The 71881-nt window shown below is 34.2% G+C and overlaps 6 protein-coding genes across 8 annotated transcripts in view; 4 read left to right on the forward strand and 2 right to left on the reverse strand.

The window, feature by feature from the left end:
- The first annotated feature begins 12466 nt into the window (after positions 1–12466).
- LOC131656248 (CASP-like protein 2A2) lies at positions 12467–13731 on the forward strand. The gene is made up of 3 exons (XM_058926000.1): positions 12467–12975; positions 13045–13159; positions 13261–13731. Exons 1-3 carry the CDS (start codon positions 12515–12517, stop codon positions 13543–13545), a joined length of 861 nt encoding a protein of 286 aa, XP_058781983.1. The 5' UTR covers positions 12467–12514; the 3' UTR covers positions 13546–13731.
- Positions 13732–32881: 19150 nt separating this feature from the next.
- LOC131662102 (uncharacterized protein At5g08430-like) lies at positions 32882–41436 on the forward strand. 2 transcript variants are annotated; one of them, XM_058931795.1, is made up of 11 exons: positions 32882–33031; positions 33122–33259; positions 34481–34560; positions 35193–35380; positions 36014–36896; positions 37912–38024; positions 38382–38441; positions 38992–39042; positions 39465–39535; positions 39654–39898; positions 40765–41436. In XM_058931795.1, the coding sequence occupies exons 2-11, from the start codon at positions 33162–33164 to the stop codon at positions 41226–41228; spliced, it is 2253 nt and encodes a 750-aa protein (XP_058787778.1). In that variant the 5' UTR covers positions 32882–33031; positions 33122–33161; the 3' UTR covers positions 41229–41436. The 2 variants fall into 2 exon arrangements, with proteins under 2 accessions (XP_058787778.1, XP_058787779.1); XM_058931796.1 differs by lacking the exon at positions 40765–41436 and adding an exon at positions 40074–40752.
- A 310-nt stretch (positions 41437–41746) lies between these two features.
- On the reverse strand, positions 41747–43590 carry LOC131662103 (uncharacterized). Its single transcript, XM_058931797.1, has 4 exons — positions 43472–43590; positions 43207–43274; positions 42310–42414; positions 41747–42204 (listed from the first exon to the last, which is right to left on the reverse strand). The coding sequence occupies exons 2-4, from the start codon at positions 43249–43251 to the stop codon at positions 42106–42108; spliced, it is 249 nt and encodes an 82-aa protein (XP_058787780.1). The 5' UTR covers positions 43252–43274; positions 43472–43590; the 3' UTR covers positions 41747–42105.
- A 5929-nt stretch (positions 43591–49519) lies between these two features.
- Positions 49520–56086, forward strand: LOC131662104 (uncharacterized). Its single transcript, XM_058931798.1, has 7 exons — positions 49520–49802; positions 50083–50649; positions 50811–52190; positions 52298–52622; positions 52731–52992; positions 54297–54513; positions 55412–56086. The coding sequence occupies exons 1-7, from the start codon at positions 49716–49718 to the stop codon at positions 55898–55900; spliced, it is 3327 nt and encodes a 1108-aa protein (XP_058787781.1). The 5' UTR covers positions 49520–49715; the 3' UTR covers positions 55901–56086.
- A 7950-nt stretch (positions 56087–64036) lies between these two features.
- LOC131662105 (uncharacterized) lies at positions 64037–68354 on the forward strand. Of its 2 annotated transcripts, none has more exons than XM_058931800.1 (7): positions 64037–64374; positions 64588–65151; positions 65231–66496; positions 66581–66905; positions 67021–67279; positions 67380–67616; positions 67815–68354. In XM_058931800.1, exons 1-7 carry the CDS (start codon positions 64261–64263, stop codon positions 67867–67869), a joined length of 2820 nt encoding a protein of 939 aa, XP_058787783.1. In that variant the 5' UTR covers positions 64037–64260; the 3' UTR covers positions 67870–68354. The 2 variants fall into 2 exon arrangements, with proteins under 2 accessions (XP_058787783.1, XP_058787782.1); XM_058931799.1 differs by having other exon boundaries at positions 64038–64374; positions 67797–68354.
- Positions 68355–68582: 228 nt separating this feature from the next.
- The window catches only part of LOC131662106 (uncharacterized), a 4070-nt gene continuing 771 nt past the window's right edge, over positions 68583–71881 (reverse strand). Inside the window, exons 1-8 of the mRNA XM_058931801.1 lie at positions 71460–71881; positions 71239–71323; positions 70274–70370; positions 70022–70085; positions 69884–69940; positions 69573–69610; positions 69398–69479; positions 68583–68922 (exon numbers count right to left, since the gene is read on the reverse strand). The exon at positions 71460–71881 is cut by the window's right edge and continues 771 nt beyond it. Coding sequence (XP_058787784.1) covers positions 68833–68922; positions 69398–69479; positions 69573–69610; positions 69884–69940; positions 70022–70085; positions 70274–70370; positions 71239–71323; positions 71460–71881 — 935 coding nt within the window. The 3' untranslated portion in view covers positions 68583–68832. The remainder of the gene's footprint in view (positions 68923–69397; positions 69480–69572; positions 69611–69883; positions 69941–70021; positions 70086–70273; positions 70371–71238; positions 71324–71459) is intronic.

Below are 71881 nucleotides of genomic sequence, written 5' to 3' on the forward strand. Positions count from 1 at the left end.
CCATGGTTGACTTTGATGTTCAAAAGTTAACTTTTGTAATGAATTATCTCCAACTTCTTATTTCATGATGTACACCCAACATGTAACCCTAATTTAATTTGAACAAGAAAGTCTAACCAACTAGGTCAACAAAAGTCAAACCCTGACTGTTCCTGCAAAACACTTTTGAACTACCTTCCGGGAGAAGATCCCAGTAAGGTCACACAGGAGTTTGTGAGTTTTAGCTTTAGGGATTTGAGCAGTGCAGTTGATGCAAGCTCAAGATGCTAAGTGTCTTGCTTATCCCTCAGGTGGGAGCCCTAATTATAGCTGCTGGAGAATTAATCATCATCATTGATGGAGGAACTTTGGATTCCCTCCATAATGAGTGAGTGACAGTCACCCTCGCCATCTGCAATTTAAGAGGTTGTAACCCCTGTAACGACGGTGTCTCTTCATGTATAGACAACCGTTATGGACGACTTGGATGAGCAACTCCGATTTCACTGAGGTTGACATCTCTTAAGATGTGGGATTATCGCAAATCCAGGCTAGTAGGCCGTTGTAAGTCATCCGACTAGGGAGGCAACTTGCTGAGCTCATGATTTATGAGGTTAATCTCAGTTGTTACCTGTCCTACTCTTTATTCGTTTGTCTGAGTCGACTTGCTTGATCGACCCTGATATTCCAAATATGTAAAAAACCCCAGTTCTAGAACCCTATAAGGGTGAATAGCTCGGTCCATAAAGAGTCGATTTTCCAAGTCGACATCCACGTTCATCCAATAGTCGATTTTGCTTTAACGTGTGTCAGTGGGTTTTAAAGAGTAGTTATAGTTCTGTCTTTTCAGATGTTCAGATAATGATGAACTTTATGGAAAACATGCATCCACTCCATAACTCTACTTGAATATCACCCAGCCTAGGTTTTTAAAAATCATTTTAAACGTTCAACCTTCTTCCCTCCTTCCCTTTTATAGAGTCAAGTTTTTTCATACGCAAAGATTTATCCAAAGAAAGCTCTTTCTCCCATTCTAGCATCCTTTCTTCAGGTAATTCTTCGTTATCTTTTATCTCTTTCTCCTTTCATCACTATGGTTATTACTAAAGAGTGTGATTAGTCGGGGAACGTTTCTGCTCCCCAAACTGCTGAAGGGAGAAAGCTCTCTAGAAGCAATGCATATGGGGATCTCTATGAATCTTTTAATGATTCTGACTCAGAGTCTGAATCATCAGGTTCAATAGAAATCTTATCAAAGATGGAGGGATCCTGCATTGACGCTGAAGTTTTGAGCTACAAATAGAGCTCAGTCATTCAAAGTGACTTAGAAAAACTTTGTGGTAAGCATCGTGTCTCCTCTACCGGAAATGAGGAAGACGTGATTTTGGAAACTTGTAAAGAAGGTGAAGTAGTATGTTTATTCCATCCGAAAGGTATTAAGGACGAGTTCTTCTACTTTTATATCAGGCTCCTAGATGATTTCAGGATTTAATTTCCCTTTTCTGACTTTGTAGCCGACTTACTGACCACTCTAAATTTTCCCCGGACCAACTACGCCTAAATGGTTGGGGTTTTATACAGGCTTTTGAGCTTATTTCTGAAGCCCTTAACATTGATCGCACTCTGGGGATCTTTTTCTCCTTTTTTTGAGTTAAAGGGAACTAATAAGGGTAGTTGAGTATCTCTCAACGGGGCCCCGGGTAGGAGCTTCCTCCGAGCTTATACCTCTAATTACAATCATTTCAAAGACCGATTTATCCGGGTTAAAGGTGGCAATAGATGCTCAGATGTTTTGTATGGTCGAGAAGGTAACCGTCGTTTTCCATTTTATTGGACGGAGAGCCTGGTGCCAGTATATGGGTTTGACTATGACAAGTTAAAAGTTGATGAAGTTCAAGCACTCTCCTTTTTAGACTCATTCTCAATGGTGAAAACTAAAGACATTATGGAATTTTTTGACGAACAAGATAAACTCTTGGCGCACCTAGGTAAGGGTTACCATTGTTCCTCGGTTGCATAATTTTTTTTGTCCTTCCCTTTAGTCTATTGTTCCTCGGTTGCATAATTTTTTTTGTCCTTCCCTTTAGTCTAACGTTCTCTTTCTTTCTTTGTAGAAAAATGACAACCGCCAACTTAAAGAAAAAAGAAAGCTGATGGACGAAGCTAGGGCTAGGCGCGCTGCCATTATATTACTTTGAAGTATGATTTCTCCAGCCTCCAGACTCGGTCAACCCAGAAGAAGAAGCATGATGCAGAAACAAAAACTGAAACGACACTAGTGACTCGCACTGACATTCTTGATCCCACTACTCAACCTCCTCCTCTTGCTAAGAAGCAGAAGACTATGATGGATGAACCTTTCAATAGCGTCGACCAGATCATCTCGGTATTGATGCGAGAGCCCGGCCAGTGAAGCCAACAACACCGACCTACTTCTCAATTAAAATTTTGGTACAATGGCTTTGATGGTCTAAAGTTTATTTACGACCACCTGAATCTAGATGAAGATGTGGCTAAATCAAGGTCTATTGATTCTCAATAGTTGGTTGCCAATCTAGGCGCCTACTTGATGAGGTGTGTTGTGATGACCCGAGCTCTGTTTGAAACAAGGGATGAGTCTGAGCGAGTTCTGTCTGTCCGAAGAAGTGACCAGGCTAAAAGACAATTTGTATACCCAAATTGAGAAGTTTGACGAAGTAGATAAACAACTGGCTCAACTTTCAGAAGAATGGAAAAGCTCTGAAACTTTACTAGCTAATCTCACTCTATAGGTTGAGAAGCTTAAAGGCATTACCTAAGAAATCGAAAGGCTCAAAAAGTCTAATGAACAGCTTAAAGCTTCTTTAAAGGAAGCTCAACTTGACGCTCTTTTTGTCGGTGATGATGCCTTTGAAAGAGCGGAAGCTCAAGCTTTGGGCCTTAGTCTGACATGAATGTTAAAGCTATGGACTACTTCAAGATTGTCTGTGATGACCAACTAATGGATATGGACGACACCACTCCAGAAGCTAAGGTTGCGAATGGGAATGATAAGGAGCTCCCAGAGGAGTAGCCTAAGGAGTCCGGGGAGGAGGAGAAGCCTGCTGATCAGCCCGTAAATCAGACTGGAGAATGTTGTTTTGTGTTTAACTTTAATGCTTTTATATTTTGCAGTCCTGAATGTGTAACACTTTTAAGCCCTGAGTGACATGCACAATTATTATGGCCTTTATGGCCCCTTTTGTTTGAATGTATTTTTTTGCGTTTAACTTGTGCGGTAAAATTAACCTTTGCATGCATGAATGCTCACGTTTTACATTTGTAAGTGTGCAATAGACCTTTCACTCTATGATTTCCCCCAAGCAAAAATCCTGCGTAGTAGGGTGAAGTGCTTTTAGACACATGAAACACAATGTGTGCTCTCACACCGACTATGAAGGAATCAAAGAAAATTTTGCTTAGAATTTTACCTAAAGGTTGAGTTGGTCTAACTGATTCAGATGTAGCTAGAGGTCGTGATGGCTTATCCGACCTAAGATGCAGTAAGAGGCCGCGATGGATTATTCGACCTAAGATGCAGCAAGAGGCTGCGATGACATAGAAGGATTTAGGGTGACAAGAGGCCGCGATGGTGTAATCGAATTAGATGCAACAAGAGGCCGCGATAGCGTAATCGGCTTAGATGCGACAAGAGGATGCAATGGTGTAATCGGCTTAGATGTGATAAGAGGTTGCGATGGCATAATCGACTTATACGCAACAAGAAAAGATAGCACAGTATATGAAAATATTGGGGGGGGGGGGGGGGGTCTCGTTAAAAACCCTTGCCCTTGCAAGGGAAAAGAGTACTCCTCACGAATCTTGTTTTATTACATGTCTTATTACAATGCTTTTAACAGTAGTAAAATTTCAAACTTACTACATTTCAAGTCCTTGGAAATTCTACCCCGTCTATATTCTATAATTTATAAGCTCCATTGTTGAGTACCTCTTTGATCCTGTATGGTACTTTCTAGTTGGGCGCGAGCTTACCCTTCTTCTTAGACTCGATTACTTTCTTCAAAACCATGTGTCCTTCTTGAAAACTCTTTGGTTTTACTTTCGAGTCGAATCTTTGTGCCATCCTCTACTTTACGGCAACCTCCTTCACATGGGCCATTGCTCGGACTTCATCTATCAAGTTGGCGTCACTGTCTAACCCCTCTTTGTTGATGCCTTCATTGAAGTGTGACCTGCACCAAGTAGGTGAATCTATTTCAACATGAATCATTGTGTCAAAATCGTATACCATTCGAAACAGAGTTTCTTTAGTAGTGGATTGGGGATTAGTATGATAGGACCAAAATATTTCCTAAAAGTAGTCCGCCCACATCCCTTTAGCTTCATCCAACTTTTTCTCTATGCCTAAAAGTATGACCTTGTTGGCTAACTCGGCTTGCCCATTGGCCTATGGATGTTCAACAGAAATGAATCGATTGCGAATTCCTATGTTCTTGCAAAATTCAAAAATAGAAGCACTAGCAAATTGAGTGTTGTAATCTGACACAATAATACCGGGTAGGCCAAACCGGTAAATCACGTTTCTCCAATAAAATCGTTGAACTTTATCAGCCGTGATTTATGTGTCCGCCTCTGATTCTATCCATTTAGTAAAGTAATCCACTGCTACTATCAGAAACTTGAGAAGTCTTGTGGCCAAAGGAAAAGGTCCAAGTATATCGGACCCCCATTGATAAAAGGACTAAGGAGATATTACCGAATGCAACAACTCGGCGGGTGAATGTATGAATGGATCATGTATTTGACATTTTTCACAATGAACAACAAATCGAGAGGAATCTTATAACATATTCGGCCAATAGTATCCAACCCAGAGAATTTTCACACAAAACACCTGACCTCCTATATGACTGCCACAAGCTCCTTCATGCACCTCTCTCATCACCGACCCACCTCTTCCTTTGATAAGCATCTCAACATCAGAGTCGATCTTCCTATTTTATACAACTGATCGGCCACCATTAAGTAGTGAGCCGACATCCTCTTGATCCGTCCAGCCTCAAACTCATCTTCAGACAATTAATCTTGAGTTAAGTATCGTATTATAGGTCCTTTCCATCCTTTTATACTAACAAGCACCATGAATTCCCCTACTTAAATATTGAGATCCCCGAGCGCCTCCTGGATGAAAGTCATGTTAAGCCACGGGCCCTTAGTACAGGCCAGTCGGGATAACAAGTCAGCTCTTGCATTCTCTTCCCTAGGTACATGGAGTACCTCAAACATTACGAAACCTTAGGTCATATACAATGTGCATTGTAAATACTTTATCAAAATAGGATCTTTTGTCTGGTACTCCCCTTCGATCTGGATGGCTACCAACTGAGAATCGGTGCGCACCACCAAACGAGTGACGCCTACTTCCTTAGCCAACTTCAAGTTAGCAATAACAGCTTCATGTTCTTTCTAGTTATTGCTTGCTTGAAAAGTGAAACATAATGATTGCTCCAAGATTATATCCCTCGGTCCTTCCAATACAATACCTGCCCCGCTAGCTTTGAGATTAGATGATCCATCCATAGATAAGATCCACATGTAATCGGTCTCTTCGGTAGGCGAGCTAAATTCAACTAGGAAATCAGCCAGTAGCTGGGGTTTTATTGCACTTCTTGGCTCAAACTTTAAATCATACTCTAATAAATCAATGGCCCAAGATACCATATTCCCTGTAAGATCGGGCTTCTTCAATACCTATTTGATTGGATAATTTAATTTTACTATAACTTGATGTCCCTAGAAGTATTTTGTAACTTCCGAGCTGTTATCACTACTGCCAATGCTAGCTTCTCAATCTTCTAATAGCGCAACTCTTCTCCCTTCAATACTTTACTAACATATAAACCGGCTTCTCACCCTTGTCGCCATCTTGTACCAGCGTTGAGTTAATAACATTGTCTAATACTGAGAGGTACAGAGTTAAAGGTGAATTTGCTTCATGTCAAACTAAAACGGGTGGTGCTAATAGAAATTGCTTGACTTCCCTGAATGCCTTCTCACATTCCTCGGACCATGTGAATTCAGCCGACTTCCTTATCATTGAGAAAACATGTATCGCCTTATCTCTAACATAAGATAAGAATCGAGATAATGCAGCTAGTCGCCTGGTTGATTGTTGTACCTCATTTTTAAGTGTCAGGCTCCTCATATCCAAGATGGCCTGACATTTATCCGGATTTGCCTCAATTCCTCTGTGAGTCAGCATGAAACCTAGGAACTTACCCGTTGGGACCCCGAAGGTGCACTTGTCTGGGTTGAGTCTCATGCTGAATTTTCGAACCGACTTGAACATTTCTTCCAAGTCGATAACGTGATCTCGGTCCTCTGGGGTTTTGATTACCATTTCATCCACTTATACTTCCATATTTCTTTCTATCTGAGACGCGAACACCATGTCCATCAGTCATTGGTAGGTAGCTCCAACATTTTTTAGGCCAAAAGGCATTACCTCATAATAATGGTTGCTCTGACTTATCATGAAGGCTATTTTAGAGGCATCTGATGGACTCATTCGTATCTGATTGTAACCAGAGTACGCATCCATGAAGCTGAGTAGTCGGAACCCTGATGAACTGTTAATTAACCTGTAAATATGTGGTAAGGGATAAGAATCTTTGGGGCACGTCTTGTTAAGATCCGTGAAATCCACACATGAACCATTTCCCTGTCTTCTTTTTTACCATTACTATCTTGGAAAGCCAAATAAGATACTTTACCTCCCGAATGAACCCGACATTGAGCAACTTCCTTACCCCCTCGGTAATAGCTTACTTCTTATCGCCCCTAGTATTATGCTTTCTCTGTGCTACCGTCTTGTAAGTTAGATCGATAGTTAGCTGAAGGCATATGACCTTGGGATCAATTCCTGGAATATCCGAGGGTTTCCATGCGAATAGGTCTACATTCTGTCTGAGCATTTGTATGATTCCTAACTCTTCATCAGGAGTAAGATTATAGTCGATTTGTATGGTTTGGAAGTTTTCTGTACCAATTTGTACCTTCTTTACATCCCCAATTGGCGTAAGACTATCCGGCGTCAGATCCTCCCTAGGGTCGAGGTTAATCAGATCAACATTCAGCAAGTTTACCTCCCTAGGAAGATCCTCCCTGAGTTTCTTCTTCAATTTAAGTTATCTTTGTAACACTTCCGAGCCAAACCTTGATCACCCTTGATCACGCCAACTTCCCCACTACTTAGCGGGTATTTCATCGTTAGGTACATTACGGACAAGGCGGCCTCCAAGGCGTTAAAAGTGGGTCTTCCAATGATTATGTTATACGGGGAAGCCGCGTTCACAGTGAGGTACATGACTTTCACCGACTTGGCGTTGTGTCCAGTTCCAAACACAGTCATTACAGGTATGTAGCCTATCACTTGTATTTGTTTGCCTGTGAAGCCGACGAGATTTCCTTTGAAGGGAAACATCTCAGACGCGTCCATACCCATGCCTTTGAAAGTGTCCCAGTACATGACATCGACCGAGCTTCCTGGGGCGATCATTACTCTCTTGACGCTACAATCTTTGATATAGACTTTGAAAACCATCAGGCCGTTCTCATGAGCCAACAGCCCCTCGGGAGTCTCGTTTGGAAAAACTCACCATAGTTGAACTTCCTTATCCCACTCCTCAGACCTCCTCTCGAGATACATTAATGACTAACCGTTCATAATGCTTCAGAGCTGATCTTGTTTCACCTCCCCCCGTAAATCCCCTGGCAATGGTGTTTAGAGTATGTCGGGACATACGAGCTTAGTGCATTTCCTTAGAATCCTTGCATTTCTTAGCATGTGACTTCTCTGATTCAGGCTCTTTACGATTCAGGCTCCTCTTCCTTGTAGACGGTGATTTGTCCTCCTTTATGTAGGATGATAGTTTGTTACGCTGAATCAAAGCCTAAATTTCTCTTTTGAGTTGTATGAAATCCTCTGTGTGGTGGCCCTTCACGCGATGAAACGAGCACCATGGTCCATCCCTCTTGTTGGCTATTTCCCTAACCGCCAGCGCCCGAGCCGACCTGACTATTAACCCCAGGTGATCTACCTCACACAGGATATGGGACCTCCTTGAATTAAGGGGATTGAAAGATTCCCCATTGTCATCATGGAATCTCCGACCTGATGTTGATAGGCTACGACGATGTGGCTGGTATCGCTGTTTGTCCTTTTGAGGGGTACTCTGATTCGACTTGCTGTGAGGTTTTTCTCAAGCGTCTCAATGTCGCTTTTCCATATTTCTCTCCTCACCTTTGATATAGAAATCATCACGATTCATCACTTCTTCCATGTCGGAAGCCGGGTTCTGGGCTAACGATCTGTTGAAGTGGCCGACCCGAAGGTCGTTCTTGAAGGCTCCGACGAGCATTTCTTGATTCGGATGGGAAACCTTGATGGTATCCTCATTGAAATGGGCCATATACTCCCAGAGGGACACGGAAGGCCCCTGACGCACGTTGAAAGGCTGGTGGTGGACCTCTTCTTATGCTTGTTGGCTGAAAAATGTTTAACCATCTTTCAGTCCAGGTCAGAATACCCTAGGACGAATGCCCTTGGTAGGATCATGTACCAACTTAGTGCCATGTCATTAAAGGTTATGGCCATTAGTTTGCATTTGAAAGAGTCTGAAGCGCCGACTATGACCATCTAATTATTGACAGCAATGATATGCTCCTAGGGGTCACTCTTGCCATCAAAAGAGGGCAATGGAGGAGGTTTGAAATAATCTGGCACTGTATCCTCCAAGACAGTCTCTGACAAAGAATGAAGTTTAAGAGGTTCTTCTAGGAACTCGTCCTCTCGCGTCGTTTGGGTCTGTATAGTTTAGACACTATTTTGGAGGGTTTCATGTTGTTGTCTTAGGGCCTCCACCATTGCCAATAACTTAATCATGTCAGACGGAGTTTCTTCACTACTGGGTGATGGTCTGGACATCTTTAAGTTGAAGATATGTGAAAGGATATGCGGCCTGAGAAAGTTTTACCTAGGCCCCACGGTGGGCGCCAAATGTTCCTACAGAACACTTTTGAAGTACCTTATGGGAGAAGATCCCAGTAAGGTCACACGGGAGTTTGTGAGTTTTAGCTTTAGGGATTTGAGTAGTGCAGTTGATGCAAGCTGAAGATGCTTCTTGATTATCCCTCAGGTGGGAGCTCTAATTATAGTTGCTGGAGCAATAATCATCCTCATTAATGAAGGAACTTTGGATTCCCTCTATAATGAGTGAGTGGCAGTAACCCCCGTCGTCTCCAATTTAAGAGGTTGTAAACCCTGTAACGAAGACGTCTCTTCATGTATAGACAGTTGTTATGGCCGAATGGGATGAGCGACTCCAACTTCACTAAGGTCGACATCTCTTAAGATATGGGATTATTGTAAAGCCAGGCTAGTAGGCCGCTTATTGCAGGTTAGAGGCTGTAAGTCACCCGACCAGGGAGGCAACATGCGGATCTTAGGATTTACGAGGTTAATCTCAGTTGTTATTTGTCCTACTCTCCATCCGTCTGTCTGAGCCGGCTTGCCTGATCGACCCTGATATTCTAAATATGTATACTGACCAACTCTGAATATTTCACAATGTTTCTTCCAAAGTCCATTGAGAAACCCAAGTAAACATTTAGTTGAACCAAGATGGTTTGTATCATAAGAAATCCTGAGATCTTGATTCAAAACACTCTATACCATGAATAGCAAAAGAGAACCAATCACAATTGTCTGATCAAACCATTAATAGCTCAAATATTGAGAAGAGCCTCATGATGATTATAAGGCCAAAATCCTGTTGGTCTGGCAAACCCAAATAAAGGGAAATAATCCTTAATTCTTGACCACTGAAAACTTTTGATGAAGGATAACCTTGTATGGTGATGAGAAAGATGTCCATAGTGACCATGAGCCAAAATCATAATCCCTTGGATCCATGTTCACAGAGAATTCCATTTGAATTAAGCTTGCATGATGTAGACATTCCAAACCAAGTCAAACCATATTTTGTTCCATGATCCTTGATCTCATGCTTCTGATGTTTATTTGATGAATGATTGTGAGTTTATGACCTAATGGAGTATGCAAATGAATGTGAAGCAAAAGCCAATTAGGGTTAAGAGAATGAGGGCAAATTTTGAAGTACAACAATATACAAAATCCTTATTGGGCCAAATTAACTAAAGTCCAATTACAAGGTCCAAAACATTAAATATTTTGAATATGCAATTACACTTTAACAAGTTTAACTATGAAGAGACAAATGAATACATCATTCGTCCCCACTTTTTTTTTCCAAATCATCTAGTGTCCATAATTTCATTTTTTTAAAAGTGAATACTCCTTTCATTCCTATTTATAAGCATATTCTAAAAAAAATTATTTATTAAATAAATGAGAAAATGAGTCATGCACTGACAGTATAAAATCACCACCATGTATCCAATTAAAACATTTTTTTATTTAATTTTTTTTTAATAACATGACATATTGATGATTCTTTATTGAATGACAGTGTAAAAATATGCACTACCTTTTAACTCTAAATAAATTATATATTTTAATTATATATAAATTAGATATATTAATTATTCAATAAATTAAAAAAAATTAAAATTTACGTATTCGGAATGGAAGGAGCATGTGGCAATGCTATAGTAATATCATATGTTGTTTGCAACTACCAGCTAACGGAACAATTTAAGGATATTTTATTTTGTAAACGAGTCCATTATTTAGGGAGAATATGAAGTAGTCCCATTTATATCACAAAAGGTACAATCAAATAGTGGTTATGATTAATGAATGTGTGAGGCACGCCTAAATGCAAACATGTAGGTAATGTTTCTTTTGTTAGTAATTTTAAGCATTTTTAATAAAAGTAAAAGAATACGAAGGTAGTATCTAAGGCATCTCAAGTCTCAAGTTTGGCATCATAAAGAGATTAGGAATGGCAAAACGGGCCGTCCGCCCCGCCCGCCCTGTCTTATGCCCGCCAAAAAACGAGCGGGGCGGGCATGCCCGCCAAGTAAAATGGACATCAAAATCATGCCCGCCCCGCCAAAATGGCGGGTTGTCGGGCTTACCCGCCTATTTTTATTTATATTTTTTTAATAAATTAATATGCTTTTTTTTTACTACCTTTTAATTAAACTTTTCACTTATTTTTTAAAACAATTTTTTATAAAAGTAATTTTTTAACAAATTTACTCTAAAAAATATTACATATATTTATAAATAAATGTATAAAATAAACCATCAAGAATTGCAATTACTAGAATTAACTAAACAAGAGTGAGTTTTGGAGGAGAAGCGGGTTTTGGCGAGCGGCGGGCTTTGGCGGGGCGGGTATGGCGGGTTTTGGCGGGGCGGGCTTTGGCGAACGGCGAGCCTAAAATTCCAACCCAACCCGCCAATTTTTGGCAGGTGCGCAGGCGGCCCGGCGGACCCCGGCCCGTTTTGCCACCCCTAAAAGAGACCATCTAAAAAGCACTCCTAATGAAATATATAAATAAAAATAAAATAATAAAAATACAAATAAGAGGGATTAAACAGAAATCTCGAGGGATACGAACATCCGCCTCATTAAAAAATAAGGTTAACACGTATTTTATCCTGTCATATAGGCAGATTTTAAAAAACTTTATAAAAAATTTAGCTTCAATCTTTAACATTTTAAAATTCCTTTGTTTTGACAAAATCACTATAATCTTTTAACGCATCAAATTTATTTTGAATTTTTATTTACTTTTAATGAAATGAGTGTCAATTTGAATTTTGAAAAAATACCCTATAAGATTCAAACCAAAGACCTTCACTCCCAAGTCCAAGGTTTATCATCAGATCCATTATATTCTTTTGATAAAATCTGCCATCATAAATACTTATTACATACTTTCATCATCTTCAATTTTATCACTTCATCATCTTCATCTTCATCACTTCATCATGGTAACCATCATCATGTGCATCATGTCTACCTCTACCGTGGTAACCACTACCACCACCATTAAAGGTTACCATTTTTTTTGGGTGGGAAGGTTACTATTCTTTAAAAGTTTCTCATTCGTGTATTTTTTGTGACCGTTTAATCATAATTACAAAGCAAATTAATATCAGTTATGGTAAGTTAATAGTGCAAGATAGATCTTCTTTATATATTTTGCAAGAATTGAATATACTTTCACAAGCATCAACTAAAACCTGAGTTATATCAACATCATCCATCATAATCTGCAACAAACACAAACAAATATAAACAACCCCAACCACATCCGCAAATATCAGTGTAACAACAATTTAATTATAATATATTATAATATGGGACTGACATTAGAAGAAAAATCTCCTATGTTATTTGACATTGAATAGAATTGGTTGTTAACCCCATTAAATACTCTTATCTATGCTTACACAAATTGAGGCTGTTGTTGGTTATATGAATAGGAGGAAATGCAAGTATAGAAAGAGAGAAAAGACACACTCCTATCAAAATGTCATTGGAATATGTAGATTGTCATAATGGCATTGATTGCTTATTCAGTCTCTCCATACCTAACTTACCTCTCCCATCCTCCTCTCTTTACTCTCCTTAACTTCCCCCAATTAATTCCTCACATACCTTTACCTTCAAAACCTCAAATAGTAGTTACTCTAGTACACTTGCTTCTCTGCCCTAACCAAAACTCATCAAAACCTAGCCAGAAACAATACACATCTATTGATCTTGTGATGATGGAGAAAGGAACTGGTATTGTAGTTACAACTACAAGATCTCCAATGCAGCTTATGATGGGACCTTCTGTTGCTGCAACTGGTGATCAGGAACAAGAAGGTAACAAACCTACCTTCCTACGCACTGCCGAGACTTTCTTGCGTCTACTTCCCATTGGCCTTTGCGTTACAGCTCTTGTCCTCATGCTTAAGAACTCCGAAGAAAACGATAATGGATCTGTTTCCTACACTGACCTTGGAGCTTTCAGGTACATATATATATTTTCCTGAAAACATTTTGCATGTGAGTATTTTGGTTATAAAATTGGGGGGTGCAGGTATTTGGTGCACGCGAATGGTATTTGCGCAGGTTACTCCCTACTTTCAGCTGTTCTTGTTGCTGTCCCCCGTCCTACTATATCTCGTGCTTGGACTTTCTTCTTCCTCGACCAGGTTCGATAGTAACTAGTCTCCTTTATATTTCAAGGTGCGTTTGAGCATGCAAATGGCATTAGAAAAACTGAAATTCTTTGTGTATATGTTTTCTTTCTTAGGCACTAACATACATAGTTTTGAGTGCGGGAGCTTCGTCGATGGAGGTGGTGTTCCTGGCTGAGAATGGAGACAGTGCAACAGTGTGGAGTTCAGCTTGTGGTTCTTTTGGTCAGTTTTGTCATAAGGTCACAGCATCAGTAACTATCACTTTTGTAGCACTGGTTTGCTATGTGATTCTTTCTCTCATTTCATCTTACAAGCTGTTCAGCAAGTATGATGTTCCAGCAAGTAGCACCAGTGATGCTACAGAAACTCACCACATTGCTCCTGCTTTCCGTGGCTAGCTGATACTTATGCTTGTTGTGTTATAGGATGATAATTTAGTAGTTAATTTTCTATGTTTTATGCTTAAGATAGGTATGGCCGTATGGCCAATAATATTAAATTAAATGTATCTATGTATTACCAGACTTTTATTTATTATATATGGTTCATGGATCACTTTAACCTGCTTCATAATTGACCACATATATATTCGTATCGAATAAATGTGAGATAAAGATCGGTAGATTTGTCTATAGACAAATGGAACTTAGAATTATTTTTTATAAAATTTATCGGCTAATCATAAAAGGTTGGATACTAGATAGTTTAGCAATATTTAAAAAGTTGAATATTAGAAAGCTTCTCTAATCATTTAGTAAAAATTAATTTAGTTTTAGTATTATTTTTTCATTTTTTAAATATGCATATGTCAAATAAAAACGTTTTAAGTAATTTAAAATTAGTTTACTAATTACTACTATTAATTATTCTGTTTAATAATAAAACAAATTGTGTGTGTGGTATAGTGTGAGTGTGCTCCTCTCAAGGTCTCAGGTTCGAATCCTGCTAGGTATAAATTGCTTATTAAAAAAAAATAATTAACAAATTAAAATATAAAAAGAATGAAAAGTATTTCTTTTCATTAGAAATTTATGTATTCACCAATCATAATTATCTCTTCTTTTTTTCATAAAAACAAATTCTTAAATATTTTTTTAGTATAAATGTTAACATTTTATCATAAAAAATTAATATTTTTTCAAGTCAAATTTATTTTGTCTTATATCAAGTCATAATATCATATATATTTTTTTTATTAAGTATATGTTTGTTTATCTAATAAAATATAAGATAAATCATATTAAATAAGGAGAAGTTGAATATTTTGTAGTAAATTTTAAAACACAAATATTTTTTTTCTAATTTTGAATACAATAATTATAATTTGAAATTGTTTGAATTTACTACAATTATATTAGAAAAAGTTAATAACTAGTATTGAAGATATATAAAAACAATAATATAAAATTATGAATTAAATATAATCTACTATAATTATTTTTAATCTGCATTAAGAATTAATAAATTTGCATAACCTAGAACCCATTTGCATATTGGATAATGAAATATTAATTTATTAATCATATAAATATTTTATTATTATTTATTAACAGAAAGAATAAAATCTTTAGAGTTTCTAACTTGTGGATAAATCAGTCTCATTGTCATCTCTACCCCTATCTTATTATAAGCATTCTCGTCGAACATGTATGTTTTGTTTGTATATTTTGTAGGGCGAGTCTATGTTTGATGATCAAGAAATTTAATAAAATTGTTTTATTTAAAAAATATAGATTGTCTTGCCAACATAACTTAGGCCGCGTTTGCACTTTTATTCGAGTGGGTTAATTAATTTATTTATCTTTTTCATAAATATTTAATTTATAATAAAATATTTATTAAATAAAATTTATACAATACAAATGAATAATATAAATTATAATATTTTATATTTTATTAAATATTATTATTCATGCAATACAAAAAAATTGTACAAATTAAAATCATTTCTTTTATTTGATTTTACAGTTTGTCGGCTTAAAATTCTATGTTAGGAAATTGAAATAATAAAAAAATAATAATAAAAAAAATCAAGTAATTAACCTATGTTTTGGTTATACTAAATTTAGATATATATAAGTCAATTAATTGAAATAATATTAAAGGTAATTATTATTCTTGTTTACAATTTAAACTCAAAAAAATAAAATTCTTAATCCCGCCCTTTTTTTGTGGGACGCAAGCGGTTGAGAATGAATTTTATTTTGGATTTTAAGGAGCAATTGCGGTTGAAAATATATAAATGTTGATCTTAAATAATAGGCTATATTTGTTCAAAACCAACACAAAATATTTATGAGTAACAAATACATATTTTTTTTTAAAAAGAACATCACAAATAAATAAAATTATAAATATTTATTTATTATATAATATTTTCTACATTATTTAATGCGATTAAATTTTTTTCTCGCGCTATTAGAATTTTGTGTGTACTAATTACAGTAAAAAAATAATTATCTTTGGTTGTTTCTTTTTTTTTTACTGAAACAAGCTTAACTGCTTTCATTAATTAGATAAAAAGTAATACAAGGAGGAATTACATCAAACATACAGCGTCGAAACCAAGAATTGTCCGCCTTAGCTAAAGTGTGGGCAACCATATTCGCTTGACGCTTAATAAACTTTACCTCAAAGTTTGGGTAATCTAAAAGCAAAGACTTAATAGAGTTAATAATTAGAATAAACTCAGAGCTACCGACGTATTGGAACTAAGAGCTTGGACCACCTGTTGGGAATCACTTTCAAAAATTGTCGGAGCATTATGGAGCATAATAACTGATAGAATTGCTTCCTTAAGAGCTAACGCCTCTGCTTCGAGCACCGAGAAAATACTACCGCCCCAAGCAGTACCTGCAGCAACAAAGTTACCATGGTCGTTACAGATACACCACCCACGATTCGTAGTCCCTACACGCTTATTAAAAGCGGAATCCACATTGCAAGTAAAACTACCAAAAGGCGGCGGGTTCCATGAAATCAACTCTTCGTTACCCACCTGCGGCTCTTGAATATTTTGGGCCATAAACCAATCTTGCCACTTGTGAAATGCTAGCCATCCGAGTTTAGATGCATCTTCTTTTTCATTATGCCAAACAAAGTCGTTCCTATTCTTCCACAACCCTTCCAACATAACCGCTACCCTGCCTGCGGTATTCCTATCCTCCTTCATACAAATATCAAAAATAAGTGACCTGAAATCCTGGAAACTATGGATACGAGAAGAGATGATATCAGTAAGACATGCCGACTGCCAACACGAGAGAGTTTCCGAACATCCGATAAAAACATGCCAGTCATCCTCATAATTATTACCATAAAGCTGACAAATGGGAGTACACGGAACATGATAATGAATAAGACGCACCTTTGTTGGGAGACAATCACTACAAATCCTCCAAAGAAGATGTTTCACACGAGCCGGAGCTATGATATTCCAAAGATTAATCCAATAACCTCCTTCCTTAGCCAAACCACCACTTTCCTGATGCTTCCTCCAAATTCTATATCCCGAACAACACTATAATTACCGTTAGCATCATCCTTCCAAACCATACGGTCTTCAACTGTTTCCTCTGTCAATGGGACTTGTAAAATATCTCAGACCATTGAATAATCAAACACATCACATAAAGCTCCCATATTCCATTGTTTAACATTAGTCAACAACAGATCCTGGACGGTTAAAGAATACACACCTTGATTTTGCGGTCCCATTAAGCAACCTTCTCTACCCCCCCCCCCCCCCCCCCTTAGCCATGGTTCATTCATAACCCTTATGTTTCTTCCATCACCGATCCGCCATCTACAACCAAGCATAAGGACTTCTCGAGCCTTCCAAATACTCCGCCAAACAAAGCTAGGATTATAACCCAACTTAGAGTCAAGAAAACTAGATCTCGGAAAATACCTCGCTTTGAAGATTCTGGCCACTAAAGCATTCGGATTTGTCATGAGGAACCAACCTTGCTTAGCCACCATAGCCAAGTTAAACGCCTTAAAATCCCTAAAGCCCAATCCTCCATCAGCTTTCAGACAAGTCAACTTATCCCATGCTTTCCATCTTATGCCTTTGCCGTTAGACCCTCCACCCCACCAAAATGAATTTAACATTTTTTCAATCTCATTAATAACCACATCCGGAAGAATGAACATGCTCATGATATAAGTTGGAATAGCTTGCAAAACTGACTTGATCATTATTTCTTTACCTGCTCTGGATAAAGACCGCCCCTTCCAAGAATTGATGCGATTCCAAATGCGATCCTTAATAAAAGAAAAAATAGCCCTCTTGCTCCTTCCTATCATAGACGGCAAACCCAAATATTTTCCTGTTCCCAACACATGCCGAACTCCCATAATATTTGCAAGATCTTCCTGCGCCGACAAGCTCAAGTTACGGCTAAAATATACTTCTGATTTTGTCAGATTAATCTCCTAACCAGCTGCAGTTGCATAGATACCAAGTAAACTCATCAAGTGTTTAACTTCCGAAAAATTTGCCCTGCAAAACAAAAAACAGTCGTCAGCAAAAAGTAGATGGGACACAATAGGTGCCCCTCTACAAATCTGAACCCCGTGAATATTTCCACTAGCCACCGAGTCTTTAATCAGGGTAGACAACCCTTCTGAGATAAGAATAAAAAGATAAGGTGACAGAGGGTCCCCTTGTCTCAATTTTGAGTTTGAATCAAACTAAAATTGAATTAATTAGGCCTCAAAATTTATTGGATGATATGTTTAAAAGAAGTAGCATATTAATAAATTTTATTTTTCTTTATAATTTATTTTCTTATATGATGGTAAAAAAAGCATAAAATTATATTCTTTAATAAATACAACAACCCGTTAAAAAATTGAAATATTCAAAACTATTTTTATTTATTTGTCTTCTTAGATGTTTATTTCTATTTATAAAACCAACGCATTAAATGACAATAATGTTTATTAATACAAAGAAAATAAACTCAGCATTGAAAAGAGAAACAAAAATGAAATGATTAAAATTCTATAATACTACATTGGGAAGATATGAAAAATAAATTAAAGCAACACCATAAATGATAATAATTTTTTTAATAAGATATAAAGGTCAAATTCTTCTTTGTCAGACGCTAGTCATATAATAATTAATAGTTGGATAATAGAGAGTTTACATTGTATAAGATGCTATTGATTCTAAAGATTAAGATTTGGTCATTTACTACTACTATACTTGTAAAATGGACAAGCAAACGTCATACATGCAGATTTCCATCAAACTACTGTCAAAATAAGTTATTCTAAATTGTTTAAGTTTTATTGAAACATTCATATAGCATCAATACAATATAAATCAAATTGTTATAAATCAACACAACTTTTGAAATATAAGTATGCATAAGAATAAGGACTTTATATAAGTCACTGAGAAATCATACGACTAAAATGGCTAGTCATCACAACATTGCAATGTAATTCAACAATCCTATAAATGCTGAAGATGGCAAAACAAAATGTTATTTGTGTTCTTGTTTTCTCACAATTTCTTTGTTTTCATCCTTCAAACAATACATGCACAACATCACACTTACTCACACAATTCAACTAACTACAATATTATAACTAAAATATAATAACAAAAATGCAAATCTCAATAATGTTTTATCATTCTTTTAGAAAAACTTACGAAATAATGGAGCTAAATGTCACCACTAACAATATCTCTTCCGGTCATAAAAACCAAAATGCCGTTCATTTTTAAAACCAATATACATCAACATCACCAAACAGTATCAACAACACACCTCACTGAAAGATTATATGCAAGATTCAATAGAAATAAAACCTAAAACAAACAAAAATAGATTCAACCAGATCCATAAAAAACACCACATGGTAAGTTATAAGAAGTAACAATGGAGTAGATTAAACATTACCACCCAAAATCATCATCACCAGAAGCAAGCAACTTCACAATCTCTTCAACCTATTTCTACAACAATCTTCACCAAATAGCAATAATGGATTAGAGAAAGGTTTCGATTTCGAGAAATGGGTTTGAGAGCACTGAAACATTACCAATTTGAGATCTAAAATTTCCGGTGGTAATAAAGAATCGAATAAAATGATTATACCAACCATAAAAAGACATATGCAACATTGTATGCAAGCAAGAGCAGATTTAAAAAAAAAAAACTCAATATGCTCATCCTCTCCTCTTTGATTCTATTTCTGATTTTTCTTATCAAAAAGATTGTTTGTGTTAGTGATTAATGAAGGTTGTGTTTGGTGTTAAAGTGATATCGACGGAGGTGGAAGTGATGAATTTATAGAAAATGAATTTGCATAACCTTTGATTTTTTATGGAAATGGATAGATTCACGGCCAATTTAGGTAGTTGCTTTGGAATATAAATTGATTTATGGGGAATACATTTACTTTATTATATTCATTATTATTATGACTGATTTTTTCGATTTATGGTGCATTGATATCATTCAATATAGAAAGTAGATATTAGCAATAATAAATATAAATTGTACTGGAATACTAACAAAAATCCGAAATAAAATAAAAAACAATTAAAAATAAATTATAATAAATATAATAAGATTACCTAAAATATAAATTTTTAAAATAGTAAGGTGTCTAAAATGTTGACACTTGGCAAACTTGCCTAAATTCTCATTTTGCTTTATATATATATATATATATATATATATATATATATATATATATATATATATATATATATATATATATATATATATATATATATATATATTATTAGTTTAAAAATATAAAATTGTTTATAAAAGAGAATGGAGGATGTATTTAATTTGCTATAATTTTTACTATTTTTAAAGCATCGTATTTTTCAAAATGGTGAAGCGACACCTCTTCCCTCGTTACTTTCTCATTTGACATAACGACACCCCTTTCCTCGGTCTTCCCGTTGATCTAATCTTCTCTTTCTTCCCTTTCCTTCTTATGGCTTTATTTTACCCCCCATGACATTTTCCCTGAAAGCAATTGTATTCCATCGGTTCTAGCCAAACCTGCGATTTCAGTTCAGCAGACAGTCCAAGCAAATGTTTCCAAATCCTTTGCTAATACGGTTCGCAATGTTTGTGTCATTCCTCAAAGTCAGGAGCCAATTCCTTGTATCAAGGGAGCCAATATCTCTATAACAATTTCTGAAGAAGAATATCAGTTAGGTCTCCAAGCTTGTAAACATAACCTCCATGGTAGAATTATTCGTCCAAAGGGGTCTACGCCCCTCACTATTGCTGCAGTTTGTTCCAAAGCTAGCTACTCAATGGACTAACATCAACAAATATGGTGTCACGTCCTTAGATTTTATGAGTTTTCCTTTACGTGTCTTGAAGATGTGCAGCGGGTAAGATCCCTAAGCTCATGGAATCTAAACCCTAGGATTCTGAAGCTCTTTCCCTGTTCCAAACATTTTGTGCCTACTAATGTGAATCAAAGTTCTGCTCAAGTCTGGGTGAAAATTCATGGATTTCTTCAAGAGTATTGGAGGCCAAATATTATTTTTGCTATTGCCAGTAGTCCCGATACGCCCATCTGCATTGATTCTACATCTAGTAAACCTATATTTGATCGCTCTTTTAGACATTTCATGCGGGTTCTGGTTGGCATCGATTTGGTCAAAAAGCTGACGTACAAAATCCTTGTGGAAAGGGTTGGATTTGCTTTCTTTGTGGAAATTGAGTATGAAAAACTCCCTGATTTCTGCACTCATTGTAAGGTCATTGGGCACCAATATGATTCTTGCAGGAGGCGTATTGGTTTGACTGCGGGTAAAGGTATACCAAAAGTGGATAAAGTTCAGCAAAATAAAGTGAATGAAGATATGATTCTGGAAGCTCAACATATTCATGTTGAGGTTGAGAATGTGGGACGAACCTCTGGTGTTACTAGCCCATTGCTAGTTATTGTTAATCATAATGCTGTCATCTCTCTAGTGTAGCCTGTTATAGAGCCACAATACCAAAACTCTGATGTAGGAAAATCCACAGGTCCCTCTCTATTCAGGATTTTGATGCTGCCTATGCAGATCATGTTCTAAAGCTTATTCTGAATACTAATATTTTAACCCTTGTTTTATCCTCTCTGGCACAGTGGTAGCAGATTTTGTGACAGACTCCCAACCTCAATTTGAGATAAATTTTTTAATGAAATCCTGGGATAAACTTTTAGATATGAATGAGAAGGAATCCCTTTCTGAATCTGAGGAAAATCCCTCTTATGAGCCCCCTGACTTTCAGCTTGTCATCTCTAAATCGCCGGAAAAAAAGACCAAGTCAAAGAGTAAATGTACTAACTCTAAGAAGGTTGCTCTCAAGCCTTTTTTATGAAGTGCTTCTATTGGAAATTGCGGGGCCTAGCTAATGCCCATACTAGATTGGCTCTAAAAAAACTTGTTAATACTCACCACCTTGATTTTTGCATTGTTGCGGAACCGTGGATGAATTTGCTCGACCTCCCCCCTAACTACCTCAATTCTCTTGGCCTTGAGATTTTTTCACCAAACCTTAGGCCCAACTCTCTCCTCAATCTATGGGCATGTGTAAACCTAATTGGAACCCTCATTTATCTTCGTTTCTGGTCAACATATTTCTTTCACTTTTCTGGTAATTCTACCTTGATGGGCATCACTGTTGTCTATGCATCCAATTGTCATCTAGAAAGAATGAGACTTTGGGAAGACACCTCTCTCATCCTATCTGATCACTCTTTGCCTTGGTGTATTATTGGTGATTTTAATGTTATTGCTGGTGCTCATGAGCACAATGGTGTGCATTCCCCAAATCGCGTGCATATGAGTGACTTTAAATCCTAGTCTGATCACAACAATCTTGTGGATTATCCCTCTCACGGTCTAGTGGAATGCAGGTTGGAAAGGGCTTTTGGTAATCAGCTATGGTTCTCATTGGCTAGTTCGATGAGTGTCTTGTCTCTCTTCCGTTTGAGATCAGATCATCATCCCCTACTGCTGGATGTTAAGTTTGGTAACTCTTTTCATTTCTCTTCTTTGAATTTTCTCAGCATGTGGTCTCTCCATGATGGATGCAAATCGTTCATTTCTAATATTTGGTTTACTAATGTTGTTGGATGCCCGATGTTTATTTTAACCCAGAAGTTGCAATTGCTTAAAGTTCATTTAAAAGGATGGAACTGCGACATTTTTTGAAACATTCACGATTTGGTGAAAGATTTGAATGCTAAGCTTTTGTAAATTCAAAATAAAATTGATCAAGAGGGTGGTTTTGTTATGCTCAGGAACAAAGAGATTTTGGCTCAACATCAATTAGAGAAAGCTTTGGCCATGGAGGAAGAATTCTAGTTAGATAAATCTAGGCTCAATTGGCATCAGGAGGGTGATAGAAATACTGCTTTTTTCCAAAGGGTGACCAAAATCAAGAACTCCAAGAGTACCATTTTTGTCCTGAAGAATGGCAATCTGACTTTCCAGGATCCAGTTTCCATTGTGAACCTTGTTGTTGATTTTTTTCACTAACAGTTTCTACTTTGCAGATGATCCGTAGGGGCTAGAATTTGTGGATGACCTGATTCCTAATCTGATAAATGTTGACATGAACAAGATGCTATATTCTATTCTGGCGGCTGATGAAATCAAGAGGGTTGTTTTTAATCTCAATAAATCTAGTGCTCCGGGGCCAGATGGTTTTGGAGGTGTTTTTTATCATACCTACTGGGATATTATCAAAACTGATGTGTGAAATGTTGTTACCCAATTCTTTCGCAGTGGATGGATCCTTCCCAACTATAATTCCAAATCCATCGTTCTGGTGCCGAAAGTCAAAGATGCGGATTCCATGCATAACGTCATACATATTGCGCTAGGAAATTTCAAATTTAAAATCATCATCGAGATTCTCGCTGACAGGTTAGCCATTCTTATGCCTTCAATCGTGTCGATGGAGCAAAGGTCTTTTAATCAAGGTTGTTGCATAAGGGATTGTGTGTGTGTTGCATCGAAAGCCTTGAATCTCTTAGACGATAAATCTTTTGGTGGGAATGTTTCTATTAAAGTGGATATTGCTAAGGCGTTTGATACTTCAACTTCGAAGTTCCTTCTTAAAGTGCTCTAGTCTTTCGATTTCAGTAATGTTTTTTGTACATGGATTCATAGCATTTTGGCCTCGGCTCATCTTTCTATCACTATTAATGGTGCCTAATGTAACACCCTTCTAAACCCCGCGACAATTAAATAAACATTTCAGAGTAACATGAAAACAATGGTGTAATGCCCGTAAATGTGTTTTTCTGATTAATTGTGATGTTTGTTGTATTTTCCTAAATTTTACCGTTTTTGAGTCGTGTCAGTCGGTAATAGTTCGGTATAGTAGATTATTATTTAATCGATGATTTTTATGTTTTCGGTAGTAGAAATATATATGACATATTACTTTTGCGTTTTGGGGTTTTTCAGAGCAATTAAGTTTAGACCGTAAAATAGATATTTTAGTTAGATATTTTATGAGTGAATAGGAAGTAAGGGGGAGAAAGAAAAGAGATAAGAGAGAATAGAAAGAAAAACCAGAAAAAGAAGAAAAGAAAGAAAAAGAGAGAAAACTTGTGAAGAGAAGAGAAAGAAGAGAAAAACAAAGAGAAGAAGAGAGTTGTAGAAAATCCAAACCCAAGCTAGAATCAAGATTAACCAAGGTAAGGGGGTGAGTCTAATTTATCTTGGATGTATGATTCTTATAGTTTTGTTTTTGTTCTTGTTCTTGTTCATTTTCTATGCTTGACCAACAATGGTGGATTGTGAGTTTTGTGAGTTTTGAAGTTATAAACATGATTTTGTGGTGTGTATGTGAAGTATGATGATAGATATCTTCATTGATCATGTTTGTTTTTCATTTCTCCATTTTTTCTTGCTTATGAAGAAATATAGGTCAAAGGTGTTATGTGATGATCCAACCATGTGTTAATCAAGGATTAGGTGTATATATAGCATGTTTGTGTTGTATTGGTGTTGGGATGAAGGTTTAAATGGATTTTGAATGGTTTAGAGGGAGCTGAGACGGACTGTTGCAGAACTGATTTTTCTAGGTTTGCGCAGGTCCGCTAAGCGGCCCTGAGTCTGCTAAGCGGAGGTTCTTTTGCAGAAAAATCTCTGTGACGTTCCGCTAAGCGGAGCTTCTGCATTTTTTACTATTAATTTTCTGTCTGGGTCCGCTAAGCGGAGCTCAAGCGGACAGTGTAAAATATAGTTTTTCCAAACTTCATTTTGTTGTATCTTTTGAACTGTAGACCGTTTCTACGCGTCGTTTGAAGTGTTATGGAAATTATTGAGTATGTTTTATGATAAAGAGGAGTGTGTTGGTGGTTGTATGAGTTTTCATAAATATATTTTTGTGAAATAATATTTACTAATCAGGTGTGTTTTGACGGTAAATGTGTGTTGTGTGATTATGAAAGCCTGAGTGGTATTTATGATGTATCCGTGTGGATTAATATAACCGGTGTGATATGGATATGTGACCGAGTTATATTATTGTTGTCGTCGTTATGTAATCGAGTCGTTTGTGAGCACAGCATAACATTTCAAATTTCAATACGTTAATGGCGGAATGCTATTAACAGGTGGCCTGAATTGGCAATTTTTACCAGTAGGAGCTTAATGCTCGGTAAAGGTGTATTTGCCCGAGTGGCAAGAGGTCATCAGTGGGGGCTAAATGCTCAATGACAGTTTTTCGTAGCTTACTGCTCGACAACGGTGTATTTTCCTGAGTGGAAAGAAGTCCCAGCATAATGCTCGGCAAGGTGTATTTGTTATAATGACAAGGAGGAGTTTACTCCGGATTTGGGTACCACATGCATATGCATAGTCGAGTCTCATTCATCACTATCTGTATTTACCATTATGTTCTCACTTATTTATCGCATTGTTCATACATTGATTGTGGTTGACTTAGTGGATTACCTTGTTGTATGATTCTTGATGATACTTGTTGGCATTACTATATTTATCATGCTTTTTCATTATAAATTATACTCACCCTTCTTCCTTAATTTTACCTACTCGTGGGTAATGTGCAGGTGATCCGCAGGTGTAGGTGCTCTTTTAGTAGTCGTCCGTTTTGGTGTCGTCCGCTCGTGATACGTAACACCTATGGGGGATTGAACACTTATTTTGTAGATGATGCTTATAGGATCCTTTTGATGTATATTTGATCTTTTGGATGTACTCATATTATGTATTTTGGATACCTTATCATACGTTGTGTTTTGGAGGAATACTGTGGATATTCTGTTTACCGATATATATATATATATATATATATATATATATATATATATATATATATATATATATATATATATATATATATATATATATATATATATATATATATATAAATACTGTCAAGTGTTTATGAGAATCTTTCCTCTTTGATTATTTGTGTTACGCATCTTTTGCGAGAATGTTATTTTTGGTGATGTGGTTCCTTAAGTGTAATACCCTAATTGTTTATATGAATTTAATTTTTATACTCTGATATTTGTACCTAACAGCTTGGGTAGAATTGGGGTGTTACATTAGTGGTATCAGAGCGGGTCGGTCTTGTCCGACCAAGTGTCGTGTCCTTTGCTCTAACCTTTCTTGTGTTATTCTTTGGGCTTACTTCTCTTGGTGTTATTGTGAAGTTTAGTGATGGCTGGACGTAATGACGCCGCTATTGCTGCTGCATTGCAAGCTATGGATGAAGCTATGCATACAGATGAGAATGCAAGGTCTCGGATTTTAGCGACTTTCCAGAGGGAGAATCCTCCTGTGTTTAAAGGAACGCATGACCCCGAGGGAGCCTTGACTTGGATGAAAGAGATGGAGAGGATCTTTCGTGTGATGGATTGCACGCAAGAGCAGAAAGTCAGGTATGGCACTCATCAGTTAGTTGTGGAAGCTGATGATTGGTGGCTGGAGGCTTTGGCAAGGTTAGAAGCAACAGGTGAAGAGATTTCCTGGACAGTGTTCAAAAGAGAGTTTTTGAGGAAGTATTATCTGGAGGATGTCCGTGGCAAGAAGGAGACTGAGTTTCTGGCGTTGGTTCAAGGCAACATGTCTGTTCTGAATATGCGGCAAAATTTAATGAACTTGTGAAATTCTACCTGCACTTTGTTGGTGAGGGAGCAGAATTTTCTAAATGCATTAAGTTCCATAATGGGTTGCGTTCTGATATCAAGAAGGCGGTAGGGTATCAGAAGATTCGGGTATTTCCAGATTTGGTGGACAGCTGTAGGATTTATGATGAGGATAGCAATGCTCATCATAAGGTGATTAATGAAAAGAGGAACAAGGGTCCGCAGAATCGTGGGAAGCCGTATGACGGAGGAAAGGGTAAGCAAAAGATGAGTTATGGACAAAGGTTTGGTGGGGGAGATGCTCCTGCTAAGATTGTATGTTTTAAGTGTGGTAAACCTGGCCACAAAAGTGATGTCTGCAATAGTGACGCGAGGAAATGTTTCAAGTGTGGAAGGGCAGGATATATATCATCCGACTGTGCGTCCAAGGGAGTAGTGTGTTTTAATTGTGGTGAAGAGGGACACATGAGCGGTCAATGTCCGAAGAAGAAGGTTCAAGCTGGTGGGAAGGTGTTTGCGTTGGCTGGAACTCAGACGGATAAGGGTGATCGACTGATCAGAGGTACTTGTTTTATTAATGGCATTTCTTTAATTGCTATTATTGACACGGGTGCTTCGCATTGTTTTATAGCCGCTGATTGTGTTAAAAGATTAGGTCTTGTTCTGTCTAATTTGGGTGGTGAGATGGTTATCGATTTACCAGCAATGGGGTTGGTGACTACTTCTTTAGTTTGTGAGAATTGTCCGGTATCAATCTTCGAGAATCTCACAATCCCCTTCTCCTCTCTTCTCTCCTCTATTCTTCTTACCAAAGTTATGAAAGAGAAAGAATGACCTAACTCTTTCTTACTATCTTTTTTCTCTAATTTGAGCTTAGCTAATAATCTCACCTAGTGTCTTATTTCTACCACTTAGGCCCAATAACATATTATCTCATAATATTTACTAATAGTCCAATTAATCCAATTAGCACAAAATCACATAAATAAATATCACACCAATTAATTAAATAAAATAAATAATTATTAAAAACACCAAATAAGCTAATTAATAAAATAGTTAATAAAATCGGGATGTTACAGTATGTGTCAGATGGATGTGAAATGTACATTTCTAAATGGCTCATGAGATGAAGAAGTTTATGTTGCACAACGTGTTGGTTTGTAAAACAAGGTATACATATTGCATAAAGCTCTGTGTGGACTTAAACAAACTCCAAAAACTTTGATTAAAAAGGTAGGTAGTTTTCTAAGAGATGAGAAATTTTTGAAGGGCACCACTTGGAGTATACATTAAAAGAAGCATAAGTGAGCATAAAAAATTAAAAATACATTTAAATCTTTTATATTTGTAAACAAAATAATAATAATTGTTATATACTCACAAGTCACATTATGTGTAATATCCTAACTCCTAAATTTACATCTAAGTGATCTCGCTAAACATAACAATATTGATTTTTTTTCAATCACATTTGAATTTATATAATATATCCATCTCACAGTACATTTTATGTGATAACTAGTAAAAGACTCGTGCGTTCGCACTTGTCGCACAATGTCGTTTTTTTGTGTGTGAAGTTGTAAGATTTATTGTTTTCTAAATTTGCATGTGGAGTTTATGAGCAAAAAGTATATCATTCTATCTTTCTATTATGGAACTTTGGATATGTGGTTGTAACTTTGGGTAAAGAAGTATAATTAGAAGTATATTGTATATTTTTATGTTAGTATGTGATGTATTTTAATTAGAATGAAAGAAAAATGTTGTATATCAATTTTAGTCTCCTAATAAACCCGTATGATCGCACGAGTCGAGTAATATGAATAATAATAATAATAATAATAATAATAATAATAATAATAAATAAATAAATAAATAAAATTTAACAAAAAAAGACAAACAAAATAGCTGAAGATATAAATATTAGGGATTTGTCAAAATGAATTAATTTATTAATTATATAATAAAATATAAAAAAATATTAAAATTATATAACCTAAAACTCGTTTGCAAATTTAATAATAAATTAAATAATTTATCCATATGTCTTATAAATTTAATACATAATAAAATAAATTGAATATAAAGAATGACAAATTTGTGTTTTTCATTAAAAAGTTGTGTTTTTCATATATCATAATTGTCTCATATTTTTTTTAAAACAAATATTTACAGCAATTTTTAGTATAAATATTATCATTTTATTATTGAAAAACTATAATTTACATAGGTATATAATTGTGTGTAATTTCAATGTTTATATTCCTAGTCTTAAATTAAAATATATCATAAATATTAAGCTGTATTTTAGTTATAGACTAAAGGGTTAATAGACATTTGTCCCCCTGCCATATAGGCGAGATTCGGTTTACCCCCTATTAATATTTTTTTTTTTGGATTTCCCCCTTGAAATATGAAAAGCTCTATGATTTACCCCTAGGACCCCCTGTAAACTTGTTTTTTTGATTTACCCCCTGGTTTTTCACTGTTTTTTACACGCTTAGGGGTACCCTAAAAATACAGGGGATAATCCAAAAAAAATTTTAATAGGGGGTAAACTGAATCTCGCCTATATGGCAGGGGGAAAATGTCTATTAACCCTAAACTAAAACTCGTTTTAATATGAATCTATTCAATAAGATTGAGTGATGTATAAAACAAAATTAAATTATTTATTATTATTATTATTATTATTATTATTATTAAATTTTATATATAATATAAATTTTTTAATAAGATGGATACTTTACAATCATTCACAAATATGATTTTTAGAAATATTATCTTAAGAGTCAATTTTTTTTTTAATAAAATTGAGTGAGGTATAATTTTTTTCTATTAATATTAGGGTTTAACTTTGTATATATTACTTAACATTATAATTACATTCTCATATATTTGTACAATATACAACATGTCATAAGTCATTATCTTTTGATTATGTTTTAAATTTAAAAAATATGACAAATTAATGTGTTTCATGATAAAGTTATGTATTCGCCTATCATAATTTTCTCATTTTTTTTGATAAAATAATTGTTTCATGTTTTGTTAGTAAGGAAGTATTTATAACAATTTATAATATAAATATTATCATTTTATTATTAAAGAATACAATTTACATCGATATATAATTACGTGTAATTTTAATTTACATATTCTTAATATTAATTAAAATATATTATTTATCTTTTATTATAAACTAAATCCCGTTATAAACTACAACCCCTTTTAATGTAGATCTATTAACTAAAATTGGATGGAGTATAAAACCAAATGAAATTGTTTTTAAATAAAAATTTTGGTTATAAATATATAAAAAATACTAATAATTCGTAGTAAATAGTATTATGATTTCTAAATAATGTATAATTATTTCTAATGACTCTAAAATCATGATTATTTATAGTTTCTAAACATATAATGTTAAATATAATTACATTTATATAGATAACAAAAATAACAATGATTAATTTATATTTTCAAATTATATTTATTTGAAATGCATATAGTTTTCAAATGCCAACATCAAATACAAATGATACAATGCATAATAGTATTTATTATTATAGAAATTTGTTAGCATTTAAATTAACAAAATCTCAATCATTTTAATAATTAATATAATATAATTTAAATATTAAAAAAATATTTTTTTGCTATTTATTAAATTTGAAATACAAATATATTACATTAAATATTTTCCTATTTTCATTGAATTATTGTCTTCCAATTTTTTAATTAATTATAATTAAGATTAATAAGTAATATTGGTGGTAATTATTATTATTATTATTATTATTTAGATATATTATTTCATTTTTTTTGCTTTATGCATTCTAGTTCCTAGAGGAAAGGGACCTGGTAATTTGGAGTTGAATACCCTGTTACCCTCGTCCAATCACTTTTTATTTTATATTATTTTAAAATAAATTAAAATTAAAATATAATTTGCATTTTATTTTATATTATTTAAAAATAAATTAAAATTAAAATATAATTTGCATTGAAATTGTTGGTATTAAAGTCATTAAATCATTTGTTGATGTGACATTCACCAAATGCTAAAAACTCTATTTGTCCAAGATATTTATTAAGCAGTTCAAAACACATTAATGTTAATTTGTCAAAAATTATTAAAAAATTCAAAACCCTAATTAATGAAAAATCACTCTTCTTGTAAATGACAATGTTGATTTTCAAAGAGCAATTGATAAATTTTGGATGAAAGATCATCTTCACCTAGTAAATGACAATGTTGATTTGCCAACAACGATTGATAAATTCAAAAAGAGTTTTTCTAACCTATGCAACTTTGTATAGGATAAGAGATAATTAATACACCACTTTTTAAATATAAATTACCATATTTATATTTATTTATGTTCATCCATTAATTGGGTAGGAAAGAGAAAATATAAAGATTACTTTTCATGAGAAAAATAATTAATATGATAATTTATATAGAAAGAAATAGTTTATTAATTGTACTTATCTTATGCAATGTTGCATAGGTTAGAAAAACCCATTAAAAAAAACCCTAATTAATGAAACTAATTAATGAAAAATCTCTCTTCACCTTGTAAATGACAAGGTTGATTTCCCAAAAAAACGATTGATAAATTTTGGAACAAACAACGCAAATCACATGACAATGATTTCCCAAAAATTTATTGATAAAAGATTTATTAATATTGATAAAGGTTATTAGAGTCATTAAATTTATTAATATTGATAAAGGTTATTAGAGTCATTAATACAGGACATTTAAAATACAAATGACAATTAAGGGTGCGTTTGATTTGTTAATAAATATGGTACTGGACATGACAACTTTCTTTGTACCTTGTTTGATGCATAAATTAATTATGGTACTGGACAAAATAAATGATAAGGGACAGGACAAAACTATGATTTCTTGTCCCTCACTAAACCATGGGACAACTTTTTGTCCCAGGTACAGATTATTAAAAAAAAACATCAAAATATCATATATTTTCTCACCCTCTTTCTCATTATTTAATATTTTAATTCATAAATATAATATTAATATTTTATAAATCAATAATGTTATAATAACATTATATTATTTTTATTCCGTTCATCAACATATCAAACAAAGTAGAGAAAAAAAATTATTTGTCATTTTTCTTTTCTTCTCAATATTTAATATTTTGATTCATAAATATCAATATTTTATATAACAATAAAAAAGTATTATAGTTAAAAATTAAATTATTTTATCTGCTTCATAAATATATTAAAACGACAAAGTAAAAACATTTATCTCTTTATCCTTTTTTCCTCCTTTTTATTATTTAATATTTTGATTCATAAATATTAATATTTTATATATCAATAAATAATATTATAGTAAAAATCATATTATTTTCTCTGATGCATAAACATATTAAGAAATATTAAGAAAAATTGAGAAAAAAATTGTCCAGTGCATTAATCATCAAACACAGTACAATACATAAAACTGTCTTGTACTGTTCTGTACTGTCTAGTACTGTTCTGTCCAGTACTTCTCATTTTGCAAATCAAACGCACCCTAAGGGTATGAAGAAACCTATATTATTAGTTGTAATTAAGGATTAAGATTTATATTTGTAGGAGATTCAAATTCCAATAATCTACATCATATTAGTCTCACAAGACATTTTGTTTGATAATTCAAATAATTTAATGCAAAAATACTAATACTAAATGTGATTAGTAAAAAAAAAAGCTCTTCAAGATTGTATTATTACTGTGTTTAAAAATTGAATCGAATCCGTCCGAATGAGACCCAGTCAAATAACTGATCTGATTCAATTGTTGGATCTGATATATTCTTGAATCAGTGTGAGCCGATGTAAACTGATTTTAAAATCAACGGTTTTCTTAACCGACGATTTAAATTTTTTTTTTAAATTTTTTTAATTTAAAAAAATTAAAACAATATCGTTTTGATTATTTTAATGAAAATTTAAAATACAAAATAAAGATAAAAGAAATAAAATAAAAAATAAAAATGTTGTGGATGATGTTGATTTCGTTGCCGATAGTTTTGATATTGAAGAGGGATATCTCAACATTGAAATAATTTTTCTTTTCTTAAAATTAAACTTAGTAGACAATGGAGTTATTTCGTTATGAATTATTCAATTAGATTATGTTTAAATTAAACTTTATTTGCAATTATATTTTGTAATTTTGTACTATTTTATTATGCGTGATACCTATGTTTAAAATTTGAATTTAAATTATAAACTTGTGAATTTATTTTGTAGAGACCAAATCATCCGATTTAATAAATTTTAATTTTATTATAATGATCGATATATTCAATCAAATTATCCAGTTTAATTATACAATTTGATCGATAATTCAGTTATTCGATCAATAAACCACTTTCACCGATTTGATGCCTAATCTAATTTTTAAGTTTGTGATTATTACTATTGTTAGAGAATTCATGTACTAATAATGATTCGAATTTAGTTGCGGTGTTGGTGTACTATGTACGTTCCACAAAAATCCGTTGTTTTGTTTCATTGCGCAAGTGCCAAAAAAACTTCTAGAAACTACCAAATCCCACTCCACTCGCACTCCATTTCCTCTCCCACTATCAAATCTCTCTCTCTCTCTCTCTCTCTCTCTCTCTCTCTCTCTCTCTCTCGTTTTTGTTATATACCCTTATTCCCTTTCCCATTTTCAAACAATGCACTCAAACACATTTTCACATTCCTAAAAGCACCAAACGTTCCTTGCAAGGTAACTTTTCGACCGTTCATTTACTCTCTCCGATTTTGTCAATTTCATTTTTTCTGTGAAATCGGTCATCCACATTTTCTCTTTTTTCAGTTTTCTTCAGCTACATTGACCTCATTGTTGAACTCAAAAGATGGGGAAAAGAAACGGTAAAAGAAAGAAGGAAGAAATCGCTGAGGATCATTGTTTCGTTTGCAAGGATGGTGGTAACATGAGAGTCTGTGATTTTAAGTAAGTTCTGTAAAAACTAATGCATGCTATTTTTCATTTGGAAAAATCAAAATCAACATCAAAATCAATTTCAGTATTTGATTTCTTTTTTCTCATCAACTTCGCTTATGGTAGTTTTCATGCTTATTATTATATTATATATTTGGAAATTTTATAAGGGCGTTTCTTTATTAATCATCATCAAGTAACATTGAGCTAGTTTTATGCCCTAAAAATTCCTTTTTAGATGTTCATAATGATTTTTTTATGTTGCATGAGCATGATCATGTGCATTTCTTTATTAGTCGTTTTAATGGTTAAGATTTTCCTCTTTACTGACATTTTTTTAGGTTTTCCTTGAAATTCATTTTTTTTCTTCTTAATTTTGTTCCCTAAAATAATACTACTTGGTTCATTGTTACTCCATTTTTCAAGTTACTTATTGTTTTTCTTAATCTGGGTGAACAAAATCTTTAAACGAAACAGATTTTCTAACATTTATCATATCATAAGGTCTTAAATTACGGCCGAAACAAATCGAAATATTTGTGGGTAATTCACACCGCAACGACTGCATTAAGTGTCACAACATTGAAATTGCGAATGCCTTTACGCAACCGCAACGCGACCGGGGCCTTTTTTTAAAACCAACATAATATCATATGTGAAATTGAGTGATATCTTCTTAAAATCAAAGAGCTATTTTTTTCCCTAAAAGTAAACACAAAATGAGAAGGGGATTCCTAACATAGTATGCTAAATTGAGTTTCTTTCTTCCTTGGCAGTAACTAATTGATCTGTGTTCTGTAGTAAAAGGAACATGTGATATCTTAGGTTTTTTAATTTGTTTTGAAATTATAGGCCTTGGCATTTTGAATCAGTACAAAAGGATTGTAATTTCACTAATATGTTTTTGTTGTCAAAGCATATTTATTTTTAAAAAGGTTTGGCGGGTGGGTAAGCTTAGCATCTGCCTGTTTGCTGTTTTTATGATTTCTAGCAGTCATTTCGGACTTGTTTCCTATCTTATTCCTTGTGCTTAGCCTTACAAAAAAAGAGGATGGTGGGGTAGCTTTAATACAGAAGTTGCTGGTATTTAGGTTTTATTAAGTTTTTTGTTGATCGATTTGTGGTTTACTACCAAAGTTTGTCATCAGAATCATTAGTATGCTTTAATGTTGGATCATTTTGTACAGACATTTTGTTTTTCTTGTGACTAACTTTTCTTATGGTTGATTAAAGGGATTGCCTTAAAACTTATCATGCTGAATGCGTGAGCGAAGATGCTTCCTTTTTGACAAGTAACAATAATTGGTGTTGTGGTAAGTTGCTTCCCTGTGTATCTCTGTCTTTACTATGAGGCATTCAGATACATTTGCTTTACTTTTGCTGGTCTAGTACATATTTATGCATTTAATACCACCATGACAATAGGACGTCTTAAATGTTTTTGGAAAATATGTTCTTGCTCGGGATACCATCTTAGAATTTACATCATTTTGCTTTTGAATGCTCTATATATTGTTTGAACCTTTATATCTTGAATTCTGATTTATGTCGAAAATGCTTGAGAAGGTGGTGTTATATCTTCTTCAACCCTAAGAGATTTTACTTTTTAAGTGATATATTTATCTATTTTCCTAGCATTGCGATAGAGCACTGCACCAGAATTGGCAACCGTTTTTTAGCCTATAAAGCATCAAAGTTTATATGCTTCTTCTGCCCAACAGCTGTTTGCGGAAAATGTTACTATGATGTTGATTTTGCTACTGTAAAAAAAACAAAGGATTTTGTAGGCACTGCTCAAAACTTGTCATAGTAACCTTTTTTTAACCTATGTTAGTAATTAATTGTTGTGATTGAATACATTCTTTGTCCGTTCATGTTTAAGAGAATATGGTAAAATTTATTTCAATTATATTGATGCTGAATGACTTTTGAATAACATTTATAGGGTCACATTATTGCTGCCTATGCCGTAGAGCATCAAAGTTTATGTGCTTCTTCTGCCCAACAGCTGTTTGCGGAAAATGCTACTATGATGCTGATTTTGCTACTGTAAAAAAAAACAAAGGATTTTGTAGGCACTGCTCAAAACTTGCAGTTCTAATTGAGAAAAATGCTGACGTTGATTCTGATGGTGTAAGTTTTTTTTTTTCAATCATGCCTTATTATTATCAACAGCAAAAGAAAGAAACTAAAATGTACAACAGTATGTGGATTCTAAATTCGAAAACCTTGATATTTGCTTATTTTATGTTTTACAATTTTATATTTTTGGCACAAATTGTCAATGTTTGTGGGAATAGTTTCCAATGAAAACTATAGAGGATTGTTATGCTAGAGCTATAAATTAAACAGGCACCTGTCCTCTATTTTTTTTGTTAATTTTGTTTTCTATTTTGGAAACATCGGACTTTTTTTTTTTTTTTATGTCTTTAAAACAACATACAGGTTCTATTTATGTTTGAAAAATAATCCTAGATTGTCCAAACAGGTTCTATTTCGAATGTTGGTTACTTATTATATTGTGATGAATGGAATGTTTCACTTTAATGAATAAAATTTTAGCCTGGGCCTAGTTATAGAATTTTACCTTATAAACTATAACCAAGTTTGAAATTTTTTTCATTGAACTTTAAAACTGTTTCTTTCATTTTTTTTGTTGGTGGGAAACGTTGAATTGAATAAAGAAAGCCCATTTCTTTATCCTAACTGTATAATATTCCTCTTTATAATTATATATCTTATAATAATGTGCTTTTTCATTTGCAGGATAAAATAGATATGAAAGATCCAGCTACATATGAAAGTTACTTTGTAGAGTATTATGATTTAATTAAAAGAAAAGAAGGGCTGGATTCTCAGCATGCTCATATTGCCCGTGACTTCATTAAAAATAAAAAAAAGAAGTGTGACATGGATTCATATGAAATAGGCGATGAGGAAGATGATAGTGGTGAATCTGATGTGAGTAATTTTATGGGTTCTGATAGTGACGGCACAACAGGAGTTAAATCTTCGGGGAGAAAGAAGAAGTGCATAAAAAAGCTAGAATCAATAAAAGGAAAAGTAGGGAAAGATAAGAAAAAAGATTTTGATGGATGGGGTTCAAGAAGTCTCATAGATTTTCTTAAAAATATTGGTATAGACACTACCAAAGCGTTTTCAGAACTTGACGTTAAATCGATCATAATTGACTACTGCCATAAAAACCAGCTTTTTGACCCCGTGAAAAAGAAAAGGGTATTATGTGATGCAAAGTTACAGAATTTACTAAGGCGTAAATCAGTGAATAAAAACAGTATACAAAACCTTCTTGCATCGCATTTTGTAGAGAATTTTGAGGAAACAGATGATATGGTCAGTAGTTCAGAAGAAATGGGTAACAAAGAAGCATTCAAGTTTTCTGAGCAGAGACATTTGAATTCGACTACAAAATCTTGTCTGAACGTAGTTTCTCAAGAGCTTCCAAGTGGATTTGCAGCTATAATTAGTTCAAACCTAAAACTTGTCTACTTGAAGAGGAGCTTAATTGAGGAGCTTTTGAAGCAGCCAGAAAACTTTGATGACAAAGTATTGGGAAGTTTTGTTAGAACCAAGTCCGACCCAAATGACTATTTACAGAATAATTCCCATCTGCTCTCGCAAGTAATAGGTAATCCTGGCCATGTCTTTTAAAATCAACTATACCATTATTTTTTTACCAGAAGTCTAGTAGTTAATTCTACTAGCTTCAGGTTTTCAAGTACACTACCATAGTATCATATTGTCGTTTTTTTGGTTTTTTTTCTAAAATATTGTCATAAGTTCAATAAAAGCATCAATTCCCTAATAATGCACAGTAGAACACTTTTGATGTTACAGCTTTTAGTAAGATATGCTTGTTTAACCTAGTCAACATTGTGGTAGAATAAGGAGTTAAAGAAAAATAAAATGTGCAGAGTTGTACATACTGAAGCAGACAACTTTGTTATGAAGTAAAATTATTGATGTTGTATAGAATGCTATATTGTGGGAAATGACACTAGTATATTGTAATGATCGACTTCAAATTTGATTAGAAATGAATTACCACTTTAAAATACGCTAGTTAAATAAAGGGAAAATGGAATATTAAAAACAATAAATATTGAAACGGACAACTTTGTCATAAAATAATGTTATATGAGATGTTGTATAGAATGATATGTTGTGTGAAATGGCTCTAGTATATGTACTGATTGTCTGTTTTTTCAATTTTGATTAGAGTGAAATACTATTTTTTCTTCTGATTGAGTAATATTAAAATTTTCATAGCATATTTAAGACCTAAATTTTATTAAGTATATGACGAATTTGGTTTTGCTTCTTGATTCTAAATTACATGTATATTACATGTAATTTTGACAACAATTTGCTATAATTGGTAGAAAAAGAATATTGTACATAACTAAGTCATACATTGTATCCGAAGCATTCATTGGGTGGAAAAGAATATTGCACATAACTAAATCATACATTGTATCCAAAACAATTTGAGAAAAGGATAATGAAGTATAAAATTGAATGGACTAGTGTTCTTTCTTGGCATATTACATTACTGCAGAAGGAAGGCAACACAAGTGATGTTCTTTTACTAGATATCATACTTTTCTTATATGTATACATTAATATTTGTATCCACATCACAGGAATTAATAGATCATCTAAAAAAGGCGAAATCAATCAAGAAATTCTGCTCCGACTTTCTAATGTGCCAAAAGGTGTACCTGTCAGCAAAATTTCTGATGATGACTTTTCTGAGGTATTAATACTGTGCTAACAGTATTTTCTGCTGCAATTTCTCCCATTTCTGAAACCTGGTTGCATACAAGGTAGCAGATTTCAAGTAAAAGTGGAAACTGATTTTCTAAACCATTTTTCTATAAGATGTTGTATATAGTGTATTATTTCCAAAGTAAGAGCATAGTTGGGTTTCTTATGTGAATGTGATTATATGGTATTGATTTCAAAGTTTGTTGATGTCATCCGATATGATTTGTGTATCCCTATTCTTCAAGGAAATTATGCCTAGGTTATGGATTCTGCTGTAAAGTTTGCACTCACCCTTGTTTTGTTCATGTATATTCCATGGATTCCTAATTATAAGCATTATCTGCAGGAAGAATGTCTAGATCTGTATCAGAGAATGAGTAACGGTGTGCTCAAAAAGCCAACTACAGTAAGTTTGCTGTGTGAGTCATTTATGCTCGGTCATCTGTTCAGATAATAATATGGTCCCCGTGAGTCTTCAGATTTTAATAGTTAGAATTTATTATTATCCTACGGGGACCATATTATATTATCTGACTGTACTTTAGTTAGAATTTTCAGCCTACTGTCTTGACAAACATAATAATAAATAATCAGTCTATAGTCAGCATACTACGGGGAGTGGGGACCATATTATTTAAGTAACATTATAGTTATAATTTATTATTATCTTACGGGGACCATAATATGGTCATCTGTTCAGAATTTTCAGATAGTTAGAATTTTCAGCCTATTGTCTTGAGAAACATAAGCAACCTATTGATTTAATGTCTCATAATCTAGGTGTTTTTTGCATTAGTTCTGTGTCACCTTTAATTATTGTCATTTTGACCCACATTTATTTTATGGGCTTTCCCTTGTGTGAGCTTTGTGTTTCTTATGAGTAAGAATTTGATTTGTTAAATAGTAACTGATAGGATTTGTAGTGACCAAATGATAACCACTTGTGTGTTTCACAGCTGGAGCTTGAGCAGAAAGCTAGAACTCTGCACAAAGATATCATGAAGCATGTAAGTTGAATATCAATATTATTGTGCTGAGTAATAAATCCTTTTTTTTCCTATTGTTAAGATATAGCTGAATATAATTCAAAGTGAAGTTACTTGGAATCTAGCATGTGAACATGGGCTATGTATCATGAAATTCAGCAAGTGCAAAATCTCACTATTTTCCAGCAATCAAAAAACTTACTACTATACAAGCATAAAATTTACATTCGCATAATTCTGAATTTTACTTGAGCATGTGCCAGGAGGCGGTAAATCTATAAATCATACTGAAAATTTAAAATACGCCCCCTTCAATCCTTTATCCCCAACACTTCATTTATCTAATACTTATTAACATTATTGAACATTTCTGATTCCTTTAGAATATAAAAGAACCTCTGGTCTATCATATTTTGTTACTGATATTTATCTTTATATGGCAGTGGATCTCAAGAGAGATAGCAGTGTTGCGAAATCGTATTGATCTGGCAAATGAAAAGGGATGGAGGAGAGAATATCCTTTCATGACATTTTTGCTAATATTACGTCATATTAGAAGCTATAATCCAAAATGTTATGAATTGTTCCCTAATTTAATGCTGACAATTTGTACCTTAACCATATTTTCATACACTTGCTCAATACATAGATCGAAAAATGAAACTGGAATCTCCATCAGAACAAACACGTTTATTGAGTGAAATTCCAAAAGTAATTCCAGAAATGGTTGATACCAGAGAAGACTCCTCCAGAGAAGATAAGCTTGAGCAAAATGATTTGTCAGAATTAGCCATTGGCGAGAATTGTAGCTCTGTTGAACAATACTCCATACATGATGGTTTTGCTCAATGTCTGGATAAGCAAACAGATGTTGTAGGTCTGTCAGGCTTTCCTATCTAAACTCTCTCTGCTTTCATAAATATCTATTACATGCTTATAACTACTTCAATTTTTAAACATTTTTTACATTGTGTTCATGACACTGCATCTGTTGTTATCTTTACATTCTTGACATGCTGTGATTTATCATTTCATCGAGATCCTCTCTACAGTGACGACTCAGGAGCCAAATATACTGGCTGGTGTTAATAGCCCAATAGTACAGCAGTTGAGTTATAGCGCCAAGATATGGAAGGTATATTCCAGGAAAGGGAAGATAGGAACACAGGGAAGAGACTTGGGGCTAGAGAAGGTATATTCCAGGAAAGGGAAGATAGGAACACGGAAGAGACTTAGGGAAGGTTATGCTTTTTAGAAATTGAGTGGGGCCAGGAAGAATAGAAGACGGCAGGTGGTTGTGAAGAGGGCAGGGACATGGTTTTTTATGGAAGGCAAGATGCATTTTGGTTTAATGGAATCGGCTTTGGGCCTAGTTAGGCAGGAAGTTGGCATTTATCTGCTGCTGCTTCTGATTTTGTTATGCTTGTTTCCATTTTCTACTCATGTACTCTGATATCTCAGTATCAGTTCAATATAATATAGCCGTTTAATGTTTTATTATGCAGTAAAGGATCAATATAATCCAAGGGTGATATTTTATTATTTTGTTATTATATTTGATTGACTATATCCTTCTTTGAGGTTTTTCACAGGAAAAATTTAATGTGCCACTAAGTATATATATAAAATGTAGCTTACAATACCATATGTTTGTATCAATTATATCTTTGGTAGTCTTTCCTGGCACTGTTGAATATTTGCATGTCCAACCAAGTAACACTAAATCTGATTCTGTTGATGTAGATTGCAGAAATCTGAGTGTTGACATGGATGCCAATCTGCCAATAAAAGAAAGACAGAGTGTTACACTTGCTGATTCTGTTAAGGCGACCGCCGTAGATTTTATTATGTTAAGTGACAGTGAAGAAGATGAGTCGAATACTAAAGTCACTTCAGCTGAAAGTAAGGAAGTTGAGACTCCTAAAGTCTCTCCCGTAGGAAGAAAAGGAGTAGAAACTCCCGAAGTTATTTCAGCCGGAAGAAAGAGATTGGAGACTCCTGAAACTCCTAGCTGGCTATGTTCGGGTGTTTTCGGTGGTCGAGAAAGAGGACCATTTTCATTGTCTGTACTCAAACTCTATTCTGAATCTCAATCAGCTTTTTCTTCTCCCTTAGATTTCAAGGTATGGAAGAAAGGTGAGAGTGAAAGAGAGGCAATTCCTCTGAGGGATGCACTTAGGCTCTTTTCTCCCCAACGTGAGGAGTAAATCAAAAAGAAGAAATCATCTCTATCGGATGCATGATTAGCATAGTTGTATATTTTCGTTTCTCCATATAGGTGCTTTTTTGTAATGTTGCTAGTGAAAAAGTATTTTATTCATAACAGTTTGTGGATGATAAAAAAATATGCTATTGCGACTCTTAAACATGTTTTTATTCTATTGTACTTCTTGCCATACAATTTGAGCACAAAGGAAGCTTGCATAGAAATGCTTTTGAAATTTTCAAATTGCAAAGTGAATACCAACTATACCTATGTTTGGAACCATGATTTTCCCCAAATTCAACCAGATATAATGTATTATCTTTGTAATTCTTCTTTCGTGCTATCGACTAACATGTTTTATTTGAGCACAAATGGGAAGCTCAAACATAGTAATGTTTTTAAAAGATTCCCCAACAATAGCTGTGTTTGGACTAATTTTGTGTGAAGTTCTCTTCTAGTAGAGTAAAAAGCAAATAGAACAATCTAATCCAACTTTATTTGAGTGATGAGTTTCTTTCTATTAAGTAATGGTGAGGCAAATAGAGGATTCCTATATATTCTGTAAACAAATAGAGAGCTCTGTTATTAATGTTGAGTATATAAAAGTTAAATTATACAAAATATATGTCACTAGCTTTAAAGATTAATGTTTTTCATTTATTTTTTATCCTTTTTTCATACATTTGTTTAGAAGCTACACGACCTCTCTAATATGGAGGAAATCCTTCTTCTAACAAAGGAATGGCAATAATTCTAACAATATAATAGAATAATTCAATGTTTTGAAAATGGCAAAATATCATATCAGGCCATTGTACAAAACTAAGAATCGAATTTTGCACAACAGTTTTGGTTTTCAAAGAAGCAGGAAATCCTTTCTATTGACTGCTGTTTGCAGCATTTTCTTTCCTGAAAACTCGCAACTGTTCCTTTAACTCTTTGCTCTTCTCAAAGTTGGCCTTTCTCTTCACCGCTTTCTGTTTGAACACAGACAATTATTACATGCCAAGAAAAACTAGATCAAAGCAAAGAATTTTAAAATAAAAAATAACGAAAAGATAAAAAAATAATGAAAACCTCACTTCTGCTCTGAAGCAACGATCCAATTTTATTTTCAAATCTGTACATTCGCCAAAGAATTTTGCAATAGGGTGTTCCACGTGACACTTTTGAAACTCCTCAATAATCTACATAAAAGCATCCTTAATCAAAGTATGATCATATTTGCTGGACCATAATATATGATAACTTTCATTACCAAAAGAATAAGATACATGATCTAAACTTCTAAATTGAGTAAATTCACAAATTAACTGTAACAATATTTCTAACAATATAAATCATAATTGACTCCACATGTAACAATATTTACTGCTGGTGATTGGACTAAAATACGTAGAACCAGTAATCATGTTTGCTATGGGCATTGGACTAATCAAAATTGAGGAGTCCAATTGTCAATGAAAATAGAAATAATATCGTTGATAGTATAAAAATTACGACAACAACAACCAAGCCTTATCTCATTAAGTGGAGTCGGTTACATGAATCAACTTTCGTCATAGCGTTCTATTCAGAATCATACTTCTATCCAAATCGTTAATCTCAATATCTTTCTTAATAACTTTTCTTATAGTTTTTCTAGATCTTCCTCTACCTCTAGTTATTTGATTCCTCCACGTCTGATCTACTCTCCTTACCCCAAAATTTTCCGAGTCTTCTCTTTACATACCCAAACCACCTAAATCTATTTTTCCCCATCTTTCAACTATAAGTGTCACCCCAATACTGTCTAATATTTATGACAGAACCAATACACTCCCAGAGTTTCCATTACCACATTTTCAACAACTAATAGCCATGATCACATGAAATTGATCATAAGCAACAAGCACATTATTAAGAATAACAATGAGATCATAAACACTTCTAATAACAATTAATTAAACATTAAAAAAAAATAAAACAAAGAAACTCACTTCAGCGCACATAGGGTGTTTGTGCAATGTTAAAGGAGGATGCATCTTCTCTCAAACAACACCTTCTCCTGCAATTCAACCACCAACATCTATCATGAAAACTACTATAAACCAAAAAAATTGGAATTCACCTAGATAAAATCCATTGCCAAAAAACTAAGGTTTGAAATCTACAGCTGTTAAAGATTAGAGTATAAGAAGAAGAAGAAAAATACGGAATCGATTAAAGTGAAATTGAACGGAAAAAACCAAAATAAGAACTTACGAGATAGAAAATAGCGATTGAGGGAAGGGTTAAGGCAGAGTTTTAGAAGGGCGCGAGGGTCGTGGAGAAGATGGAATGGAAGAACGAAAGTATTAAAAATGATTTTTATGATTTTTTTTTTAAATAGATTTTTTTTTCTTTCTAATCAATTCTCATTTTATATTTAAATAGTATGACGAGTTTATTATTAATTGATTTCGATAAATTTTCATTAAGTAGATATTAATTTTGATAAAGGTATTAAAATTTTCGTAGTTTTGAAATATTAATTGATTTTTTATTGTTAATTTTTGAACAAATATATAATTAAAACATATGTGTTAAAATATTAATTAAATTATTAACGTAATACTATTCCCTTTCAATATCAATATTTTTGTCTGATTTAATAGCTTTTAATATTTTGGTTTGAATTAATTAAATTTTAGTTTAATTAATTTTCATAATATTGAAATATTTAATGTTTTTAATAAAATTTATTATTAATTTATTTTAGAATTATTAGCACTATTAATAAAAAAATTAAATATTTTTATTAATATTAGTACTATTTTGTGTACTAAACAAAAAATTATATTTTTTTGGGCTACATAATCATTTTTTTAAAATAATTTTTTTCCAAAATCAATATATTTCAATGTTAAACTGATATATTATTTAAAATATATTATTCATTTTTAAAAAATTATGGAGAAAAGTATCTCTTAAAAGCATGGGGAAGGGTGAGAGGACGACCGTGAAAGGTGTCTTTTGCCACCGGAGAACCGTGCTAATCAATCGGAATCAAGCGCTCAGATTGTTGAGGATAACACAAATTCGAATGGGGAAGTAGATAATCAGAAGGAAAATAAAGATTCTGAGAAGAGAATGAAGCTTGATGAAACCCTAGAAAACGGGAAACCACACGAAGAGAAGAAACTTTGGGTGGATGTAATCAGTGACAATCAGAATCCTGCTAACGGTTTGGTTATGGAATTCATTACACCCAAATTGGTCAACGGGGAAGTGGAGATTGAAATAGAAGAGGAAGATATCGAAGCGAAGCTCAAATTCTGGGATTCAGCACTCATCATATATGTGCTTGGGCGGAGACTTGAGTATGAACACGGTCAAGCAATTCATGATGAAGCAATGGAACTTTGTGAAGTTACCGTACATGTTCTACAACGATGATGGATACTTCATTTTGAGATTCCATTCTTACTAGGATAAAGATGTGGTGATGATGCAGGGTCCCTACATTATTCACAACATGCCCATGCTACTGAGAGATTGGAAGCCCGATTTCAATCTAAAGAAAGATATGTTGAGGACTTTACCGATTTGGGTGAAGCAACCCCAACTACCACTTCTTCTCTTGGAATAAAAAAGCCTAAGTAAAATAGGAAACGCGCTGGAAAACCCTTTGATAATTGATGAATGCACAACCAACAAACTAAGGATCTCGTATGCCGGTATTTTTGTGGAGATTGACATCACTCAACAGTTGATAACTGAGATAACCATCAAGGATACTGAAGGAAGAAAGATTAAGCAGCCTGTGGAGAATGAATGAAAGTCCAAATATTGTGAAAAAAGCCAAAAAGCATGACATAGATGCGAGAACAAACCTCAAAGAAAAACCAATGTAAGAATGGAAGCCAAAGCAAACCCCTCAAGCAAGCACTCAAGAAAAACCTGATGTAAAAGTGCCAATTATTGAAGAACAAGAGGAATGGAAGAAGGTGATAAATGTAACACCCCAAATCTATCCAAATATTTATTTCAAAAATCAGAGTATAAATGTTCATACAATAAAATAGGATGTCACATTCGTCATTTAATTCACATACGGCAAACATGTCTTCACGAAGATACATAGCATATAAACGAAAACGGGCAAATTATAACATTTAGTTTAATACTTAAAAACACTTCATCAAATAAAATAACTTCCCAGCGGAATTCATAAAACTTCACCAAACTTTAGTCTCATCATCATAGCATCTTTTTCAATTTAACAACAACGTATAAACCAAAACAAAACATCATAAAAATTCAGCAATTAAATTATTAAAGAAAAACATTCGCTTGTCCCCCTGAGTGCTACGTATCAGAGCGAGAACCGACTCGACTCACGGCTGCTAAATCTTCACTCACTAGCATCACCTGCACGTTACCAATATAAAGGCAACGGCGAAAACAAGTAAAGGGTGAGATATCAAACAATATAAACAAAGTCATGATAAATAGTATGTTACAGTCCAAGGTATAATATATCTCAATTCACAATTTCCATTAAAGCGGTTTAACATGCAAATTCACACAAAGTCACAAACAATTCAAATGAATGAGACACGACAAATGCAATGCATGTGGTACATGGGGCTTCAGCCCCCATCACTAACTTCCAGTAAATAGAGGCATTCATACAGGCATAAGCCTTCGTGATTGTTCGCCAAATCGAGGTCGTCGCCAAAATATGCAAATCATGCGACACGGATGAAATGCAACAATCACAAGAACATCACAGTATACATATTGTCACAAGGCATTCGCCTATATCGCCGAAATTATCAATAATCAGTGATAATAATCATCACATCAATTTCCTGCAATTTCACAAGCTTCACAATAATCACCATATTCATCGCATCCAAAACATCACCAAAATGTCACAAGGTTACGGATACCGAATCATTCCGAACACGCCTAATTAATTCTACTCGGTTACATTAGTTCTGGTTGGTTATTATTCAAGTTATTACCACTGGTATGCTATCTTAGTGCCTCTGCTACCTCGATAATTCTCCCTGTCACTATTACAATTATTCTGCTAAATGTTTGTCCAAGCATTGTGAGATTCTATTATTAGTATTCCTTCATTTGCTAGCTGTTCACCTGCTATTGCATTTAATCGATCACTTACTAATCTATTCTAAGGCTGTTACTTGATTCAAATAGTTAATTTACTCTTTCAGTGCTCCTAAATATTATTCATAGAACTCAGAACTAACTATGCTAGACTAGTATCCAGTTTCCAAAAAATGAAGATTTCATAAAATGTTGTAGGGGACACCCGTCCCACTTGGAGTGCCCGTCCCATAAGGGATGCCCCCTCCCCATGTTAAAGGGAGCCCGCCCCCTAACTAGGGTCGCCCGCCCCACTTCAAAAGTGGGGGCCTCCCCACTTCAGTTAAGGGACACCCGTCCCAGACCCCCGTCCCTCAAACTTCTTCTTCCAATATTTGATTCTTCTCATCCCGATATCAGTTTTACCCAAAACAGAAATTCACCAACATCATAGAATTATTTCCTACACAAAATATTCATTGGTTCCTGAATACCAATACTTCCAAACAGTCACAGAAACACAATTTACACAGCAATTATCAATAGATTTTCATTTAAAGTTATCAACAACAGCAACACACAACATTCCAAATGATCAGAAAAATCAATCAAAAATCACAGAGATTATAAAATTCCCAAACTCACATATAATTCATCATGTCCCCGTTTATAGAGCAAGAACCCCACCCTTACCTTTGGATCAAAGGTTGCTCTAATTCGTCCCGATCTAAAACCCCCAAAATCATTCGGCTATGGAAGTTACTCGTATTATCTGTTCTTCTCTTATTTTCCTCTTCTGCTATTCGCTCTTCTCTCTGAAAATTGTGTTATATTACTGAGTTTCTAAAACCTAGTAGTATACCTCACTATTTCCAAATTTGGGCCTCTCATCACACGTACACACACTATTACTAATTAGTTCACTTAATTCATTTAATAAACTCCCCTTTTATTTGTGTTTCCTATTTTCCGATCTAATCTTAATTACTCGGAAAATTCCCAAAACGTTCAGTATTAACTTATTAATATTTCTAATACTAAAAATATTAAAATTCTCAACTAACTATCGCTCCGCTATCCCGAACTAATACCTACTAAATTGTTCAAAACGCGAAAAATTCAATAAATATCACAAGTGACTAAATTAAGCAAATAATGGTTTTTCCGGACGTTACAATAAAAAGAAGGAAAGACAGGGGTAAAAGTCCATAACAAGATGATGATAATATCAAGTGTGACAATGGCTTTGCAGCATTAAGGCTTTTGAATGAGCCATTAGTGCTTCAAGACAAGACATGATCGCAACATGAAATGTGAGAAGGATGAATAAAACAGGTAAAATCAAGGAGATTAGCTCCCATCATATTTAATTAGGATCAGTTTATGAAGACACAAAAGAGGACATTAAAGGGACAACAGGTTTCAGAGAAGGGTCTCTCCCATTCAAGTATTTGGGCATCCCCCTCAATTGTAAAACACTGGCTATGAAACATTATATATGGTTGATTGATAAGACTGTTGGAAGAGTCACCCATTGGAGTGCTAAATTATTGAGTTATCCAGGGGAATACAACTTATTCAAAGTGTTAATTTTGCCATACCTAACTTTTTGATGCAATGCCTTTCCACTGCAAAACAAGTCATTAATAAGATTGAAGCAATTTGCTTGGAGAAGTGGTAAAGAGGGCACTAGAAAATCTCCTATTGCATAGAAGAATGTGTGCAACCCAAAAAATAAATATGGTTTGAACATCATAGATATGGAGAAGTGGAACCTAGTAATGTTAATGAAGCTCCAATGGAACATTAACAACAAGGCAGATAACCTTTGGGTCAAGTGGATCCATGCCTACCATATTAAAAAGGAAAACGTGACGAGGATACAAATCAAAGATACCTACTCTTGCGTGTTCAAAAATGTATTGAGGCAAAGAGAGAATATTAATCTGGTGTTGGGTTGTATGTAGGGTGAGAAGTTTCAATCTAAAGTAACATATTTAGCAATGCATAATTCAAAACAAGACGCGAGCTGAAAGAAGGTGTTTTATTCAAATATTTCTAGGCCAATAGCCCAAATTAGGATGTGGATGGCTTGTCATGGCAAACTTGCCACCAATGACAGAATGTTGCGATTTGGAATGATAACAGATGATAAGTGTTTTTTTATAATAAGGTAGAATCTCTCATCACTTATTTTTCTACTGTGCTAAGACCAAGAACATTTGGAAGAACGTCTTGAATTTGTTAATAAGAAACATGATCCTCTAGAATGGAAGGATGATATTATTTGGTTAACTCAAAGAAGCAAGGCCAAAGGATGGCGCGCTATACTGCTCAAGATTGCTGCTACAAAAACACTTTACGAAATATGAAAGCATCGTAACAATAACATTTTTAGCAAAGATGTAATAATATGAAAATAGAACAGAAAATTATAGAAGGTTGGGCTAACACTAAGTTTAGGAATCATCTAGCTAGCTTGATGACTTAATTTCGTCCTAGTGAGGGATTCTTAGTCAGTTTCTTTTGGTTATTTGTTCTTAGGATTGCTTTGGAGCTGGATCATTTATTATTGCTTTGTACATATTAGCTTTTTGAATTAATCAAAGTCTTTATTGATTAAAAAAATATTATTCAATTTTTTCTTATTTTTATTCTTTTTTATCAAATAATCATTTTTTTATAATTTTATAAATACAAATATATTAAATAATAATATTTCTTATGAATAGTGTAGTTTTAACTTGGATTTTTTGATAATTTTATAAATGCATTTACATTAAATAATTTCAATATTTTCTATTAATAATGTAATTTTAAAACGGATTGGTTTTAATGTATACATAAATTCAAATATTATTTCTATATCTTTTATTTCTATTTATTAAATATTTATTTTTCTATAATTTTATAAATATATCTATATTAAATATTTTGTTGCTATAAATAATTTCCTACAGATACTAAATATGACCCGTGTTAGAGATGTTATTAAATAATAACTAATAACTAATTGATTTTTATTTATTTTGAGACAAATAATTTTATTGAATATGATGTTTATTTTGAGAGGGAAAAGTAATGATTATTTATTAATAATAATAATAATGGCTATTTAATAAGTTATTATTATGATTTTGTTTGATTATTAAAAAATTAAAATTAATGATTAAATACGTTATACTATACGAGTATCCGACTAGGAATAAGATGAAGTCTCGCGTATAAATCCCAAAAATTCTACCATTGCCGCTCTTTCCTTCCCTCCTAAATCAACAGCACCTGCAAAATTTGTTCACACTTTCTCCTCTCTTTCACCACCGTCGATTTCTTCAACTCCGATCATCGGAAATTTTCATCACCGTTCATTTCTTCAACTCCGATCATCGGAGTTTTCCGTGTAAATCAAGTGATGGAACGCAGCAAAAAAGACTTGGTTCGATTGGTATTTTCCTGGTCCCTTCAAGATATACTCAACGATGATCTTTTTAGGGACAAGGTCTGTTCACTCCCCACTCTTACTACTTCTGCTTTCAACCATCAAAATTTCACCTTGCAAATTTCATTTTCATCACTGATTGTGTTTTTTTGGTTCATAATGTGATTGTCATCAATATTATCGTCCATTACTGTTTAGCATTTTGATGATTCCATTGTATTTATGTATTGTTGTTACTTTTAGGGTTTAGGGATTAAGTTTTAGAGTTTGATTGTGTACTCAATGTTCATTTCATTCTGAAATTAACTTCAAAAGTATAATTTTTTGTATCTATTAAAAGGTTAGGCGAATTCCAACAACATTCTCGTCAGGAAGTCACTATCTCGACTCGTTTATTTTACCGCTTATTGAGGAAACTCGTACGGAATTATGCTCAAGCATAAAAATGGTGGCGAAAGCTCCAGCATGGGAAATAACTGATATTGAACTCTCTGACGATTACGAGCCTCCACTTAACTTGTTATACAAGATTGAAATCAAAACAGTAGCGGATATTGATGAAAACGGGAGTATTTTTGAGCCTGAGACAGGGCAACTCATTGCTTTGACTGATAGGAGACCGACGTGTATTGATGACTTGAGTACGCCGGGAAGTCCCTATAATATTGCTTCAATTAAAAGGGTTAGAAAGAAGGACCATACTGAAGATGTATATGAGGCTAAAATACTAACCTCAAAGCCCGTTGAATTGGAACAGCACTGGCAAAAGGATGACACGTTTATATACGGTTTTGGTGTCTATCTTTGCAACATAACAACATTTATTCGTATATGGAATGTGCTAAACTCAGATCCAGATGGCCCAAGCATCCATATCATTAAACAACTTTTGCAACCTAATTCTGGTGTAAGAACAGTGATTTATACCTTGTAATACACCTATCTATTGTACATGAAGCTAGATATTTTCATATTATTTTCTCCAATTTTTATTCCTTACCTACTCAAGGAAGCCTTATTGATTGGATCAATGCTTTACATACTTTACATGGTTTCATCTTCATACAGGTTGGAGAAAATTGTGCTCAATGTTTCTCTAGTGAAAAGCACTCTATTGATACATCAAGACTTGGTGCTGTCATCCGCTCATTTGATTTGAATGATGCTCAGGAAGAAGGGGTTTTAAGTTGTATAGCTGCCAGGGAATGTTCTCATAAGAATACAGTGAAATTGATTTGGGGACCTCCAGGGACGGGGAAAACTAAAACGGCTAGTTCATTATTATTTTCCCTTCTCAAGAGGAGATGCAAAACACTTACTTGTGCCCCAACTAATGTGGCAGTACTGGAATTGACATCTCGGTTTTTGAGGATAATAACAAAGTCCCTTGATTATCTCACTTACGGTCTTGGGGACATAGTATTATTTGGTAACAGAAAGCGGATGAGGATTGACAATCTTGATGATCTTTTGGATATATTTCTTGATTACCGTGTAAGTATTCTTTCTAAATGCTTTGCACCTTTGTCTGGTTGGAAACATCATTTAGAACTCATGATATGGTTACTTGAAAGCCCTGAAAAACAGTATCTTGAATACTTGAATTCCGAGGTAAAGAGGGATTATGAGATAGATGATTATGATGATTGTTTGAAAGAAGAGAAGGAAGTACTTGCTATTGCAAATCAACAAACAAATCAGGAGAAAAAAAATATCTATTACCGGGATCCAAATATTTCTAAGCAAAATGAGTGGAAGAGGATAGTTAATAATACTTTAAGAGAAAACAGGTTGTTTTTTAAGGAGGAAAACAAAAGTAAATATGGAAAACAAGAGAAGAAGGGTTGTATTTTTCTCGAGAACGGAATCAAAAGATTGACGTTTCATGAGTTTGTCAAGAAAGAATTGAATTCCATCAGGATGCAGATGAGGACATTCGCTGTGCAAATGTGTACTCATTTGCCAACTTCTTTTGTTTCGTTAAGAGTGGTGAAAAGTTTATTTGAATGTCTTGATTGGCTTGAAGTCCTTTCGACAATACTATCAAACCATTCCATTACTGATAAAGGATTTAAACTTGCCCTTGCTACATTTTATACTGATGAATGTAAATTAGGTTCCTCTACTTGGCAGTATAAACTGGATATGACCAGGAAAGAATGCCTTAAAAGACTGAAATCTCTTAGAGATTTGTTGATTCTTCCTGATTTTTTTGATGAAAATTCTATTAAAAGCTTTTGCTTCAAAACATCCCGCATGATATTTTGTACTGCTTCAAGCTCTTCTAGACTGCACGCAGAAGGGCTTGGTAGACTAGAAATGTTAGTTATCGATGAAGCTGCCCAACTCAAAGAATGTGAGTCAAATATACCTCTACAACTTCCCGGTCTTCGCCATGTTGTACTTATTGGGGATGAGAAACAATTGCCTGCACTAGTCAAAAGTGAGGTGCGTTCCATTCTTGTTAGTTCCTGACTTCACTTCACCCACTCACTCATTTGTTAAATTTATGAGCAGTTTTCAACATCTTAGGATTTTTTGTTGCTAATATGCAGATTTCTGATAAGGCAGGATTTGGCAGAAGTTTGTTTGAAAGGCTTGCTCTTCTGGATCATAAAAAACACCTTCTCAATGTTCAGTATCGAATGCATCCGTCCATTAGCTTCTTTCCAAATATGCAGTTCTATGACAATCAACTTTTGGATTCTTCAAGCGTCAAAGATAGAAACTACGAGAAACATTTTCTATGTGCAGATATGTTTAAGTCCTACTCTTTCATAGATGTTTGTTCCGGGGAAGATGAATTGGATGAAGGGAATAGCCAAAGAAATATGGTGGAAGTGGCTGTGGTGTCTGGGATTGTTCATGACCTTTATAAAGGTAATGTCATCTAAGATACGAAGATGAGTAAAAGCAAACAATTGAATTACAAATGTTTGTTATGAGTTACTTTATTTGTATTATTAATCATGTATTGAATCTTTACAGAATCAGTTTCCAAAAAACACACTGTTAGTGTTGGTGTCATATCACCATATAAAGCTCAAGTTTTTGCAATCCAAGATGCACTTGACAAAAGGTTTGGCGGTGATGTCAATGATTGCTTTTCCGTGAAGGTTTCCACTGTTGATGGTTTCCAAGGGGGTGAAAAGGATGTGATAATAATATCCACCGTCAGGCATAACAACATGGGAGTCGTGGGATTCATTTCCAATATTCAAAGAACTAACGTTTCTCTAACAAGAGCAAGGTACGTGTTAAGAACCTAGTATGCCTTAATGCTGCATAAGCATAAGTTTTCTCCTCTCTCTGACCAACAGCTCTAATTTCATATAAAAAATTAGAATTAAATGTCTCTCTCTTAAGTCTCAACCTCTCCTCTTATTTATATAAGCAATATGCTTCAACTATCTAAGCCAAACTAACCTAACTAACTCCTTGACAACCGGTCTCTAACAGACACCAAGCAATACAAATGTGAAATAAGAAACTACTTAGACCCTTTGCTACCAACTCTCAGTAAAAGCTTCCTCCACTTTGTCAACAAGACCAACTTGTAGTATTTGCTTGAATGTTTCACCGGGGATTTGCACAGCCCGTGGCCGTAACCCACCTTGAGCATCATACCCTTTGTCAGTAACAATCTGTATTTTTTGAAACTGCACAGTACCGTAAAACTGCGCCTTATTAGCCAGCTGGGTTTGACATAAGTTTCGTATCTTGTGCTAGTTCCTGTCCTCTGCCATAATATGCTCCCCTCATTCGGCTTCCACGGGGGGCATCATCCTTCCCTCAGTTTCTACTTTCCCTTTGCAGCTCAAACCCCCTTTTGTTTTGCACTTTGACTCTTACCCTTCTCTTCCTTAACTATCAACTTCTCCCACCCAGTGTTATCAAATTGCGATTCCATGGCCGCTATGGCGGATACACATGGCGGTTTATGGGCTCGCCACAATGGTAAATATTGGGCGCTACTGCGGGTGTTTCCGCCATAATCCGCTATAACAGCGCTGCAAAGCGGCCGGTATGGTGGGGTTTTGGCTCTCCACCATGGACCGCCATCGACAATACTGCTCCCACCATCTCATATCTTGTGTTATTTGTCTTTCCCGTGTTTCTATCTTGCTGCTTTGTTCTCTATTACAACATGCCCGACTCCTGCTCTTCAGACTTTCATTTTCTATTTTATCAGCTTGCTCCCTAGAATTCTGCATCATGGTAGGCTGTAACCTTGTAATTACTGCTTCTCTGAAATAATCCCAAGATGAACTCTTGCAATCATCTTTTCAAAATAATATTTTATAACCTCTATTCTGGAAATAATCCCGCTTCCTCTCAAATGACATGATACTTTCTCACTCAAAACTTTCCCTCTAATAGTTAGGAACAACATGCTCTAACTGACTCAGCATTACTGACCTAACTAACCAACTAATTCTCACTAATAGACCTAACAGACACCTAACTGTATGATCTGTATCCTGATCTCAGACACACTATTTGCTCTAAATTTCTTTTTTCAAATTATGGATGTTCTTTACCCTGTCTATGTAGGCATTGCCTTTGGATTATAGGTAATGGTGAAACTTTGATGAATAGTGGCTCCATTTGGAAGGTATTAGCCGTTGATGCTATAGGTCGAGGGTGTTTTCATAGTGCTGATGAGGATGAGAGATTGTCTCATTTTATTGCTACTGCGATGATTGATCTTGGTCAAGTCCGTGATCTACTGAATACAAATTCTTTGCTCTTTAGAAAAGCGAGATGGAAGGTATGCTGCTTGATGTTGTTCTTGTATTTTATTTTATTATTAAAGATGTCATAGTACTTCAAGTTATACCCCCCAAAGAAGCATCACAACTCGCAAGAGACTAAACATATTCAACTGAACTTGATTTGCCTACATATATACAACTACAACTACTAAAACAGGGACTAACAAATTACAAAGTGAGAGCAATCATAATCAACTTTGTCAAAATATTCAGTTGTCCAATCCTTATTTATAGAGTACACATCATCAATTTGGACCTTAATCACATTTTTTGTCTAAATTATATGGGCAATTCGTAGTCAGTCAATCAATGGATTTGCCATTTTTATCCCGTATAGAAAATTCCTAATCGCAACATGTTTCCTTGTTGTCACGTGTATTATTAGCATCAAACACATTGTAGATGATCACTTTTAGAGGGCTCTTCTGATTGAGATGAAGCAGGCTGTAGAGGCTGTAGACCCCTGATATTACCTATATTTTAGCACTTGATAAAAGATTGACTCTAATGTTTTATACAGTTAGGAAAACCTGAAAGTACACCTTTCACTTTCACCATCAACATCTACTTATGTTCATTCTTAACCTAGCTTAGACTTGCGCTCCGCCCTGACCAGTTAGTTTTGCTTAAATCCAAATTGTTTTCATACCTCAAATTTAAATAATGATATTCATTACAGCTCAATGGATTCATCATTCCTGAAGAGTACACTAAAGTTAAACTCCTCTTTAGTTAAAGGAAAAAAATATTGATATTGATGAATTTTAGCCGCTTTTTAACCATTATGACAGATGCATGCAGCAGATAAAAGTGTTCTCAATATTTTTTAAGCAGCTTAATCATTTTCATAATTTCATGTATTCTCAATCTTGTGACTATATATCCTAATTATAGGTTTGCTTCAATCAAAGTTTCCTGATCTCAATGGCAAGAATCCGGAGCACTGAGGATTGCAAGAAAATATGTTCTCTGCTGATGCTACTTTCAGGTGGATGGCATCAGCCTGACAAGGATATAAATATTGGAGTTGTAGGTGATACTTCTTCCCAAATGTTGGGGCTGTGCAAAGTCAACGAGTCACTTTATCTTGTATGGACCATTAGCATTCTTGAGGAAAACTCAAATTCTGTTGAGGTTTTGAAGATTTGGGATGTTTTGCCATTTTGTGAGGTATCCAAGATGGTGAGGGATATTAACATCTTCTGCAAGAATTATTCTGTTGATATTCATAGATGCTGCAAAATCAGGTGTTCTAACGGGTATAATTCTTCGATGAGATGGTCGACTAATTTGAATTATCAAACCAATCATAATCTGCCACAAGATGATCCGATGCAGTTTCTATGTAGCCAACTTGCTTCGCTCCATCTGAGGAATGTTTAAATTAGAATTAGAATGTTGGTATATTGGTTTGTTTGTATAGTACATAAGAGGTTAGCTTAATCCAAATACAAAGAGATAATAGAGCATTATGCTCACAAACATGAAATTCGAAGCATGTGGCAATTAACAGTTGAGATTGTGATTAAATAGGTCTTGTTTTAGTTGATTTGCTTATTTCTAGCTTAATGCACTTGCATATAACAAGTCTAGCTTAAAGTTGAAAATAATAATTATATAAGATGATTAATTAATGCTCCATATTCGAAGTTGGCTATTAAGAGGCTCAAAAGAGGTAATGTCATGCTTTTCTCCGCCAACCTCAACTTACAATACATAGGATTTGATGAGAAAGATACTTTAGTAAATGAGAGGGTCAATTTGTTAGTATAACGGATGAAGTCTTGAACCTATAATATACTCCCTTTGGTCCCATTTATAAGAAAATATTCTCTTTTTAGATACATTGAATAAATAATGTATCTGGACAACATACTAATATATCTCTGGATATTTCTTCTAAAGATCCATTTTAGTCCATGACAAAAATTATACAATCTAAATTAGTCACTCACAATAAAAAGTATCCGATTTAATCCCTTATAAAACTTAAACAGTGTTGATTTTTTTTTTCATTTTCATTTTTCAAATACTAAATAATTTTTAATTATAATTTCATTTTTAAACAATTCTGATTTAATAATATCAAAAAAGTCAAAATTGTTTTTAAAAGGAATCGAACCAAAAACTTTTAAACAATATCTCAAATCTTTACCACTAGGCCAATATGTATTCATGACAATTAATTCTCAAATTTTTAATAATATTAAATAATTCAGAATTTAAAATAAAAAATACAAAATTTATACAAATGCGGTCTCGAACCTAAGTCCGATAAATGATAATCACCTTACAACTAGACAAATCAATTTCTATTGTTAATATTCTTAACGATAAATACTTAACTTAATAATTTAGAACAAATATTTACTTATTTCAAAATTTACTAATTTCAAATAATACACTAATTTAAAAATAAAATTTATAAATATAAATCTTCAATATTTTTAATCAATTAGATATAAGTTAAATTATATGTAATTGAAATTAAATAACAAACAAATAAATATTTACTTATTTAAAACTAATTCAACTTAAATAATAATTAATTAATTTAATAGTAATTCAATTAATTGTTAAAATATTTAATCAATTAATTTTTAAAATTATTTAATTAATTCAAACTAAATAGTGATTAATTATTTTAATAGTAATTAATTAAATATTAATTTATTTATTTTTATCTAATTAATTATATTTAGGATTTATATTTTATTTATTTTATTTTAAATTTTTGTATTATTTAAAATTAGTAAATATTTATTTGTTTGTTATTTGAAGTAAATAAATGTTTGTGCTTAATTATTAACTTAAGTATTAATTATTAAGAATATTAACAATAGAAATTAATTTGTCTAGTCGTAAAATGACTTTCATTTAATTTGAACGAGCTTGGGTTTTAGACCCCATTGATACAATCTTTATCTAATCTTTATCTTTTTTTGTTTTAAATTCAGAATTATTTAATATTACTAAAAATCATAGAAATTTGTCGTCGTGAATGTACATTGGACTAGTGATAAAGGCTTAAGATACCGGTCAAAGTTTCTAGGTTCAATTCCATATAAAAAATAATTTTGGCTTTTTTGATATTATTATTTCATATTTTTTTAAAATAAAATTTAATTAAAAATCAATTTAGTATTTAAAAATATAAAAAAAAACCAACGTGGCAGTCCAGTCACAGTTTAGAAGTATGAAAAAAACTTGATCGAAAAAAAAATATTAACAGAAGGACTAATATGGCCTGGTTAAATTTTGTAAGAGATTAAATCGGGTCCTTTTTTTTGTGAGGGACTAATTTGGGTTATGTAATTTTTGTGAGGGGCCAAAATGGGTCTTCACTCAATTCTAAATTGGGCATAGAGGAATATTACTAATACAATAAAATAACGAAGAAAAAAAGAATTTCTCATCACATCCTTGCTATTGTTTTTAGACCTTGCGCGAAATTTCCAAAATGTCCCATTTTTTTGGAGATGCATAACTAAAGTTACTTTAAAGGTGTGTTCGGAGATGTATATGCGAACACACCTTTTTTGAAAATAAAAAAAATAGTACGGAGAGACATCTCCAAACTAGTGAAGCTTATTTAAAACTCGCGTCAGATCTTTCCCTCTTCTCCTTTCTTCATTTTCAGAAAGAAAAAAACAACAACTTTCTCTCTACCTCATTCTACCTATCTCAAGTTCCCACTCAAAATCAAGTTTTAAAACTACATCTAGTTGTTTCTTTCCATTTCCAACTCCTTTTACCTACTACATTCAACATGAGAGCACTTCAATCCCTCACCAGCACATTTTTGAATAAGTTTTTTTAAGCTTATTTTAATTTTTGATTAATGTATAAGTTCAAATAGACTAGTTTTAATGCATTAGATTGCTCAAATAGGTTAGTGTTCAAGTTTAGAGACTCTCTTTATATGATTTGGATGAGTTTAGTTGAGTTTGAATGAGTTAGGGAAATTGCAGAACGAAGCTTCTGCCATTGAAGCAAAACGCAGTATTTTTCAAAAATGCATCTCTAAACTGGGTTGTTTTAGGTGTTCAGAAAGGCATATCCGAATTCTATCATGTGCCCTAATTTGTTGTTTTTTTCTTCAACATATGACTAAAAACCAAGCAAATCAAGAAAGGATGAGGCTCGGGCGACCCACTCTCACTGCCTCAGCACGTCGCGAGAGGGTTTGTCGACGCGAGCATGCTACAATTGTCCCCTACCTCACGAGATGGAGGCATCGAGCTCTAGGAGTCGACTTTCACGAGGGTTGGGATATGAGAGTCATGCGACCCATGACGAAGATGAGTCTATTGCACCCCAGATTCCAATTGTTGTGGATGCCCCCTTGCAGACCTGTTCTCAATAGGGGTGGAAAATAGGCCCGTTTAGACCTGCCCCACAAATGCCCGCAAAAAAAAAGGAACAGGCCGGGACAAACATAGTTAAGGATGCAGGCCTAAAACCTTTTCTGCCCCGAAAAAAAATGAGGACGGAGTGGGGAATGCCTGCGGGTTTTGCACCTTTTAGGCTTAAAAATGTAAAATTTTATATAAATTTCCGTGCCCGCAAAAACCTGGGAAAAAATGGGACAGACATATTTAAGGGTGCGAATCTGGTCAACCCCGCGAAAAAATGCGGTCAAAACGGGCATATCCAATGGGTCGGACCCGTTTTGCCAACCCTAGTTTTAATGAGGGTCGACAGACACTTCCTTGCTGATATACTTTAGTGAGCATGTGACTCCCCATGTTTGGGAATGAGAGCTATATTTCTGAACTTCCTATATTATTTAACTTGTATCCAAATTAAACTCAACTGATTATGTTATATTTTATTTTCAACACGAGCGTGCAAGTCTGAAAAGTGTGAATCATGCAAGAAAGATTTAACATCTTCATCAGCCTACGGATGTGTGGTTCCAAACTATACTTCAAAACTCTAGTCTTGCTGGTCTTTGCGCTTCGGGGTACTCCAACATCATAAGTGGCATGCATGCTGCTTTTGCTTAGAGATGGCATAGAGAAACGTCATCTTTCCACCTGTCCATCGGTGAGACGACTATCACGCTCGGTGATGTAGCTTGCCTCTTACACCTTCCCATCAGAGGAAGGTTACTTGATCATTCTAATATCAGCATGACTGATGCGCTTGGCAATGTTGTATCACAACAACCTGGAGTTAGCTGGAGACACGGACGCCAATGATTTATGGTTTGTGTACCAAAGGGAGTGTTCCCTGAGGTGTTACTTCATGTTCTTGGTTGACACATACATGTTTATGGACAAAAGTGCAACCTACGTGAATGTGGCCTACCTCAATTATTTTATCAACTTGGAGTCCATTCGGGAGTGAAATTGGGTGGTAGCATGCTTGCTTTACCTATACCATAACCTAAACGAAGCTTGCAAATGGACGACAAGGAAGATGACGGATTCATGCATCCTGCTTACGACAATTTCCAAATCCCACTATTAAGTTACAAACTTGTTTTTTCTTTTTACAGTTGTTACTGTCTTACTAATACTTTTTTTCTTATTGGTTTTCAGGGACGGATCCTTGCTCACTATCATTACATCTACAAGTTTTCACGTGCGGTCTATACTCATGATTGATTATTTGCTTACCGGTTTATCCCTAGCAGAGGGCATAACTATATCTTGTCGTACCGTGTGAAAATTTCCGCACTCACCACGACGACATAAAATGGAGGTCATACGATACTCACAGGAAGAGAGTTCCATTTGACATCATTTCGTTATACTCTGGATGGCTGGCATATGGGGCCAACATCATGTGCAGGTATTTGTTCGAGCGGTGCATGAGGTAGTTTGGGTACGTGCAGATCATTCCCAGGTCACTCTTCTAGATTGCTTTTATCTGTACTGTCTGGAGATACCTGGATGATATTCGGGCGAACTGGGAGAATCATCTAAAATCGATGGAGTATCAGACTCATGAGGCCACCTCTCAATGGAGCTATGTTAAGGGGTACATGACATGGTTCTATAAAGTGTTACACTCTTACTTGATACAGGACGCTCCTGGGGCACCCAGGTCTGCTTAGGGGTGCTCAAAACCAAATCAACCCAATAGAAAACCGCAAACCAAACCAAACCAAACCGAAACCGCAAAAAACTGCATTTGGTTCGGATTAGTTTGGGTCATTTTTTAACAAAACCGCACGGTTTGGTTCGGTTTGCGGTTTGTATTTTATAAACCGAATCAACCGCATTATGTTACAACCTAAATTTTACTTAACTCACATCCAACCCAAAATTAAACCTATTATACATTAGCCTTATGAATACGAACAATTTTCTCATCCTTACACATATAATTTCAGTCCCGATCTTCTCAAATCTCTAATAACATTATTTCACCTTCTTTGCCACATACATCTTCCCTCTTCTTCTATAATCTTTACTCTCCTATATTCTTTCTTTTTCACCTTCACCTTCTCATTTTTATGTAAATGTTTCGTATTTCAGTTTCATTTTTATCGCACATCTTCTTCTCTAATCTCTCAACACTTTTTCTTTTTCTTTCTCACCTTCACTAATCTTTCGTCTCTTCTATTTTTTTGTTTCATTATAATAATTTTATATTGTTTTATGCTATTATTTTATGTTTAATATTCCACTTTTGTCTAATTTAATTTTTACATATTACATGGAAAATTGTTGTCAAAATATGACGAGTTTTGTTGTTATTTGTTAGTGTATGAATGTCTAAATATAAAATTATGTTATCATATATATGTGTATGTATGGCTCAATAAAATATTTGTAAAAAACCGAACCAACCGAACCGAACCAAACCGCATTAGTTTGGTTTGGTTTAGTTCGGATTTTTTTTAAAAGTCAACCGAACCAAACCAAACCGCACTATTTTTTCTCTTGCGGTTCGGATGATTTTTTTCGTCAAAACCGCTCAAACCGCACCGCGAGCACCCCTAGGTCTGCTCATGAGGAGCTCTTAGAGGATCAGCATGCATTGGACAACCATGTCGTCAATGTGTTGGCGCATTGTCAGAGCATTATGCGGCTTACACGCAAGGGCCTCGAGTTTATAGTGTTTGCAAGAGGTGGGGATGATGTGGTCGACCTAACAAAGTCCATTTTTTCCGAGGCACGGAGTGCGATGGCTTACCGTATGCAGAGAAGAAACCAGGGTGTTAGGGTTAGGCATACACAATAGAGTATGTATTTGATTTGTATTTTGTTTATTTTTAATCGACTTTGAGAATAATAATTGTACAATTATATTCTATTTTTATAATCTTTATGTTTCTATTATATTTTTGTTTTATTAAAGTTTTATGTGCCTCTATAATATTTGTTTTTATAAATCGTTAAAATAAATTACGCAATTTTAATCGAATTGAAATTAGTTTCGAATGAAAACACCACAATCTTAGAAAACTAATTATGTCCAAATTTCACACAGAAAAATTCAGAGATGCATCTCCGATCCAATTTTTTTAAGGTAAAAGGTGACTTCGGTTATGCATCTCCGAACTAAATTTTGTCAAAAATGGCATTTAATGCGTTGAGAGAGGCATCTTTGAATTAACTCAGTGACATTTTTAAAATTTCAAAGGTGAGTCCCCTCTAACAAGGGTGGAGAGAGAAATTGCCAAAAAAATTCAACCAAGAGACCAACCCTAGAATTAGATTATTGCCCGTAATGCCAAAACCACCATCAACATATTAAAATTCACCAAGAAATTTACCAAAACCACTTGCCAAAACTAAGGAAAATACTCCATCCACTAATGATAAAGATAGAGTATGGGGTTCTAAAACCATTAATGGTAAAAATAGAGGATAGGATTCTAAAATCATGAGTTTTTCCTTGATCTATCAAAAAAATCATTTCCAAACTAATACCTAAAAATTATTTTCAGACTACCAACGACGAAGTCTCCAACTTAAATTAACCAAACTAATAGCAATAGCAATATATAAGCACACAGTGCAAGTCTTAGCTAAGCCCAAGCACAAACACAAATTTAAATTGTTTGAACACACAAATAAATAAATAAATAAACTAAAAAATAAACAATTTAATCAAATCATCTAATATCAATTTAATTTATTTTTTCTTTAACTTATATATTAATGAGTGTGCCTAAACCTACTTACTTGGAGTTGTGCCCAAGTAAGTTTTTCTCAAGCACATAACATTATGTAATGGAAATTACCAGTCTTCTACAACATGTTATATAAAGTCACGTGGTGTTAAATTTAGTACCTCTTTTCCTATCCACAAAATCTCAATATTTCTTAGAGTACACTCCAAAAAGATTACGGGTTTGTTTGGTAAGACCAAAAAAAGAGTTTTTAGCTTTTAGTTTTTCAGCTCACATTAATGAAAAAGTTTTATTTGGTAACACTATTTTAGCCTTTAGTTTGTAGTTTTTTTACTAGCTTTTAGATTTTTTTCAAAAGCTATTTGAAGTAGCTTTTGAGCCTTTAACTTTTAGCTTGTGACTTTTTTTCCTTTCATTTATACCCTTATTATTTTAACAAAATATTATTACCCTTATTAATTAAAATGATCTTTTAAGTCATTTTGTATCTATCAGCCAATGAAACAACTAATTCATCAACACTCATATTAGCTTATCAGCTATCATTAGCTTATCAGCTATCAGTCACCGGCTATAAGCTATCAACTACCGGCTACCAACTACCAGCTATCACCTACTAGTTAGTTTTACCAAAGAGAGCCTATCTCCATTGTATTAACACTAGAAAAATATGAAATTTCTTCTATTGAATTGAACTGATCTACACAATAATTAATTAGTATGTTTTCACTTTATTAGATTTTACTTCTACTCATTTTTAATATCAGTCTCAGTCATTGGTTTTCAACATTTTCCATTAAATTAACCAAACTAATAGAAATATATAAGCACACAGTGCAAGTCTTAGTTAAGCACAAGCACAAACACAAATTTAAATTGTTTGAACACACAAATAAAACAAAAAATAAACAATTTAGTCAAATCATCTAATATCAATTTAATTTATTTTTTCCTTAACTTATATATTAATGAGTGTGCCTAAACCTTACTTATTTGGAGTTGTGCCCAAGTAAGTTTTTCCCAAGCACAGAACATCATGTAATGGAAATTACCAGTCTTCTACAACATGTCATAGCAATTATCTATACTCTTCTTTCTGGTAAGCTTCCTTACAACATTCCACCAAAATTTCTATGAAAGTAACCAATAATATAATCACAAAACCGACCCCTTTTCCATGCTCAAATCAAATAATGTAATGCTTTCCTTTGTACTGTAGTTGACTTGACGTCAATATCTTTGAACCTTTGTCCTGTAGTATTCTTTGCTTTACACTATACTAAAATTATAGTAACCATTCCACACCACTTTTATTAATATCAACCCTTGTTTCTCCTTTAGTTGTGACGTTTCTTGTGCACGTCATGTTGCTTTATTATGTGACGATAAATCAAGGAACCATTAAATTAATATACGAGGAGAATCTTCTTTTCACTTTCATCACTTGTACTATGAAATTACTATGGTATACCTCATGAGCAAGTTTTGTGTTAACTATTTAGTTTCTTCGGCTCTAAGTAATTCTTTATATTTTCTCTGTCCTTGTGTTTTGGTTATTTAGTTTGTATAAAAAGAAAGTTTGAGGGACATTGTTGCTCCATGCTTTTGACTGTCTTGTTTGGAAAGAAGTGGTCATAAAAATAGAGAAAGTATGGAGAAGAGTTTTAATGCTAAGAGGGAGGAAATTGATCTTGCAAGTTTGGTAGAAACTGTATTTTCTTGGAGTTTATATGATGTTCGCAACGAAAACCACTGCAAACACCAGGTTATATTTCCTTCTCTAAGTTTCAATAGAATGAATTTGAATGTTAAACACATTACAAGAGGTTATATTGGATTCTTAGTTTCATCCCTCCATCTCATTCTAGTAAAATTCTAGTGGTTGGATTGATATAATCCAACGACTGAAATTTTGCTAGAGGGACGGGAAGACACGTTATCATAAACATGTAGCTTGAAATATTATTGTAAATCCCAGGTGCAACAGATCCCACAAACATTCATGTCAGTAACAAATTACTTAAGATCATTCATTCCTTCATTGATTGAAGAAACTCACAGTGATCTGTCTTCAAGCTTGTATGGCGTGTCCCGAGCTCCTTTTTGTGAGGTATTGACAGCTGAACCTGAAAGATCCAAAAGCTACATACCAACCAAGTTCTTGCTTTATGAAATCTCAGTGAACAGAACTTACAATGATTCAAAGGATGTTGGAACATATGAACCAGAAGTTGGAGATCTCATTGCCTTGACAGACTTCAAACCGAAAACTATCGAAGACTTAAACCGGCCTAGAAGATATTATCACATTGCTTATGTTTATGGGTCAAAAGAAAGTACAGGCAAGATCTCGGTTTTGTCTTCTAAATGCATTGACATGGAGATTAACTCTAATTACTTGAGGAGCAACAATGCACCAAAGCTTTATGCTACCTACCTTTTGAATCTGACGACAAATATTCGTGTTTGGAAAGCCTTGAACTCGGAGTTGGAAGGAGCAAACACGAACATGATTAAGAAAGTGCTGCAAGCTAATTCAAATGTAAGAATCACTAAATTCAGACCAAGAAACATGTTTAATTTATTAAATAATTGACACGCGATTGCTTTGCATTTTACAGAATGGAGAAAACTGTCAACTATGCATTTCCGGGGAAAACCATATTGCTGCTTGTTCTAGAATACAAACCATGATCCAGTCTCAGGATCTGAATGAATCCCAAAAAGATGCAGTTTTAAGCTGTGTTTCCATGAGTGAATGTCATCACAGTGACAGTATTAAACTTATTTGGGGTCCACCAGGGACTGGCAAAACAAAGACAGTAGCTTCCTTGTTATTTTCCCTGCTCAAGTTTAAAACCAGAACATTGACATGTGCTCCGACTAATACTGCAGTGTTGGAAGTGGCTGCTCGCCTGCAGAATTTAGTTAAGAAGTCGCTCGAGCATAGTACCGAAACATATGGTTTTGGTGACATAGTGATATTCGGCAACAGATCTCGAATGAAGGTAGACGATTACCGCTGTCTCCAGGATATCTTTCTTGATTATCGCGCAAGTAATCTTTTGAGGTGTTTTGCTCCATCCACTGGATGGAAACATCAGTTGGAATCAATGATCATGTTGCTAGAGGACCCCTCAAAGCAATTTGCCTTGTATAAGCTTCGTATGGAAGATGATATTATGTCATTAGAACAATTCGCAGAGCAAAAACAGAGTGATATAGAACTTGCATATAGTTCATCTAAGCAAGATGAGATGAATGGTGATCCTATGACATTAGAGAATTTTATGAAGAAGGAATACCTTTCATATAAGGAAAATAAAAGGAAGAGTGTCATGACATTGGAACAATTTGTTAAGCAGACATTCAGTTACATCGCAGTTGAGCTCAAGGTATGTATGCAAACCTTGTATACACACCTACCAACATCTTTAGTTCCATTTGAGGAGATGAAGAAAATTCCTATAGCTATTGATTTGCTAGCATCCCTTGAAAGCTCCTTGAGTAAAGCCAAGTTGAAACAAGCACTCGACAACGATGCCGACGAAGAAAGCATTTTTAACTGCCTTGGAGGGTTAAACATCAAAAGAAAAGAGTGTCTTAGCTTACTAAGATCACTTCTTGAGACAGTTTCACTTCCAAAAGTTACTGACAAATATGGAGTAGAAAAGTTGTGCCTGATGCATGCACGCCTGATTTTCTGTACTGCATCAAGTTCTACTAGACTATTCGCAGAAGGAATGACACCGATACAGTTTCTAGTTATTGATGAAGCAGCTCAGCTAAAAGAATGTGAATCAGCTATTCCATTGCAGCTGCCAGGTCTCCACCATGCTATTCTTATAGGTGATGAGAGACAACTTCCTGCAGTAGTCAAAAGCAAGGTAATTGCTTTTCTAGCTTTTTTTTCTGCAGTGCATCATTGTAAAGAATATTTTCATATATGATTATCATTATCAAATCTAAAGGTTACTGAAGAGGCTGGATATGGAAGAAGTTTGTTTGAGAGGTTGGTGTTGTTGGGATACAAGAAGCATCTTCTGAACACGCAATATAGGATGCATCCATCCATCAGCTTATTCCCAAATAAAGAATTCTATGATGAGCAACTTGTTGATGCCCCTATTGTAAGAGAGATGGGATATAATAGGTGTTTCCTTGAAGGAAAAATGTATACTTCATTTTCTTTTATAAACATAGCTAAGGGTAAAGAGCAACGAGGCCGTGGACATAGTTCGAAGAATATAGTTGAGGCTGCTGCTATCTCCAAGATTGTTGAAAACCTTGAAGAAGGCAAGTGTCTCTTTCTCATCTAATGTCCATGTGTACGAGTTTGTGAAAATTTAGTGCTGCATTTTGTTCTCAAATAAGAATGCTTCTTTTTGATACACTGTTTTATTTGTTACAGAATTTTTGAGGACAAGGAAGAAAGTTAGCATAGGAATCATATCTCCATATAATGCTCAGGTGTATGAAATCCAAGAGAAAATAAAGCTAAGCAATTCTGTTTCTGATCCAGACTTTTCTGTTAGTGTTCGTTCTGTTGATGGCTTTCAAGGTGGCGAAGAAGATATAATAATAATCTCCACTGTGAGATCTAATGTTGATGCAAAAGTGGGCTTTCTTTCCAATAGGCAAAGAGCGAACGTGGCACTGACTCGAGCTAGGTATGCTACTCTCTTATTATATATAATACTCATCCTTCTTGCATGTTCTGAGAGCATGCATAAGAGCATAGGCTGATTATAATCTGGGTGATTCTTGCAGACATTGCCTTTGGATATTAGGGAATGAAACAACTTTAGAAAATAGTGACTCTGTATGGAAAGAACTAGTCCTTGACGCCAAGGAAAGAGGGTGTTTCCATAATGCCGATGAGGACAAGAAACTGGCTGAGGCTATTGAGGATGCCTTGCTTGAGATTGAATTGCTTGACGAACCTGAATTGCCATTTAAGAAACTTAGTCTACAGGACAGATCAGGAAGATTTGCTACCACCTCCAGGTAAAGCATATGGAATAGAAGCCATGAATTTTTGTTTACACATTCATAACCAAATTGACAGATGAAAATGAAAAAAAATTACTTTTAACTCAAACCAAACATTTAAAAGCATCGAAATAATGAGCATGTTATATTTTGCCATGCTCCTTGTCTGAAGAGCTAATTCTATCTGTATACCAGAGGTTCACTGTATACCAGAGGTTTCTCCAGGGGCAGGGGTAGGCGGCCGCCACCACAGCAATCAAGGTGGTAAGGAATGGAGTTATATGGATTGCACCTCGACCGGGTGAACAGTACAGGTTTAAATATTTTGACTGAATATGGTGCACCATGTACCATTTTAAATCAACATCATCCAATATAATGTTCCTAAATCCAAGGATTTGTAACAGTTTGCTGTGATAATATGAAACCTCTGTATTGCAAGGTCAACAGGATGTGACTAGTGCCAGTCCCATGGATATGTCTAACACACATTTGTATTGCTTCCTTTATAACGGAGACCTCTAGAGTTTAAGATACCAGTCAGAGTCTCCGAGACTGCATGGCGAAGCATTAAAAAAACCAAGGATGAAGGATTATTAATCTACAATTCTACATGACTGTAGAATTCGGATCCCTTCAATGTGACGGAAAAAAATTGTGTTTTGACTTATTCTTTTATGTATATTTCTACCTACATATTTTCTTTTGTTATGATTTCTACCTACATTTAATATAAACGTCATATTAGTCCAATTGTTGTGTTTAAAAGAATATTATATAATCAAATAGATTTAGGTTCTCCAATAGAACCATGCAGTTGATCCCTACAAAAATAAATTGCAAGGCGGGCATTGACTAAATGCAACTCTTAACACTATTGTTTTCAAACTGAATTAAACTCACAATAATAGACATTAAAATAACCCATCAGAACCAGAAGATTTCTCTGAAAGACTAAAATTATTTCATGGAGGAAGAAGATTAAAGACCAAACACCGCCCACCCCTCTGGGCAAAGGAAAATATATTATCCATGATAACAACGAAAAACGAAACTGTAGGTAACTATGATCTCATCAACAACATTCACATATCAGAATTCCTTTCTCCGTTACACTGACTAGACTATTTCTTGTTCTGGACTAAAGATTTTACATGCATTCGAAAAGGGGACAAAAAGAAATATTAATGATCACTTCCAATGATGTTTTCCCTATTAAGTCTTACAATAGTTATAACGCCGTTAAAAACTTCTGAATCTTGGCCTGTGCTCGCTCCTTCTCTTCTGGCCCATCAAGATCACCAATATTGTCATGATATTCCTAAACCACATGAAGGGAAAAAAATCAATTGACTAGAGCTTCTTCTATTTCTTTTGTTCAAAATAATTGGGTTTCTAGGCGTGATCTACTGAATAGTAGTAGTACTCAAGCATATCTTAAGCAGAGATGTTGAGCTTGGTCAGTTACAGAGAAGAGAACCTAAACACATTACAAAAATTAAAGTACAAAGGACAGGTACACCAAAGACAAGGCACTGTTAATGGACAGCCCAGTTCCAGACTCATTCAAATCTTCAAATTATTTGTAGGAAAGGACTAATGTATCATATTTAAATCATGAAATAAAATTGCTAGAGCCTTGAAATATGGGAAAATATGAGAATTATCGCAAAACTGATGTTTAAGTTGGACTTGGGGTTGTGACTTCATTAATGCATCTTAATTGCAAAAACTGACTAACACAAGATTTAAAATACAAATTTGTTCAAACATAGCCAAAGAGGATATATATATACCTGAAGTATATCCTTGACGTGATTTTTACTAAGTTTGTTCTGCTTGAGAAGTAGTTCAATTCTTCCTCTCATTTGTGAATGCCTAACCATGAATAATTTAATTAAGTCGGGCCAGGTGAAAAACATACATAACTAAAAGCTCCTAACTTTACCATATAAGGGTGCAATTACTTACTCGGAGCACCAAATATGACCCAAAATGACAGCAACCAACTGAAAAATCAAATATAAATTCGTCAGTACATAAAAGGTGCTGTAAATCTGGTATCTCGTACAGAGGTGGTGCTACTATAAGCACAACTGGTGTTTATTAAAAATTTCCTCAAATGCAATTTGAAATGGGAAAAGAAAAACAAAATTTCATAAAATCCTTTTTGGTTAATAATTATATGGGTGTTTAAGTATAAAGAACAAATTCCAAACATGTTTTACAAAAATTAAAACACTGGTATTTTTTGAAACGGTTAGTCGGTAAAATAAACTTACCTGAAGAGTATAAAGTCCAGATTCTAGTTTACGATTGTACTTTTCATCTTCATCCATCTATAAAATAAAGAAATATTAGATTTTGCTATTAAAAAAGTTACTTCAATCTGATATATGCAACATGAATAAGTGAACTACCTCCAAGTCATCAAACTCAATTTGATCCAACCGTTCAGTTTCAGCTTTGACTCTATCCGAATATCTGGTGGGGAAAAAATTCAGTATGCTCAAATGAAAATTAAGCTTTAAATCAAGATTCCTACTGCCGTAACTTTTATAACTCTAAACATACAAAGATGTGTACTAACTTCAAAATAATACAGGATGGAACAAATGGATTAAGTTCAGCAAGAGTGAACATCATAAGGAGAAAAGGACAAGATAACCTACCTGATGTATAGTTCCATTAGCCTATCTATCTTCTCGCATTCGTTTTCAACAAATTTACTTAATAATCTTTCTCTCCTAGAGCCCCTCAAGATACCACCTGGGAAGATATAGAGTACTGAAGTTCAACATCTAAGCAAAGAAAGATTAAGGAATATGCACATCATGTCAAACTAATGCATATTTCAATTAACACATGAATGCACTTAATGTCACTTTGTAAAGTATTAGCTTTTATGATTCTCAGACCTCCTAAAATGCTATAGCAAGATAGGCTATTGGAAAGACTATCAATCAGTATACAAAATTTATATAAATATTCAAAAATAGAAGGAAAAAAATACCCAAAATTAAAGATACCATCATACTTAATATACTTAAAGAACCTAAAGTACAAAACTCAAACAGAGAATAAGAAGAACATGACAGAACTGGACTAAAAGTAGAAAGATCAAAATGATTGTTCGTGAGCAAGGACATAATAGAGTGAAGAACAAAACATTACCCATAAAAAGGTTCGTCCATATAACGGTTTTAAAAAATAGGATTTGGGCAATTTCTCTCCGAAAACCTAATAGCAGACATGATAGCGGTTTGTGGCTGTTATACAGACAGTGGATTGCAGGCCAATAGCAAGTGTTGAACCTACCACCGCTACACTATTCTGCTATAACGGGCTATTTGCATCATAGAATTCAAGGGATACTGTACATATTGTATACATCGTTGTATTAGAAAATTATATGGTTTTTCATTGTATGAAAAAAAAAAGTATATGCTTGTCTATTGACTCACTCATTTCAAACATGTTAATCTTTCTTTCCCAAAACAACTCAAGATTCCACTGGTAGAGTATACGGTATACTGAAGTTTAACATCACATAACTCATAAGGGAAAAGCACAATGCAGTGTCAGTGAGTACACATAGTATGTTAAAACTCATATGAAACTTGACTTGCCTGCTTACCGAATAATGAAGCAACCAGAGACACAATGCGCTCTTCTAACTCCTCCTGGTATCTTTCTTTCTTGTTCTTCTTATTGATGGGAATCTATGTACAATAAATACAACCCTTTTAGTACAAGTGCAACCCATTTATAAGATAATAATAACATCGCATAATACAACAGATAAACTCTTGAAGGTTCTACAAAATTGGTAAAATTGGAAAAAGGAGTATCACTTGCCTTACCCATAAATGCTGCAAAAGCTGTCTTCAATCCCAAAACATCAACAAAACGTTCACATGCAGGAGGGTAATTAGTCATTGCAAAATCAATAGCCCTTATCGCAGAAGCATAAGCCAATTTCTTCTGCTTCATAATAATTATCATCAACTCAACCCCTTCCGCTTTCACAAACCTTTCTTTATTCTCCAACGGCATCAACAAACAACACAAACAATCAAACAAATTCTCCACCATTTCCTCCTCATCCGAACTCTTAGGATCCTTCGACTTATACATCGCCACAGCCTGAAGCACCACATCCACACCATTCATCTGCCCCAACTTCTTCTGATTCACAGAACTACTCTGCAGCAAAATCGCCAAAATCTCCGACGCATACTGCTTATTCCCATCAAACTCCCTCACCTTAATCTTCCCCA

This window comes from Vicia villosa, linkage group LG3 (genome assembly GCF_029867415.1).
Source record: "Vicia villosa cultivar HV-30 ecotype Madison, WI linkage group LG3, Vvil1.0, whole genome shotgun sequence".
Lineage (NCBI taxonomy): Eukaryota > Viridiplantae > Streptophyta > Magnoliopsida > Fabales > Fabaceae > Vicia > Vicia villosa.

Excerpts from the sequence above, each read along its gene's own strand:
- LOC131656248 (XM_058926000.1), top strand. The coding sequence starts at position 12,515 with ATGGCATTGATTGCTTATTCAGTCTCTCCATACCTAACTTACCTCTCC. Across the intron at positions 12,976-13,044 it reads ACTGACCTTGGAGCTTTCAG|GTATTTGGTGCACGCGAATG; the intron begins GTACATATATAT and ends TGGGGGGTGCAG. Across the intron at positions 13,160-13,260 it reads CTTTCTTCTTCCTCGACCAG|GCACTAACATACATAGTTTT; the intron begins GTTCGATAGTAA and ends TTTCTTTCTTAG.
- LOC131662102 (XM_058931795.1), top strand. The coding sequence starts at position 33,162 with ATGGGGAAAAGAAACGGTAAAAGAAAGAAGGAAGAAATCGCTGAGGAT. Across the intron at positions 39,043-39,464 it reads ACAAAGATATCATGAAGCAT|TGGATCTCAAGAGAGATAGC; the intron begins GTAAGTTGAATA and ends TTTATATGGCAG. Across the intron at positions 39,899-40,764 it reads TAAGCAAACAGATGTTGTAG|ATTGCAGAAATCTGAGTGTT; the intron begins GTCTGTCAGGCT and ends CTGTTGATGTAG.
- LOC131662103 (XM_058931797.1), bottom strand. The coding sequence starts at position 43,251 with ATGCATCCTCCTTTAACATTGCACAAACACCCTATGTGCGCTGAA. Across the intron at positions 42,415-43,206 it reads AACACCCTATGTGCGCTGAA|ATTATTGAGGAGTTTCAAAA; the intron begins GTGAGTTTCTTT and ends GCTTTTATGTAG. Across the intron at positions 42,205-42,309 it reads ATCGTTGCTTCAGAGCAGAA|AAAGCGGTGAAGAGAAAGGC; the intron begins GTGAGGTTTTCA and ends GTGTTCAAACAG.
- LOC131662104 (XM_058931798.1), top strand. The coding sequence starts at position 49,716 with ATGGAACGCAGCAAAAAAGACTTGGTTCGATTGGTATTTTCCTGGTCC. Across the intron at positions 50,650-50,810 it reads TTTTGCAACCTAATTCTGGT|GTTGGAGAAAATTGTGCTCA; the intron begins GTAAGAACAGTG and ends ATCTTCATACAG. Across the intron at positions 52,191-52,297 it reads CTGCACTAGTCAAAAGTGAG|ATTTCTGATAAGGCAGGATT; the intron begins GTGCGTTCCATT and ends GCTAATATGCAG.
- LOC131662105 (XM_058931799.1), top strand. The coding sequence starts at position 64,261 with ATGGAGAAGAGTTTTAATGCTAAGAGGGAGGAAATTGATCTTGCAAGT. Across the intron at positions 64,375-64,587 it reads AAAACCACTGCAAACACCAG|GTGCAACAGATCCCACAAAC; the intron begins GTTATATTTCCT and ends TGTAAATCCCAG. Across the intron at positions 67,280-67,379 it reads GTGGCACTGACTCGAGCTAG|ACATTGCCTTTGGATATTAG; the intron begins GTATGCTACTCT and ends TGATTCTTGCAG.